Source organism: Tachyglossus aculeatus, chromosome 11 (assembly GCF_015852505.1).
Source record: "Tachyglossus aculeatus isolate mTacAcu1 chromosome 11, mTacAcu1.pri, whole genome shotgun sequence".
In the NCBI taxonomy this organism is placed as follows: domain Eukaryota; kingdom Metazoa; phylum Chordata; class Mammalia; order Monotremata; family Tachyglossidae; genus Tachyglossus; species Tachyglossus aculeatus.
This window is the reverse complement of record NC_052076.1, coordinates 17,690,410-17,755,862: the sequence shown is the minus strand read 5'-3', so window position 1 is coordinate 17,755,862 and position 65,453 is coordinate 17,690,410. Positions and strand designations below refer to the sequence as shown.

The 65,453-nt window shown below is 52.2% G+C and overlaps 1 protein-coding gene and 1 non-coding gene across 4 annotated transcripts; both read left to right on the top strand.

Annotated features, from left to right (window-relative positions):
• Nucleotides 1-8,311: 8,311 nt before the first annotated feature.
• LOC119935311 lies at nucleotides 8,312-8,449 on the top strand. The gene has a single exon (XR_005453196.1). It is a non-coding gene; the product is annotated as a small nucleolar RNA SNORA7 (small nucleolar RNA).
• Nucleotides 8,450-23,872: 15,423 nt separating this feature from the next.
• On the top strand, nucleotides 23,873-60,545 carry ACLY (ATP citrate lyase). Of its 3 annotated transcripts, none has more exons than XM_038753524.1 (29): nucleotides 23,873-23,914; nucleotides 35,642-35,822; nucleotides 36,019-36,141; nucleotides 37,493-37,555; nucleotides 37,913-38,103; nucleotides 38,733-38,812; nucleotides 40,010-40,140; nucleotides 45,142-45,260; nucleotides 45,484-45,620; nucleotides 46,692-46,753; nucleotides 47,003-47,120; nucleotides 47,821-47,975; nucleotides 48,192-48,285; nucleotides 49,130-49,159; nucleotides 50,523-50,664; nucleotides 50,758-50,926; nucleotides 51,094-51,198; nucleotides 51,497-51,693; nucleotides 52,421-52,502; nucleotides 53,904-54,014; nucleotides 54,526-54,653; nucleotides 55,328-55,421; nucleotides 56,950-57,104; nucleotides 57,664-57,814; nucleotides 58,201-58,344; nucleotides 58,655-58,768; nucleotides 58,865-58,947; nucleotides 59,087-59,163; nucleotides 59,501-60,545. In XM_038753524.1, the coding sequence occupies exons 2-29, from the start codon at nucleotides 35,664-35,666 to the stop codon at nucleotides 59,593-59,595; spliced, it is 3,309 nt and encodes a 1,102-aa protein (XP_038609452.1). In that variant the 5' UTR covers nucleotides 23,873-23,914; nucleotides 35,642-35,663; the 3' UTR covers nucleotides 59,596-60,545. The 3 variants fall into 3 exon arrangements, with proteins under 3 accessions (XP_038609452.1, XP_038609454.1, XP_038609453.1); XM_038753525.1 differs by lacking the exon at nucleotides 23,873-23,914 and adding an exon at nucleotides 31,343-31,441; XM_038753526.1 differs by lacking the exon at nucleotides 49,130-49,159.
• Nucleotides 60,546-65,453: the final 4,908 nt, after the last annotated feature.

Below are 65,453 nucleotides of genomic sequence, written 5' to 3'. Positions count from 1 at the left end.
GAAGGGGCTCAGTCTGGGAAGGCCTACGCCATGCTGCTTCTCTAGCAAAAATCACAGTTATTAATGATCCAATTGCTAATTGCCAAACGGATAAACCAAGTCTGATTGTTAAAAGTTTGCAGTGTGAAGAAAAGTGGTGGTTCAGATTTACCTACAAGTACCTACAATTTCTAAGCAAAGGGCTAAACTTCATAAAATTTTCAAGCCCCGGTTATGATCGACACTTCACAACGTGCAGTGAAAAAATGTCTTTCCTAGATTGTAGCCACCATTTAATACATTTTGCACCGGACCGTGCCTTGCTTTCAGTCTTGCGTTCCTCAGATATCACCTGGCTTTGAGAGGCAGTAGGATGGGCTGGTCCTTGGGTAGCTAGATTCATGTGGGAGCTTTTGTCAACTTAGGCTGCTCTTTTGAAAGCTCGTCAACGAAAACGGAACTCAGCATTTCGACTGGCGGAATGGAAAAACCATTGAGATATGAATCTTGAGAACTGCGGTGGTTGTTCTCTCATTTTAGGCTTCTCAGGAATTGATTTTTCTTCTCTCCCCTTGAAAGCGGAGCACAGCATGGGGTAATGGATAGAGCATGGCCCCGGGAGTCAAAAGGTCATGGGTTCTAATCCCGGCTCTTCCACTTGTGTGCTGTGTGACACTGGGCAAGTCGCTTCACTTCTCTGGGCCTCAGTTACCTCAAACTCCTCACCCTCTGCTTCAAGGCCGTCCATCACCTCGCCCCCTCCTACCTCACCTCCCTTCTCTCCTTCTCCAGCCCAGCCCGCACCCTCCGCTCCTCCACCGCTGATCTCCTCCCCGTACCTCGCTCTCGCCCGTCCCGCCATCGACCCCCGGCCCACGTCCTCCCCCGGGCCTGGAATGCCCTCCCTCTGCCCATCCGCCAAGCTAGCTCTCTTCCTCCCTTCAAGGCCCTGCTGAGAGCTCACCTCCTCCAGGAGGCCTTCCCAGACTGAGCCCCTTCCTTCCTCTCCCCCTCGTCCCCCTCTCCATCCCCCCATCTTACCTCCTTCCCTTCCCCACAGCACCTGTATATATGTATATATGGTTGTACATATTTATTACTCTATTTATTTATTTATTTATTTTATTTGTACATATCTATTCTATTTATTTTATTTTGTAAGTATGTTTAGTTTTGTTTTCTGTCTCCCCCTTTTAGACTGTGAGCCCACTGTTGGGTAGGGACTGTCTCTATATGTTGCCAATTTGTACTTCCCAAGCGTTTAGTCCAGTGCTCTGCACATAGTAAGCGCTCAATAAATACAATTGATGATGATGATGGTGATGAAGTGTAAAGTGGGGATTGAAACTGTGAGCCCCAGGTGGACAGGGACTGTGTCTTACCCCGATTTGCTTGTATCCATCCCAGTGCTTAGAATAGTGCCTGGCGTAAAGTGCTTAACAAATACCATAACTATAGGGAAGCAGAATGGCATAGTGGATTGAACACAGGCTTGGGAGTCAGAAGGAAATGTTTTTTTTTTTTAATGGCATTTATTGAGCACCTACTATGTGCAAAGCACTGTTCTAAGCGCCGGGGAGATTACAAAGTGATCAGGTTGCCCCACAGGGGGCTCACCGTCTTAATCCCCATTTTCCAGATGAGGTAACTGAGGCCCAGAGAAGTGAAGTGACTTGCCCATAGTCACACAGCTGACAAGTGGGGAGCCGGGATTTGAACCCATGACCTCTGACTCCAAAGCCCGGGCTCTTCCCACTGAGCCACGCTGCTTCTCTGCTTCTAATTCTGGCTCTGCCACTCGTCTGCTGGGTGACCTTGGGCAAGTCACTTCACTTCCCTGTGCCTCAGTGACCTCATCTGGAAAATGGGGATTGAGACTGTGAGCCCCACGTGGGACAGGGACCGTGTCCATCTGGATTTGCTGGTATCCACCCCAGTGCTTAGTACGGCGCCTGGCACAGAGTAAGTGCTTAAGAAATAGAGAAGCAGCACGGCTTGGTGGAAAGAGCACCGGCTTGGGAATCAGGGGTCATGGGTTCTAATCCTGTCTCCACCACTTGTCAGCTGTGTGAATTTGGGCAAGTCACTTCACTTCTCTGTGCCTCAGCTACCTCATCTGCAAAATGGGGATGAAGACTGTGAGCCCCACGTAGGACAACCTGATAACCTCGTATCTACCCCAGCGCTTAGACCAGTGCTCGGCACATAGTAAGCGCTTAAAAAATCGCATATAAAAAACTAAAATCACTGATAACTTTGTATCTACCGCGGTGCTTAGAACAGTGCTTGGCATGTAGAAAGCACTTAAAAAATAACATAAGAAACCCCCAAAACACTGATTACCTTGAATCTGCCCAGTGCCTCGCACATAGCAGAGCACCATAATTATTATTTCTCCTAGAAACATAGTGGGGGATATATTCCCCAAATAAGCAGATTTGGACCATTTTAAGAAAGGTAAGTGAACGACACGCTTATTCTTCACTATGCCGTTATCACACACACATTCATCTTCTTTCCTAACCACACCGACCAATGGTGTTTATTTTTTATTGTATTTCTTAAGTACTTACTGCATGGCAAGCACTGTTGTAAGCAGCATGGCTTAGTGGAAAGAGCGCGGGCTTTGGAGTCAGAGGTCATGGGTTCAAATCCCGCCTCTGCCATTTGTCAGCTGTGTGACTTTGGGCAAGTCACTTAACTTCTCTGGGCCTCAGTTCCCTCATCTGGAAAATGGGGATTAAGACTGTGAGCCCCACATGGGACAACCTGATCACCTTGTAACCACCCCAGCGCTTGGAACAGTGCTTTGCACATAGTAAGCGCTTAATAAATGCCATCATTATTATTATTGTAAGCACCGGATCGATACAAATTAATCAGGCTGGATACAGTCCCTGTCCCACATGGGGGCCGCAATCTGAGTAGAAGGGAGAATGGGTATTGAAGCCCCACTTGAGGAAACTGAGGCACAGAAAAGTTAACTGACTTGGCCAGGGTCACAAACGAGGTAAGGGGCAGAGCTGGGATTAGAACCCAGGTACTCTGGCTCCCAGGCATGAGCTTTATCCACTAAGCCACACTGCTTCCTTATTTATTGAGTGCAGAGCACTGAGCCCACCGTTGGGTAGGGACCGTCTCTATATGTTGCCAGCTTGTACTTCCCAAGCGCTTAGTACAGTGCTCTGCACACAGTAAGCGCTCAATAAATACGATTGATTGATTTTAGGAGCTCGGGAGGGCACAGTATAACAGAGATGGTAGACGCATTCTCCGCTGACAAGGAGGCTATAATCTAGATGGGGAGACAGACATTTAAATAAAATGAGAACACGTACTTAAGCGCGGAGGATGAGACGAAGAAAGGAAGCAGTATGGCCTAGTAGAAAGAGCACGGGACTGGGAATCAAAGAACCTGGGCTTTAATTCTGGTTCTGCTACTTGTGCTTCCCAAGCACTTAGTACAGTGCTCTGCACACAGTAAGTGCTCAATAAATACGATTGAATGAATGAATGAATTTGATGATGATGATGATGATGGTTTTCGTTCATTCATTCAATCATATTTATTGAGCGCTTACTCTGTGCAGAGGACTGTACTAAGCGCTTGGGAAGTCCAAGTTGGCAACATATAGAGACGGTCCCTACCCAACAGTGGGCTCACAGTCTAGGAGGGGGAGACAGACAACAAAGCAAAACATGTAAACCAAATAAAATAAATAGAATAAATATGTACAAGCAAAATAAATAGAGTAATAACTATGTACAAACATATACACAGGTGCTGTGGGGAGGGGAAGGACTCACTATGTGCCAGGCACTGTACTAAGCACTGGGGTGGATACAAGCAAATCGAGTTGGACACAGTCCCTGTCCCATGTGGGACTCACAGTCTCAACCCCCATTTTACAGATGAGGCTACTGAGGCACAGAGAAGTGAAGTGACTTCCCCAAGGACACACAGCAGACAAGTGGAGGAGCTGGGATTAGAACCCATGACCCTCTAACTCCCAGGTCTGTGCTTTATCCACTAGGCCATACTGCTTCTTCTCTGCTGCTTGTAGTAATTTGTACTTCCAAGCGCTTAGTACAGTGCTCTGCACATAGTAAGCGCTCAATAAATACGATTGATGATGATGATGATGATGATGATGCTTAGCCCTGGGCAAGTCTCTTAACTTCACTGTGCCTCGGTTACCTCATCTGTAAAATGGGGAATCAATACCTGTCCTCCCTCATACTTAGACTGTGAGTACCTTGAATCTGCCCCAGAACTTAGTACAGTCTTTGGCATGTAATAAGTGCTTTAACAAATCCCATAATTATTATTATTATATCAGGTGCTTAAAGGGTACAAATCCAAGTGCAAGGGCAATGCAGAAGGGAGAGTGAGTAGAGGAAATGAGGAGTTGGCCGGGAAAGTCTTCTTGGATGGAATGGGATTGCCCAAAGTCACACAGCTGACAAGTGGCAGTTGGATGAGAGAGTTACCTCCTTCCCTTCCCCACAGCACCTGTATATATGTATGTATGTTTGTACATATTTATTACTCTATTTATTTATTTATTTTACTTGTACATATCTATTCTATTTTATTTTGTTAGTACGTTTGGTTTTGTTCTCTGTCTCCCCCTTTTAGACTGTGAGCCCGCTATTGGGTAGGGACCATCTCTATATGTTGCCAACTTGTACTTCCCAAGCGCTTAGTCCAGTGCTCTGCACACAGTAAGCGCTCAATAAATACGATTGATGATGATGATGATGAATGGGATTGTGACAAGTGGCGGTTGGATGAGAGAGTTGAGTGGAGGATAATGCTAAAGTTACGGGCTTATGAGACAGGGAAGATGGTGGTGTTGTCTTGTCTTTTGCGGTCGAGTCACTCCGACCCATAGCGACGCCATGGACACATCTCTCCCGGAACGCCCCTCTCTCCATCTGCAATCGTTCTGGTAGTGTAGCCGTGTAATTTTCTGGGTAAAAATACAGATGTGGTTTGCCATTCCCTCCTTCCATGCAGTAAAATTGAGTCTCTGCCCTCGTCTCTCTCCCAAGCCACTACTGCCCAACACAGGTGAGTTTTGACTTGTAGCAAAATGCCTTCCACTGCCCAAGCTAGGAATGGAATGGATATGATTCTGCTTGACTCTCCCTCCAGGAGTTGAGACTGATAGAGTACCGGAAACTCTCCAGGTGTGACCCTGAGAGAGGAGGTGTTGTCTACAGTGATGAAAAAGACAGGAGGAGGACAGGGGTTGGGTGGAAAGATGAGGAGTTCTGTCTTGGACCTTAAGTTTGAGGTGTAGGTGGGACGTCCAAGTAGAGGTATCCTGAAGGCGGGAGGAAATGCCAAGACTGCAGAGAAGGAAAGAGTTCATCATCATCAATCGTATTTATTGAGCGCTTACTGTGTGCAGAGCACTGTACTAAGCGCTTGGGAAGTACAAGTTGGCAACATATATATAGACAGTCCCTACCCAACAGTGGGCTCACAGTCTAAAAGGGGGAGACAGAGAACAAAACCAAAAGAGGCAGATTTGGGAATTGTCTGCATAGAATTGGTAGTTGAAGCCATAGGAGTGAATAAATTCTCCAAGGAAGTGGGTGTAGATGGAGAATGGGAGGGGGGCCCCCCAAAACCGAGCCTTGAGGGACTCCCCACAGTTAGAGGTTGGGAGTCAGCCAGGCAGTCAGTTGTATTTATTGAGCTCTTCCTTTGTGCAGAGCACTGTACTAAGTGCTTGGGAGAGTACAAGATAACAATAAAACAGACACATTTCCTGCCCACAGCGAGCCTACATGGGGAAGAGTTGAGGGTGGAGACTCAAGTTTACTGCTTGGAAGAAGGCGATGGTAAACCCCTTATGTATTTTTGCCGAGAAAACCCTATGGATACGCTACCAGAACAATTGCAGGGGGAGACAGACGTTAATATAAATAAATAAAATTACAGATATGTACATAAGTGCAATGGGGCTGGGATGACTATGAGCCCACTGTTGGGTAGGGACTGTCTCTATATGTTGCCAATTTGTACTTCCCAAGCGCTTAGTACAGTGCTCTGCACATAGTAAGCGCTCAATAAATGCGATTGATGATGATGAGAAGAAGCATTGCTTATTGGATAGAGCATAGTCCTGGGAATTTAGAAGGCCATGGGTTCTAATTCCAGTTCTTACTACGTTAAGCCCTTACTATGTGCCAGGCACTGTAGTAAGCCCTTGGGGTGGATACCAGCAAACCAGGTTGGACACAGTCCCCGTCTCATGAGGGACTCACAGCCTCGATCCCCATTTTACAGATGAGGTAACTAAGGCCCGGAGAAGTAAAGTGACTTGCCCCAGGTCACACAACGGACAAATGGCAGTGCCAGGATTAGAACCCACGACCTTCTGGCTCCCAGGCCCGGGGTCTTTCCAACGGGCCACACTGCTTCCCCACAGGATAAGTGCTTGGATTTACACGGGAGCAGTTTAGATGGAGAGGAAAAGGTGGATTTTAACAGTGTTGTGAAGATTGAACCGACAGGATTTGGTGATAGATTGAATAGGTGGGATGAATGAGAGAGAGGAGTCAAAGATAAAACCACGGTTACAGCCTTGAGAGACAGGAAGGATGGTGGTGCCATCCACAGTAATGGGAAATAATAGTAATAGTAATAATAATGGCATTTATTAAGCGCTTACTATGTGCAAAGCACTGTTCTAAGCACTGGGGAGGTTACAAGGTGATCAGGTTGTCCCAATCCCCCAAATTAATAACAATGATAATGATTATGGTACTTGTTAGGAGAAGCAGCGTGGCTCAGTGGAAAGACTTTGGAGTCAGAGGTCATGGGTTCAAATCCCAGCTCCGCCAACTGTCAGCTGTGTGACTTTGGGCAAGTCACTTAACTTCTCTGGGCCTCAGTTCCTTCATCTGTAAAATGGGGATTAAAACTGTGAGCCCCCCATGGGACAACCTGATCACCTTGTAACCTCCCCGGATCTTAGAACAGTGCTTTGCACATAGTAAGCACTTAACAAATACCATCATTATTGTTATTATTAAGTGCTCTAGTAGATACAAGCACAATCGGGGGGGGCTCACAGTCTTAATTCCCATTTTACAGATGAGGTAACTGAGGCACAGAGAAGTGAAAGGACCTGCCCAAAGTCACACAGGTGACAATTGGCGGAGCCGGGATTTGAACCCCTGACCTCTGACCTCTGCCTCTAAAGCCCCGGCTCTTTCCACTGAGCCATGTCAGAGACTGTGAGCCCCGTGTGGGACAGGGACTCTGTGTTTAAGACAAAGTTTGGCACACAGTAAGCGCTTAAAAAATACCACAGTTATTATTATTATCCGGTCCCACTGTTGAATACTGTAACGGCCTCCTGGCTGACTTCCCTGCCTCCTGTCTCTCCCCACTCTAGTCCATACTTCACTCTGCCGTCCAGTTCATTTTTCTACAAAACCATTCAGCCCACGTTTCCCCACGCCTCAGGAACCTCCAGTGGTTGCCCATCCACCTCCACGTCAATCAATCAATCAATCAATCGTACTTATTGAGCGCTTACTGTGTGCAGAGCACCGGACTAAGCGCTTGGGAAGTCCAAGTTGGCAACATATAGAGACGGTCCCTACCCAACAGTGGGCTCACAGTCTAGAAGACATCAAAAAGAAACTCCTTACCGTTGCCTTTAAAGCAGTCCATCACCTTGCCCCCTCCTACCTCTCCTCGCTACGCTCCAATCAATCAATCGTATTTATTGAGCGCTTACTGTGTGCAGGGCACTGTACTAAGCGCTTGGGAAGTACAAGTTGGAGATGGATGGGGCTCTCCAACTACAACCCAGCCTGCGCACTTTGCTCCTCTATTGCTAACCTTCTCACTGTACCTCAATCTTGTCTATCTTGCTGCTGACCCCTCTCTCCCACGTCTTGCCTCTGGCCTGAAATGCCCTCCCTCTCATATCATCAATCATATTTATTGAGCGCTTACTATGTGCAGAGCACTGTACTAAGCGCTTGGGAAGTACAAATTGGCAACATATAGAGACAGTCCCTACCCAACAGTGGGACAGACAATTGCTCTCCCCCCATTCAAAGCCTTATTGAAGGCCTCGTGTCCAAGAGGCCTTCCCTGACTAAGCCCACTTTCCATTTTCTTCCACTCCCTTCTGCATCGCCTTGACTTCCTCCCTCTACTCATCCCTCTGTCCCAGACCCACAGCACTTAAGTACCTATTCACAATTTATTTATTTATATTAATATCTGTCTCCCGCTCTTGACTGTAAGCTCATCGTGGGCTGGGAATGCGTCTTATATTGTACTCTCCCAAGCGCTTAGTCCCTCTCGGAATCGCACCTGGGGAGTTTCTAGTACTCTTCTAGTCTCAGATATGGGAGGGAGAGCCAAGAAGAGGCCATCCCATTCCATTCCTGGCTTGGGCAGTGGCTAGTGACTGGAAGACAATCTCCTACAAGTCAAAACTCACCTGTGTTGGGCAGCAGCGGCATGGGAAAGAGTTGAGGATGGAGACTCAAGTTTACTCCTCGGAAGAAGGCGATGATAAACCCCTTATTTAATTTTACCGAGAAAACCCTATGGATACGCTACCAGAACAATCGCAGTTGGACGTGGGACCTTCTGGGAGAAATGTGTCCACGAAGTCGCTATGGGTTGGAGATGACTCAAAAGCATAAGACAAGAAGCGCTTAGTACAGTGCGCTGCACACAATAAGCTCTCAACACGAGTGATTGGTTGCCTGATGTAGGACCTTGGGCAAATCACTTCTCTGGGCCTCAGTTACCTCATCTGTAAAATAAGAGATTAAGACTGTGAGCCCAATGTGGGACATGGACTGCGTCCAACCTGATTAACTGGTATCCACCCCAGCGCTTAGAACGGTGCTTGGCACATAGTAAGCGCTCTAAGTGCTATAATTGGTAGTGTTATTTTACAGTTGAGGTAATTGAGGCACAGAGAAAGGAAGCAACTTGCCCAAGGTCACACAGCAGGGAAGTGGCGGAACCAGGATTAGAACCCAAGTCCTTCCGACTCCCAGGCTCCGGCAATTATTCATTCATTCATTCATTCGTATTTATTGAGCGCTTACTGTGTGCAGAGCAGTGTACTAAGCGCTTGGGAAGTCCAAGTTGGCAACATCTTAGAGACGGACCCTACCCAACAGCGGGCTCACAGCCTAGAAGGGGGAGACAGACAACAAAACAAAACATATTAACAAAATAAAATAAATAGAATAAATATGTACCAATAAAATAAATACAGTAATAAATACGTACAAACATATATACAGATGCTGTGGGGAGGGGCAATTAGGCCACGCTGCTTCTCAGTACAGTGCTTAGCCTATAGTAAGCACTTTAAAACTATTGTTATTGTTTTATTATTATAATTAGCGGTGGAGGAGGTTTGGAGGAAGATTCACAGGTCCTATCCATGTGGCTGGAGGAGCTCGGGTTTGCTAGGGGCTTACAAGAAAGGCCCAGGCTGGACCTTGCGGGGAGGCCGTGTTGTGTGTCGGGCTGTTATCTGTTGCGTTGCATGTGATGCATCCAATTCTAAACCGCGTCCTAACCCCCACCCAGTAGATCATCATCATCATCATCAATCGTATTTATTGAGCCCTTACTCTGTGCAGAGCACTGGACGAAGCGCTTGGGAAGTACAAATTGGCAACATATAGAAACAGTCCCTACCCAACAGCGGGCTCACAGTCTAAAAGGGGGAGACGGAGAACAAAACCAAACATACTACCAAAATAAAATAAATAGAATAGATATGTACAAGTAGAATAAATAGAGTAATAAATATGTACAAACATACATACATATATACAGGTGCTGTGGGGATGGGAAGGAGGTAAGATGAGGGGGATGGAGAGGGGGAGAGGAAGGAAATGAGCTCACGAAACCGTGGCAGCCTGTTTGGTCATCAGCAAACCTGCTACAGAAAAAATGTAAAATCCCGAAATATCCACTCACGTCCCCCCCCCCCTTCCCCTGGCTTTTTGATTTTGACGGTGCGGTCCCTCGTGTCCCCTCCCACCCAGAGGAGGGGAATGGAGGAGGGGGGCCCAAGGGCGGGTCACTGCAGTAGCCCCTGCAGACTGCTCTCTCAGCCAAGAGCCCGGTGGGCTGGTAGCCAGAGCCGCACCCGGCCCCATCTCGGAGATTACTCATTCTGGGGGCGTCCAGAGGCCAGGCTCTGGACTCCTCGGCTCATGAAGTAAGGCTCCTCTCCCTTCTGGAAGGCCCAGGGGACGTGGGCCTGGATGGTGACCCCAAGATGACCAGTCCCTGTGTCAGAGGAAGGGCTGGACAGGGGTCAGAGGCCTGAGAGGGCTCAGTCCTGCGGTCTGCCGTTCCGTCACGGCCTGTATATATGTATATATGTTTGTACCTATTTATTACTCTATTTATTTATTTATTTTACTTGTACATATCTATTCTATTTATTTTATTTTGTTAGTGTGTTTGGTTTTGTTCTCTGTCTCCCCCTTTTAGACTGTGAGCCCACTGTTGGGTAGGGACTGTCTCTCTATATTGCCAATTTGTACTTCCCAAGCACTTAGTACAGTGCTCTGCACATAGTAAGCGCTCAATAAATACGATTGATGATGATGATGATGAAGTAAGGCTCCTCTCCCTTCTGGAAGGCCCAGGGGACGTGGGCCTGGATGGTGAGCCCAAGATGACCAGTCCCTTTGTCAGAGAAAGGGCTGGACAGGAGTCAGAGGCCTGAGAGGGCTCAGTCCTGCGGTCTGCCGTTCCGTCACGACCTGTATATATGTATATATGTTTGTACATATTTATTACTCTATTTATTTATTTATTTATTTTACTTGTACATATCTATTCTATTTATTTTATTTTGTTAGCATGTTTGGTTTTGTTCTCTGTCTCCCCTTTTAGACTGTGAGCCCACTGTTGGGTAGGGACTGTCTCTATATATTGCCAATTTGTACTTCCCAAGCGCTTAGTACAGTGCTCTGCACATAGTAAGCGCTCAATCAATACGATTGATGATGATGATGATGATGAAGTAAGGCTCCTCTCCCTTCTGGAAGGCCCAGGGGACGTGGGCCTGGATGGTGACCCCAAGATGACCAGTCCCTGTGTCAGAGGAAGGGCTGGACAGGGGTCAGAGGCCTGAGAGGGCTCAGTCCTGTGGTCTGCCGTTCCGTCACGGCCTGTATATATGTATATATGTTTGTACCTATTTATTACTCTATTTATTTATTTATTTATTTATTTATTTTACTTGTACATATCTATTCTATTTATTTTATTTTGTTAGCATGTTTGGTTTTGTTCTCTGTCTCCCCTTTTAGACCGTGAGCCCACTGTTGGGTAGGGACTGTCTCCATATATTGCCAATTTGTACTTCCCAAGCGCTTAGTACAGTGCTCTGCACATAGTAAGCGCTCAATAAATACGATTGATGATGATGATGATGATGATGGTGACCCCAAGATGACCAGTCCCTGTGTCAGAGGAAGGGCTGGACAGGGGTCAGAGGCCTGAGAGGGCTCAGTCCTGCGGTCTGCCGTTCCGTCACGGCCTGTATATGTGTATATATGTTTGTACCTATTTATTACTCTATTTATTTATTTATTTTACTTGTACATATCTATTCTATTTATTTTATTTTGTTAGCATGTTTGGTTTTGTTCTCTGTCTCCCCTTTTAGACTGTGAGCCCACTGTTGGGTAGGGACTGTCTCTCTATATTGCCAATTTGTACTTCCCAAGCACTTAGTACAGTGCTCTGCACATAGTAAGCGCTCAATAAATACGATTGATGATGATGATGATGATGAAGTAAGGCTCCTCTCCCTTCTGGAAGGCCCAGGGGACGTGGGCCCGGATGGTGACCCCAAGATGACCAGTCCCTGTGTCAGAGGAAGGGCTGGACAGGAGTCAGAGGCCTGAGAGGGCTCAGTCCTGCGGTCTGCCGTTCTGTCACGGCCTGTATATATGTATATATGTTTGTACCTATTTATTACTCTATTTATTTATTTATTTATTTATTTTACTTGTACATATCTATTCTATATATTTTATTTTGTTAGTATGTTTGGTTTTGTTCTCTGTCTCCCCCTTTTAGACTGTGAGCCCACTGTTGGGTAGGGACTGTCTCTCTATGTTGCCAATTTGTACTTCCCAAGCGCTTAGTCCAGTGCTCTGCACATAGTAAGTGCTCAATAAATACGATTGATGATGATGATGATGATGATGATGATGAGAGAACGTCTGGTCTGGGCTGACGTCACGGGCCCAGACCAGCCCCTGTCCGGCCGCAGCTGATTTAGGGGATGAAGGAGTCACCCGATGTCTTCCCTTACCTCTCTGATTTTTTACTATAACTCAGCCCACACACCTTGTTCCTCTATTACCCATCTACTCACGCTGTACCTTCATCCAGATTATCTTGCCGCCAACCCCTGGCCCACATCCTGCCTCTGGCCTGTAAATTCATTGTGAGCAGGGAATGTGTCTCTTTATTGTTATATTGTACTCTCCCAAGTGCTTAGCAATAATAGTAATAATGATGGCATTTATTAAGCGCTTACTATGTGCAAAGCACTGTTCTAAGCGCTGGGGAGGTTACAAGGCGATCAGGTTGTCCCACGGGGGGCTCACAGTCTTAATCCCCATTTTACAGATGAGGTCACTGAGGCCCAGAGAAGTGAAGTGACTTGCCCAAAGTCACACAGCTGACAGTTGGCAGAGCCGGGATTTGAACCCATGACCTCTGACTCCAAAGCCCGGGCTCTTTCCTACTGAGCCACGCTGCTTCTCTGATAATAATGGTGATAGTAATAATAATGATGGCATTCATTAAGCGCCTACTATGTGCAAAGCACTGTTCTAAGCGCTGAGTACAGTGCTCTGCACAGAGTAAGTGCTCAATAAATACGATTTGATTTTGTTAATATGTTTTGTTTTGTTGCCTGTCTCCCCGTTCTAGACTGTGAGCCTGCTGTTGGGTAGGGACCGTCTCTATGTGTTGCCGACTTGTACTTCCCAAGCGCTTAGTCCTGTGCTCTGCACACAGTAAGCGCTAAATAAATACGATTGGAACGAATGAATGAATGACTGGATGAAGGAATGAAGGAATGAATGACCTTGAACGCCAGTGCTTAGAACAGTGCTTTGCACATAGTAAGTGCTTAACAAATGCCATTATTATTATTATTATTATTATCCCTCTTCATATCTGACAGACCACCACTCTCCCCACCTTCAAAGCCTTACTGAAAGCATGTATCCTACAAGAGGCCTTCCCTGACTAATCCCTCATTTCATCAACCGTATTTATTGAGCACTTACTATGTGCAGAGCACTGTACAAAGCGCTTTCCTTTTCTCCCAGTCCCTTCTGTGTTATCCTTGCATTTACGCCCTTTATTCACCCCATTCTCAGCAGTTATTTACACACCCATAACTTATTTGTATTAACGTCTCTCTCCCCCACTAGATCGTAGGCTTCTTGTGGGTGGGGAACGTGTCTACCGACTCAGTTATATCGTACTCTCCCAAGTGTTGAGTACGGTGCTCTTCACACAGAAAGCGCTCAATAAATTTGATTGATCGATCGATCAGCGGGATCAGAGGCACCCAAAACCTCCCGCCCCACCAATTGGTGTGGCCAGTACTCCTTGAGGGATGGGCCGTTTCTCCAAATTTCAAAACATCCTTGACGTCAGGGAGGGCCAGTGGGGCAGGGGGAGGGATTCCCTGAAAATCCAGGGATGGAGGAGAACACCCACATGTGGGGCTGGAGCGTGGAGAGGCCAAACACTTCAGATCCAAGGGTGAAACTGATGGATTTCAGTCGTTTTTGGGGGGGTGGGTCTCCCCTATTGGTGGAGGAACGGGGAGGGATGATGGAAGAGAAGAGAGGGAGGAGACCCAGGGAGGGTGGAGATGGAGAGGAAACAGGCCGGGTTGGGGAGCAGAAGAAGGAGCGAGACAGAGAGCCAGAGGAGAGCTGAATCACGTCTTCCCTGCCTCGCATTCCCACTGTTGACCTTATGAGCCTCGGTCTCAGGCTGCTTATGTGGGTCATATGAGTCCAACTTCCCAGCTGGACTCTTCCCATCAAAGTGGCTCTATCCCCTGCAGCCCCGAGGCTCAGAGGGCTGGGGTGGGCAGGATTTCCTCACAGCCTGGGGCCTTGCCAGCTCTGTATTCTATTTATTTTATTTTGTTAGTATGTTTGGTTTTGTTCTCTGTCTCCCCCTTTTAGACTGTGAGCCCAATGTGGGGTAGGGACTGTCTCTATATGTTGCCAATTTGTACTTCCCAAGCACTTAGTATGGTGCTCTGCACATAGTAAGCGCTCAATAAATACGATTGATGGTGATGATGATGATGGAAGCATTGGGAACAGAGTGGAGGTGGGAGAGAGTCAGACGTGGCGTCGAAGAGAAGGAGAGTGGGAGAGCAGAAAGGTATCCCCTCCCTCAATTCACGATGTCTAGGGGATATCTCTCCGGCCCCTCGCCCATGAGAAGCTGCGTGGGCTGTGCTGGAAATGTGCTCTCTCTAATCCTGGCTCTGCCCCTTGCCCTCTGTGTGACCTTGGACGAGTCACTTGACTTCTCTGTGCCTCACTTCTCTCATCTACAAAATGGGGATTCAATACCTGTTCTCCCTCCCACTGAGACCGTGAGCCCCACGTGGCACCTGATGATCTTGTATCTACCCCAGAGCTTAGTGCAATGCCTGGCAATAGTAAACGCCCAGCAAATACCGCAATTATTATTCTTTTAAGGTTTAGTACCATGCTTAGCACATAATTAGCGTTTAGTGGATACCACCATTATTGTTGTTATAATTACCAGTCCTGGCCCTTATCTCGCTCTCCCAGCGACCACCCAAGGGGTGGCCTGGGGTGGAAGTTTGTGTGTCTACTGGGATATGTTGCAATTAGCACCAGTGCCAGGGGTGAGGATCATCATCATCAATCGTATTTATTGAGTGCTTACTGTGTGCAGAGCACTGTACTAAGCGCTTGGGAAGTCCAAGTTGGCAACATATAGAGACAGTCCCTAACCAACAGTGGGCTCACAGTCTAAAAGGGGGAGACAAAACCAAACATACGAACAAAATAAAATAAATAGAATAGATATGTACAAGTAAAATAAATGAATAATAGAGTAATAAATATGTACAAACATATATACATATATACAGGTGCTGTGGGTAAGGGAAGGAGGTAAGATGGGGGAATGGAGAGGGGGACGAGGGAGAGAGGAAGGAAGGGGCTCAGTCTGGGAAGGCCTCCTGGAGGAGGTGAGCTCTCAGTAGGGCTTTGAAGGGAGGAAGAGAGCTAGCTTGGCGGATGGGCAGAGGGAGGGTATTCCGGGCCCGGGGGATGACGTGGGCCGGGGGTCGATGGCGGGACATCACAGAGGATGGGCCTTGGCCCTTACCTGGGGCCCAGGTGGAGAATGGGCGATTCTGCTTTTGGCCCAGGCCCATGGTGGGAGGGAAAGGGGCTTACCTTGGACTGTCTCTCTGCTGGGAGAGGCTGGGGGCAGGGAACCTTGGAAAAAAAAAATCAGGCGATCAGTACTATTTACTGAGTGCAATTTACTCTGTGCAATAGAGTTAGTGGACAAGATCCCTGAAGATCTGGGGGAGCCTGAGGTCTCCTTCTGGGGAGAGGTAACGAATGCTGTCTGGGGACAATGCATTTCTCACTTGATTTCATCAATCTCGCCACCAACCTCTTGTCCACGTCCTGCCTCTGGCCTAAAATACCCTCCCTTCTCATACCCGACAGACAGTTTCTTCTCGTCCCCCCTTCAAAACCTTACTGGAGGCCCATCCCCTCCAAGAGGCCTTCCCTGCCTAAACCCTCCTTTTCTTTTCTTTCCTTTGACGTCGCCCTGACTGGCTTCCCTCCTTCATCTCTCCGTTCCAGCCCCACAGCAGTACACAGCTGTAATTGATTTATGTTATTTTATTTATTATTTATATTAATGGATGTCTCCCCCTATAGACTGTAAGCTCGTTGAGGGCGGGGAATGTGTCTGTTTTATTGTTACATTGTACTCTCCCAAGCACCTAGTACAGTGTGCTAGAGTGTGCACAGTCTAGAAGGGGGAGCCAGAGAACAAAACAAAACATATTAACAAAATAAAACGAATAGAATAAACATGTCCAAATAAAATAAATAAATAAATAGAGTAATAAATACGTACAAACATATATGCACAGTTAAGCGCTCAATACAAATGACTGGAGGACACCGGGACATGTGGACACCTTGAACACCGAGTGCCACGTTCTTTTCTTTCTTCGACGGTATTTGCTGAGCGCTTACTGTTACTTACTGAGCGCTTTACTGGAGTCCTTCCAAATTTCAAAACGCCCTTGACGTCAGGGAGGGTCGGAGATGGAGGAGAACGCCCACATGTGAGGCTGGAGCGTGGAGAGGCCAAACACTCCAGATCCAAGGGTGGAATTGATGGATTTCAGTCGTTTTTTACTGATGGAGGAGCGGGGAGGGGTGGTGGAAGAGAAGGGAGGTCAAACACGACAGTGGATAGAGCACGGGCCTGGGAATAAAAACAAAAAACAATGGAGCTCACAGTCTTCATCCCCATTTTACAGATGAGAGAACTGAGAGGTTAAGTGACTTGCCCAGGTTCACACAGCAGACAAGTGGCAGAGATGGGATTAGAACCCACATCCTCCATTCATTCATTCATTCATTCATTTAATCGTATTTATTGAGCTCTTACTGTGTGCCGAGCACTGTACTAAGCGCTTGGGAAGTCCAAGTTGGCAACATATAGAGACGGTCCCTACCCAACAGCGGGCTCACAGTCTAGAAAGGGGAGACAGAGAACAAAACAAAACACATTAACAAAATAAAATGAATAGAATAAACTTGTACAAATGAAATAGAGTAATAAATACGTACAAACATATATGCAGAGCACTGTAATAATAATAATAATGATAGCATTTATTAAGCGCTTATTAGGTGCAAAGTTCTGTTCTAAGCACTTGGGAGGTTACAAGGTGATCAGGTTGTCCCACGGGGGGTTCACAGTCTTAATCCCCATTTTACAGATGAGGTTAACTGAGGCCCAGAGAAGTGAAGTGACTTGCCCAAAGTCACACAGCTGACAATTGGCAGAGCCGGGATTCGAACCCATGACCTCTGACTCTAAAGCCCGGGCTCTTTCCTCTGTACTAAGCACTTGGGAAGTACAAGTTGGTAACATATAGAGACGGTCCCTACCCAATAGCGGGCTCACAGTCTTGTTCGTAGTTATTACTCTATTTATTTATTTATTCTACTTGTACGTATCTATTCTATTTATTTTATTTTGTTAATATGTTTTGTTTTGTTGTCTGTCTCCCCCTTCTAGACTGTGAGCCCGCTGTTGGGTAGGGACCGTCTCTAAGATGTTGCCAACTTGTACTTCCCAAGCGCTTAGTACAGTGCTCTGCACACAGTAAGCGCTCAATAAATACGATTGATTGATTGATTGATAGAAGGGGGAGGCAGACAACAAAACAACACATATTAACAAAATAAAATAAATAGAATAGTAAATGCGTACAAGTAAAATAAGTAGAGTAATAAATCTGTACAAATATATATATAGGTGCTGTGGGGAGGGGAAGGAGGTAGGGCCGGGGGGATGGGGACTCACCAAGCCTGTGCTCTTGTCACTTAGCGCTTAAGCGCTTAGTACAGTGCTCTGCACACAGTAAGCGCTCAGTAAATACATACATAAATAATATATTTATATAAAATATAAAAATATAAATATAAATATTTATAAAAATATATATTTATATTTATAAAAAATATAAAAATAAATACAGTTGATTGTCACTAGGCCATGCTGCTTCAGTATTAATTATTCCATATTAATCAGTATTAATTAAGGGCTCAATTTATTGAGCACTCACTATGTGCAAAGCACTCTACTAAGTGCTTGGGAGAGTACAATAAAGCAACAAACAGACATATTCTTGCCCACAAGGAGCTCACGGTCTAGAGTATCTCCCCCAGCGCTTAAAATAATAATAATAATTGTGGTATTTGTTAAGTGTTTACTATGTGCCGGGCACTGTACTAAGCGCTGGGGTGGATACCAGCAAATCGAGCTGGACGCATGTGGGGCTCATAGCCTCAATCCCCGTTTTACAGATGAGGTAACTGAGGCCCAGAGAAGTGAAGTGACTTCCTCAAGGTCACACAGCAGTCATTCATTCATTCATTCAATCGTATTTATTGAGCACTTACTGTGTGCAGAGCACTGTACTAAGCGCTTGGGAAGTACAAGTTGGCAACATGAGTGGCGGAGCAGGGATCAGAACCCACAACCTTCTGGCTCCCGGTCCCCAGGCTTTATCCACTACGCCATGCTGCTCCCCATGTGAAAGAGCCCGGGCTTTGGAGTCAGAGGTCATGGGTTCAAATCCCGGCTCCGCCAATTAATAATAATAAATAATAATAATAATAATAATAATAATAATGGCATTTGTTAGGCGCTTACTATGTGCAAAGCACTGTTCTAAGCGCTGGGGGGGATACAATGTGATCATGTTGTCCCACGTGGGGCTCACAGTCTTAATCCCCATTTTTACAGATGAGGGAACTGAGACTCAGAGAAGTTAAGTGACTTGCCCAAGGTCACACAGCAGACTTGTGGTGGAGTCAGGATTCGAACCCCTGACCTCTGACTCCAAAGCCCATGCTGAGCCACGCTGCTTCTCTAATTGCCTCTCTAATTGCCAATTGTCAGCTGGGTGACTTTGGGTGAGTCACTTCACTTCTCTGTGCCTCAGTTACCTTATCTGTCAAATGGGATTACGACTGTGAGCGCCCCCGTGGGACAACCTGATCACCTTGTAATTTCCCCAGCGCTTAGAACAGTGCTTTGCACATAGTAAGCGCTTAATAAATGCCATTATTATTATTATTATTATGTAGGCCAACCTGATTACCTCATATCATGAGAAGCAGCTTGGCTCAGTGGAAAGAGCCCGGGCTTTGGAGTCAGAGGTCACGGGTTCAAATTCCGGCTCCGCCACTTATCAGCTGTGTGACTGTGGGCAAGTCACTTCACTTCTCTGGGCCTCAGTTACCTCATCTGTAGAACAGTGCTTTGCACATAGTAAGCGCTTAATAAATGCCATTATTATTATTATTATAAAATGGGGTTGAAGACTGTGAGCCCCCCATGGGACAACCTGATCATCTTGTATTATTATTATTATTATTATTATTATTATTATGAAATGGGGTTGAAGACTGTGAGCCCCCCGTGGGACAACCTGATCATCTTGTAACCTCCCCAGCGCTTAGAACAGTGCTTTGTACATAGTAAGCGCTTAATAAATGCCATTATTATTATTATTATTATTATTGTTATAAAATGGGGTTGAAGACTGTGAGCCCCCCGTGGGACAACCTGATCATCTTGTAACCTCCCCAGCGCTTAGAACAGTGCTTTGCACATAGTAAGCGCTTAATAAATGCCATTATTATTATTATTATCTACCCCAGCGCCCAGAACAGCCCTTGGCACCTAGTAAGCGCTTACCAAATCCCATCATTATTATTAAATACGATTGCATACAAATTAATTACGTTGGCGTCTGTGCCCACAGCGTGGGCAGGGCGGCCACCGGGAAGCTGCTCTGGGACTGAGTGATATGGGGTCAGGTGGGTAGAGTGGCTCAGAGGAAAGAGCCCGGGCTTGGGAGTCAGAGGTCGTGGGTTCTAATCCTGCCTCCGCCACTTGTCAGCTGTGTAAACTTGGTCCTTTCACTTCTCTGTGCCTCAGTTCCTTCATCTGTAAAATGGGGATGAAGACTGTGAGCCCCACATGGGCCAACCTGATCACCTTGTATCCTTCCCAGCGCTTAGAACAGCGCTTGGCACATAGTAAGTGCTTAACAAATGCCATTATTAGAGCCCACTGTTGGGTAGGGACTGTCTCTATATGTTGCCATCTTGTACTTCCCAAGCGCTTGGTACAGTGCTCTGCACACAGTAAGCGCTCGATAAATGCGATTGATTGATTATTAACAATAATCCCAGCTCCACCACTTGTCAGCTGTGTGACTTTGGGCAAGCCACTTAACTTCTCTGTGCCTCAGTTCCTTCATCTGTAAAATGGGGATGAAGACTGTGAACCCCACATGGGACAACCTGATCACCTTGCATCCTCCCCAGCGCTTAGAACAGTGCTTGGCACATAGTAAGTGCTTAACAAATGCCATTATTATTATTATTATTAATAATCCCAGCTCCACCACTTGTCAGCTGTGTGACTGTCTTCACTTCTCTGCGCCTCAGTTACCTCATCTGTAAAATGGGAATGAAGACTGTGTGGGACCACCTGATTACCTTGGATCTACCCCAGCGTTTAGGACAGTGTTTGCCACCTAGTAAGTGCTTAACAAATACTGACATTATTCCCCTTTCTAGACTGTGAGCCCATTGTTGGGTAGGGACCGTCTCTACACGTTGCTGAATTGTACTCTCCCAAGCACTTAGTCCAGTGCTCTGCACACAGTAAGCGCTCAATAAATACTATTGAATGAATGAATGAATGCTCTGCACACAGTAAGTGCTCGATCAATCCGACTGAATGCATGAAGGAGTGCTCTGCACACAGTAAGCGGTCAATCAGTCGGATGGGCTGAATCAATACGAATGAATGAATGATGGGTGGATGGATGGATGGATGGATGGATGAATGAATGCTCTGCACACAGTAAGCGCTCGATCAATCCGACTGAATGAATGAAGGAGTGCTCTGCACACAGTAAGCGCTCAATCAGTCGGATGGACTGAATCAATATGAATGAATGAATGAATGAATGAATGAATGCTCTGCACACAGTAAGCGCTCGATCAATCCGACTGAATGATGAAGCAGTGCTCTGCACGCAGTAAGCGCTCAATCAGTTGGATGGGCTGAATCAGTACAAGTGAATGAATGAATGAATGAATGGATGGATGGATGGATGAATGAATGAATGAATGAATGAAGGAGTGTTCTGCACACAGTAACTGCTCAATCAGTCGGATGGGCTGAATCAATACGAATGAATGAATGGATGGATGGATGGATGGATGGATGGGTGACTGAAAGAATGAATGAATGAATGCTCTGCACACAGTAAGCGCTCCGATCAATCCGACTGAATGAATGAATGAGTGCTCTGCACACAGTAAGCGCTCAATCAGTCGGATGCACTGAATCAGTACGAATGAATGAATGAATGAATGAACGAGTGAATGAATGCTCTGCACACAGTAAGCGCTCGATCAATCCGACTGAATGAATGAAGGAGTGCTCTGCACACAGTAAGCGCTCAATCAGTCGGATGGACTGAATCAGTACGAATGAATGAATGAATGAATGAGTGAATGAATGCTCTGCACACAGTAAGCGCTCGATCAATCCGACAATGAATGAAGGAGTGCTCTGCACACAGTAAGCACTCAATCAGTCGGATGGGCTGAATCAATACGAATGAATGAATGAATGAATGAATGGATGGATGGATGGTTGGATGAATGAATGAATGAATGCTCTGCACACAGTAAGTGCTCGATCAATCCGACTGAATGAATGAAGGAGTGCTCAGCACACAGTAAGCGCTCAATCAGTCGGATGGGCTGAATCAATACGAATGAATGAATGAATGAATGAATGAATGAATGCTCTGCACACAGTAAGCGCTCAATCAGTCGGATGGGCTGAATCAATACGAATGAATGAATGAATGAATGGATGGATGAATGAATGGATGGATGAATGAATGAATGCTCTGCACACAGTAAGCGCTCGATCAATCCGACTGAATGAATGGAGTGCTCAGCACACAGTAAGCGCTCAATCAGTCGGATGGGCTGAATCAGTACGAATGAATGAATGAATGAATGAATGCATGCATGCATGCATGAATGAATGCTCTGCACACAGTAAGCGCTCGATCAATCCGACTGAATGAATGAAGGAGTGCTCTGCACACAGAAAGCGCTCAATCAGTCGGATGGACTACAAATGATGATGATGATGGCGTTTATTAAGCGCTTACTATGTGCAAAGCACTGTTCTGAGCGCTGGGGAGGTTACAAGGTGATCGGGTTGTCCCAGTCTTCATCCCATTTTCCAGATGAGGGCACTAAGGCCCAGAGAAGCGAAGTGACTGACTGACTGACAATGAATGAATGAATGCATGAATGAATGCTCTGCACACAGTAAGCGCTTGATCAATCCGACTGAATGAATGGAGTGCTGTGCACACAGTAAGCGCTCAATCATCAGTTGGATGGGCTGAATCAATACAAATGAATGAATGAATGAATGGATGAATGAATGCTCTGCACAAAGTAAGTGCTCGATCAATCCGACTGAATGAATGAATGAGTGTTCTGCACACAGTAAGCGCTCAATCAGTTGGATGGACTGAATCAATACGAATGAATGAATGATGGATGATGGATGGATGGATGGATGAATGAATGGATGAATGAATGAATGAATGCTCTGCACACACTAAGCGCTCGATCAATCCGACTGAATGAATGAAGGAGTGCTCTGCACACAGTAAGTGCTCAATCAGTCGGATGGGCTGAATCAATATGAATGAATGAATGGATGGATGGATGGATGAATGGATGGATGAATGAATGAATGCTCTGCACACAGTAAGCGCTCCATCAATCCGACTGAATGAATGAAGGAGTGCTCAGCACACAGTAAGCGCTCAATCAGTCGGATGGGCTGAATCAATACGAATGAATGAATGAATGAATGAATGAATGCTCTGCACACAGTAAGCGCTCAATCAGTCGGATGGGCTGAATCAATACGCATGAATGAATGAATGAATGAATGAATGAATGAATGAATGAATGGATGGATGAATGAATGAATGCTCTGCACACAGTAAGCGCTCGATCAATCCGACTGAATGAATGAAGGAGTGCTCAGCACACAGTAAGCGCTCAATCAGTCGGATGGGCTGAATCAGTACGAATGAATGAATGAATGAATGCATGCATGCATGAATGAATGCTCTGCACACAGTAAGCGCTTGATCAATCCGACTGAATGAATGAAGGAGTGCTCAGCACACAGTAAGCGCTCAATCAGTCGGATGGGCTGAATCAGTACGAATGAATGGATGGATGGATGGATGGATGAATGAATGGATGAATGAATGGATGAATGAATGAATGCTCAGCCCACTGTAAGCGCTCGATCAATCCGACTGAATGAATGAAGGAGTGCTCTGCACACAGTAAGCGCTCAATCAGTCGGATGGGCTGAATCAATGCGAATGAATGAATGGATGGATGGATGGATGAATGAATGAATGGATGGATGGATGGATGAATGAATGCATAAATGAATGCTCTGCACACAGTAAGCGCTCGATCAATCCGACTGAATGAATGAAGGAATGCTCTGTACACATAGTAAGCCCTCAATCAGTCGGATGGACTGAATCAGTACGAATGAATGAATGAATGGATGGATGGATGGATGGATGAATGAATGAATGATGCTGCTGCTGCTGATTGGGCGGTGTCCCCCGGGCGGGCCGGGAGCCCTCCGCCCCTCCCCCCCCCGCCATCAGGCCACCTCCCGCCGCCCCGTCTCCCCACCGCAGGCCCCGCCCCCTCGCGCGGCCATGGCGCCCGGGCGCCCCGCAACGGCGCGGGACTACAAGTCCCAGCAGCCCCCTCGCGCGGGGGCGGGGCCCTCGGCAGCCAATGGGGCGCGCGCTCCGGGCCCCGGGGGGACCAATCCCCGCCCTCCCCGCCGCTTGGGGGGGCGGGGCCGGGCCCGGGACAAAAACAGCGCCGCCGCTGGCGGGGCGGGGCGTCGGCGGCGGGAAGGACCGGCGTGGCCAGCGGAGAGGTGAGGCTCCCCCGGGCCCTGTTTTAGACTGGAAGCCTGTTGTCTACATGTGGCCAACTTGGACTCCCCAGGCGCTTAGTACAGTGCTCTGCGCTCACTAAATAGTACCGAATGAATGAGTGAATCAGCACGGGCCCATCCGAAGGGCAGGCAGGCGCCCACCCAACCAATCAATCGTATTTATTGAGCGCTTACTGTGTGCAGAGCACTGTACTAATCAATCAATCGTATTTATTGAGCGCTTACTGTGTGCAGAGCACTGTACTAAGCGCTTGGGAAGTCCAAGTTGGCAACACATAAAAGCAGTCCCTACCCAACAGTGGGCTAAGTGCCTCCAGGCCTTGCTTGGGTTGGGGGTCGCCGCATTTCCTAGCCCCCTCCACCCCACTCAGTCGTACTTAATAATAATAATAATAATGATGGTATTTACCCCACCCAGACGTACTTATTAATAATGATGGTATTTGTTAAGCGCTTACTATGTGCAAAGCACTGTTCTGAGCGCCGGGGAGGTTACAAGGTGATCAGACTGTCCCATGGGGGGGGGGCTCACAGTTTTAATCCCCATTTTCCAGATGAGGGAACTGAGGCCCAGAGAAGTGAAGTGACCTGCCCAGGCTCACACAGCTGGCAGTTGGCGGAGCTGGGATGTGAACCCATGACCTCGGACTCCAAAGCCCACGCTCTTTCCATTCATTCCCAGACTAGCCCCCTCCACCCCACTCAGTCGTACTTATTCATTCCCATTCATTCTTATTCATCCAACTTGTCCTTCCCAAGCGCTTAGTCCAGTGCTCTGCACACAGTGAGCGCTCAATAAATACACTTGAATGAATGAATGAATGAATTCCCAGACTGAGCCCCCTCCTCCCCTTGCCTTACCTCCTTCCCCTCCCCACAGCACCTATATATATATATATGTATATATGTTTGTACGTATTTATCACTCCATTTATTTATTTTATTTGTACATATTCATTCTATTTGTTTTATTTTGTTAATATGTCTTGTTGTCTGTGTCCCCCTTCTAGACTGTGAGCCCGCTGTTGGGTAGGGACCGTCTCTAGATGTTGCCAACTTGGACTTCCCAAGCGCTTAGTCCAGCGCTCCGCACACAGTAAGCGCTCAATAAATACGACTGAATGAATGAATGAATTCAGTCGTATTTATTGAGCGCCTACTGTGTGCGGAGCGCTGGACTAAGCGCTTGGGAAGTTCAAATCCCGGCTCCGTCACTTAGCTGTGTGACTTTAGGCAAGTCACTTCACTTCTCTGCGCCTCAGTTCCCTCATCTGTAAAAGGGGGATGAAGACTGTGAGCCCCACGTGGGACAACCTGACCACCTTTCATTCATTCAATCGTATTTATTGAGCGCTTACTGTGTGCAGAGCACCGTACTAAGCGCTTGGGAAGTACAAATTGGCAACATGTAGAGACGGCCCCTACCCAACAGCGGGACCACCTTGTAACCTCCCCAGCGCTTCGAACAGTGCTTTGCACGTAGTAAGCGCTTAATAAATGCCATTATTATTATTATTATTATTATTACAATTCAAAGACAGATACAGTCCCTACCCAACAGCGGGTTCGCAGTCTAGAAGGGACGAAACAGACCGAAAACCCCAAACAAGTAGACGGGTGTCAATACCATCGGAATTATTGAGCGCTTACTGTGTACTGAGCGCTTGGAAAGAACAATTTCCAATTTCTGGGGAAAGCGAAGCAGCATGGCTCAATGGAGAGAGCCCGGGCTTTGGAGCCAGAAGTCATGGGTTCAAATCCCGGCTCTGCCACTTGTCAGCTGTGTGACTTTGGGCGAGTCACTTAACTTCTCTGTGCCTCAGTAAACTCATCTGTAAAATGGGAATTGACTGTGAGCCCCCCGTGGGACAACCTGATCACCTTGTAACCTCCCCAGCGCTTAGAACAGTGCTTTGCACATAGTAAGTGCTTAATAAATGCCATTTAAAAAAAAGAACAATTTGGCAACAGATAGAGACGGTCCCTACCCAACAACGGGCTCACAGTCTAGGAGGGGGGAGGCAGACAAAAAAAACAAACAAGTAGACGGGTGTCAATGCCATCGGAAGTATTGAGCGCTGACTGTGTGCCGAGCACTGTCCTAAGCGCTTGGAACCCTTTGGGCAAGTCACTTCGCTTCTCTGGGCCTCAGTTCCCTCATCTGTAAAATGGGGATGAAGACTGTGAGCCCCAAGTGGGACAACCTGATCACCCTGTATCTAGCCCAGAGCTTAGAACAGTGCTTGGCACATAGTAAGCGCTTAACAAATACCAACGTTATTACTATAATTAATTGAGCGCTTATTGGGGGCAGAGCACTCTATTAAGTGCCTAGAAAGTACAATTCAGCAATAAAGAGAGACAATCCCTGCCCACACCGGGCTTACACTTTTAGACTGTGAGCCCACTGTTGGGTAGGGACTGTCTCCCTGTGTTGCCAACTTGTACTTCCCAAGCGCTTAGTACAGTGCTCTGTGCTCAATAAGTACGATTGATTGATTACACCCGACTCTCTGCCCACGGGAGTGGGGGAGAAGGGCACTGCGAGGGGGCTCCATCCCCTTCCCTCCCACTGCTTGGCTGGCATCTAGCCCCTCACCCTTCTGGACTTGTACTTCCCAAGCGCTTAGTACAGTGCTCTGCACACAGTAAGCGCTCAATAAATACGATTGATTGATTCCGTGGGCTCTGGGATTGCTCAGCCCTGTGGCTCAACAGGAACCTTGCGGCGGGCGGGACGTGGAAGTAGGCGGTGGGCGTGATCTTTGGCCTCTTTGCCTTTACCATCCCCACCCGGGGACAGAACTGGGCCGGAGCCGGCTGCCCACACCTACTGGCACATCATCATCATCAATCGTATTTATTGAGCGCTTACTGTGTGCAGAGCACTGTACTAAGCGCTTGGGAAGTACAAGTTGGCAACATATAGAGACAGGCCCTACCCAGCAGTGGGCACATGCCCACCACCGCTGTGCCAGGGTCCCCGCCTGCCCAGCACAAGTTCGTTCCTTCCTTCATTCATTCAGTCGTATTTATTGAGCGCTTACTGTGTGCAGAGCACTGTAGTAAGCGCTTGGGAAGTCCAAGTTGGCAACATATAGAGACGGTCCCTACCCAACGGTGGGCTCACAGTAGGCGGTCTTATGCCGACCCATGGCCACATCTCTCCTAGAATGCCCCACCTCCATCTGCAGTCGTTCCGGTGGTGGATCCCTAGAGTTTTCTTGGTTCGAAACTGGCTGTCAAATAATAATCAGTGTGGCATTCGTTAAGCGCTTAACTATGTGCCATCATCATCATCAATCGTATTTATTGAGCGCTTACTGTGTGCAGAGCACTGTGCTAAGCACTTGGGAAGTCCAAATTGGCAACATATAGAGACAGTCCCTACCCAACAGTGGGCTCACAGTCTAAAAGGGGGAGACAGAGAACAAAACCAAACATGCTAACAAAATAAAATAAATAGAATAGATATGTACAAGTAAAATAGAGTAATAAATATGTACAAACATATATACAGGTGCTGTGGGGAAGGGAAGGAGGTACGGTGCCAGGCACCGTACGAAGCACTGGGGTGGGTACAAGCAGACCTGGTTAGACCCGATCCCACTTGGGGCTCACGGTCTCGATCCCCATTTTACAGATGAGGTGACTGAAGCACAGAGAAGTGGAGTGAGTTGCCCAAGGTCACGCAGCAGAGCCGGGATTAGAAACTGTTTGTCAGCAGCCTGGAGGGGAGGTGTGTGGCGGGGGGCTGAGGGTGGAGAAAGCCCCCACCCCGAGGGGTGGCCGAGGGTGACCTGCAAACAGTGACCATCGGTCCTGTCCCGGGATTTGGGGTGAGAAGCGACCAGGATTTTAATCTTGATTCCCTGCCCTAGATTGCAGTGGCCTCTCCCTTCTGATCAGTCCCGTGAAAATGTGCCGGGTCGTAGGAATCTGCTGGTTCCTTCCTGGAGAGAACGGTGGCCGAGGGGAAGCCCGAGCCAGCTGCTGGCTTCAGGGAGGACGGAGGGCTCCCCCGGTTTCCCCGTCTCGGGGTTATTTGAAGATGCACTGCTGGTGGGGGAATCGCTGGAGAAAAATGCAAACGGGGGTAGCGTTTGCCAGGCCCTCTCCCATCCCCTCCCTGTCCACTCTGCCTTGGGATGGCACACACTGCCTTATCCCAAGTGCCTGCCACCTGCTCAGTGCCCCAGGAATGCCCCAGTTCAGTGTGGTCACATGCGACCCCAACATGAGGGTCTCAAGATGATGTCAGTGCCCGGTTCTACCAGTCTACCAGTCTGTCGTGATCCATCCCCCGCCTTACTGCCCACTCCTTGGCTCCTGGAGCAGGGAGGGGGTCTTCCCACCCCGAAAGACCCCTCCCAATGCAGCCTGGTCCTGCGTGCCTGGCTCTCTGCCCATAATAATAATAATGGCATTTATTAAGCGCTTACTATGTGCAAAGCACTGTTCAAAGCGCTGGGGAGGTTACAAGGTGATCACGTTGTCCCACGGAGGGCTCACAGTCTTCATCCCCATTTTGCAGATGAGGGAACTGAGGCCCAGAGAAGTGATACTATCTCTCCATCCCCCCCATCTTACCTCCTTCCCTTCCCCACAGCACCTGTATATATGTATATATGTTCGTACATATTTGTTACTCTATTTATTTTGCTTGTACATATCTATTCTATTTATTTTATTTTGTTAGTATGTTTGGTTTTGTTCTCTGTCTCCCCCTTCTAGACTGTGAGCCCACTGTTGGGTAGGGACTGTCTCTATATGTTGCCAACTTGGACTTCCCAAGCGCTTAGTACAGTGCTCCGCACACAGTAAGCGCTCAATAAATACGATTGATGATGATGAAGTGACTCGCCCAAAGTCACCCAGCTGACAAGTGGCGGAGCCGGGATTCGAACCCATGACCTCTGACTCCAAAGCCCGGGCTCTTTCCACTGAGCCACGCTGCTTCCCATAGGTTTCTGCTGGGCTGGGGGCACTGATGCCCCGGGGGAGGTCCCCAGCCTTAACAATTATGGTATTTAATAAGCGCTTCCTATGTTCCAGGCACTGTTCTAAGCGCTAACAGGCAGGCAGGGTGGGAGCAGCCCTAAATAACCCACTTCAGCCGTATAGACAAGGAGCAGTGTGGGCACCGCTCCTTCAACATGACTTGGGCAGACTGCAAACATCTGATTTGATCTTGGTCCCTGAGATTAGTGGACCACTGTTATCATCAATCGTATTTATTGAGCGCTTACTATGTGCAGAGCACTGTACTAAGCGCTTGGGAAGTACAAATTGGCAACATATAGAGACAGTCCCTACCCAACAGTGGGCTCACAGTCACTGTCCTCTAAGTGCAACCTCTCCCCCTCGCCCCCCCCCTCCATCCCCCCGTCTTACCTCCTTCCCTTCCCCACAGCACTTGTATATATGTTTGTACATATTTATTACTCATTTATTTTACTTGTACATATCTATTCTATTTATTTTATTTTATTAATATGTTATTAATACGTTTGGTTTTGTTCTCTGTCTCCCCCTTCTAGACTGTGAGCCCACTGTTGGGTAGGGACCGTCTCTATATGTTGCCAACTTGGACTTCCCAAGCGCTTAGTCCAGTGCTCTGCATACAGTAAGCGCTCAATAAATACGATTGATTGATTGATTGATTGACCAGGCCACAGGTGCTTCTCTTCTGCAGGGTCTGTCCCTGGCTGGGCGAGGAGAAGTGGGCGCAGGACACAAACAGATCCAGATTCAGCAGGGCTGGGGCTTGGGCTTCAGCCGCTGCTGCTGCATTTATCATCTGGCTCTCTGTGGCTCTCCCGTCTCCCATCGGGATAGCCGGGATTAATGAATAGTCTCCCGGGAGTTGGGAGATCTGGGTTTTAATTCCGGCTCCACCATTTGCCTGCTGAGTGACCCTGGGCAATCCGCTTCTATGCCTCAGTGTCCTCATCTGTAAAAATGAGGAAAAGCTACCAGTTCTCCCTTTTACATTGTGACTGTAAGTCAAGTCAGTCTGCTTATTTTGTATCAACCGCAGTGCTTAGTACAGTGTTTGGCACTTAGTGCTTCTCGAATATCAATCAGTCAGTGGTGTTGAGTGCTTACTAAGAGAAGCAGCGTGACGTAGTGGAAAGAGCACAGGCTTGGGAGTCAGGACGTGGGTTTCTAATCCCTGCTTCACCACATTTCTACTGCGTGACCTTGGGCAAGTCACTTCCCTCCTCTGTGCCTCAGTTACCTCATCTGTAAAATGGGAATTGAGACTGTGAGCCCCATGTGGGACAACCTTGTGTCTGCCCCGGTGCTTAGAACAGTGCTTGGCACTAAGTGCTTTACAAATACCAAAGTTATTATTACTGTGTGCAGAGCATTGTACTAAGCACTTGGGGGAATAGAACAGAATTAGAGGACGTGTTCCCTGCCCAAAACAAGTTTACAGTCTAGGAACTGTAAATACCACAATTATTATTATTAAGGGTTGGCGATTCTTCTCCCCACCCCCAGCTCTGAAGGTCTCCAGTGCATGATCCTGTCTCACTCCTCGCAGTGGCCCTTCAATCTCTTCTTCCCCAGTGCTTTTCTCTCCTCTCCCCCCCCCCATCTTTCCCAGTCCCGAGTGAAAGTCCACCAAACTGTCCCTCCCCACTCCCCTGACTCGGAGGGTCACTTCTGCCCCGGGGCTGGGGAATCAGCTTGATCCTTTTAGACTGTGAGCCCACTGTTGGGTAGGGACTGTCTCTATATGTTGCCAACTTGTACTTCCCAAGCACTTAGTACAGTGCTCTGCACACAGTAAGCGCTCTGTAAATACGATTGATGATGATCTGAGACCAGTGGGAGGGCCAGGGGCCATTGCAGCCCAAGCTGTTCTTCCAGCGGTCCTTCCTCTAGAGCAAATTTTTTGTTGGCCCCTCCCTGCTCCTTCCGCTGCTCTGGAGCTGCGGGAGACCAGAGGGAGATGAAGCTCTGATAATCCGGCATCTTCACTTATCTTGTCTATCTCACCACAGACCCCTCACCCACGTCCTGCCTCTGGCTTGGAACTCCCTCCTTCTTATCCGACAGATGTTCACTCTCTCCACCTTCAAGGCTTTAGCAGAACACACCTCCAAGAGGTCTTCCCTAAGCCTTCTTCTCCCACTCCCTTCTGCATCACCCTTGCACCCTTCATTCACCCTTCCCTCAGCCCCATAGCGCTGATGTACATATCAGTAATGTAATATATTTATTAATAATGTCCGTCTCCCCCTCTAGGCTGTAAGGTTGCTGTGGGCAGGGAACGTATCTACCAACTCTATTATTTTGTATTCTCCCAGATGCTTAATACAGTGCTCGGCATGCAGTAAGCGCTCAATAAATACGATCGATTGAGTCCCCTCCGTGGCACCCGTGGTCCTGAGGCCCATCCAAGGGAGACCTTGACCTGTGAGGTGCCGGCGGTGGAGGGATCTGAGGTAGCCCCCACCTCCCCGGTAGCGGTGACTGGGGGCTGGAACAGAGCAGGTTAGTCCGGCGGGGAAAGAGGGGGGTGGGAGTGACCCGAGGACCAGTTTTTCCAGGTCTGTGAGTTGGGAAACTCACTTTGAAACTTGGCTGTAGCTCCTGGGTTGGTGGGGGAGGAACGGGGGGCAGTTTGTCCCCTATCGCAGTGGGCCTGGAAGGGTCTGGAGGATTGGCAGCTGGGGACCATGGTCACCTGGGGGTCGTGGCCACCTCCTGTCTCCATCCCTGCAGCCTGGTTGCAACAAGCTCTACCTGCTTTGCGCATAGTAAGCGCTTAATAAATGCCATCATTATTATTATTACCTGGCCAGGGCGGTGGGGGAGGTGGAGGAGTTGGCTTGGTCTCCAGGAACAGCCTCTGGGCTTGCAGCTGCTGTTGGAGCCCGGTGGGCTCTGCCTAGAATTATGAAAATGCTACTGTCCTTGCCCTCATTCCCCCCAAGCCCCCGCGGACCAGGGCTGAGGATGTGATGGGGATTATCGGGGTTGGGCAGGGGTGGCGGGCAAGGGGCCAGAGGGGAAGACCATATGCATCCTGTTTCCTCTGGAAAATGGGTGCAGAAGGAAACGGAGAGCCAGAGAGGGTGTGAGAGTGGCCTCGGGCAACACAGTGGCCTGGGGCTGGGTCGCAAGCCTCGGTCCTGGGTTGTCGAGTTGACCCCTCTGGGAGCTGTGTCCGCCTACCAGAGGGCCAGGCCAGGCTTGGGGGCGTTGTGTGACTTTGGGTGATCCGGGGGTGGGAGGGCCAGGAGAGGGTTCCTTGTGTCGTGGGTGTTATGACTTGAAAGAGTCCATGGTGCAACCCAGAGCTGAAGCCACTAAATCCTCCTCCACCCCCAGTTACCGGTTCCCCAAATGGGGTGGGCACACCTCCTCCTCCTCCTCCCCTCCACCCTCCCCACCCAGGTCTGGGTCTGTTTGGCCACATCGAGGACCGGAACTCCCCCCGACCTGTCTCCGGGGTCACCTTCCTCTGTCCTCCTCCTCCTGTCCAGCCAGGTACTGGTTTCCTCACGCTCCCTGGCAGGTCTGCTTGCTCTGGGCCCCCGGCTGAGCCCTCTGTGGGCTCAGGCAGCCCCTTGGCCCCTCACAGATCCGTGGGTGAGCAGGGGCCACCATGCTGCCAGGCCCACCAGCCTGGCTGACCTTCGGCCACCTTGGTAGCGCTCTCCTTGGCCAGCCCGGCATCACCGGGGCCCCCCATCCCCGGCTGCAGGGTGAATTTGGAAATGTGCAGCCTGCCTGCTGGGCTCCAGCCTGGGGACAAGAGAGGGGCAGGGGCTGCCCACATATGTGGTGGATTGGGTGCCTAGGCATGGTTGGCTCTCAGCATCTTTTCCAAGGGTGCCGAAGTTTCCTTCATTCAGTTGTATTGAGCGCCTTCTGTGTGCAGAGTGCTATACTGTACTAAGTACAACAATAAACAGACACATTCCCTGCCCAAAACAAACTGAAGCATTCATAGTCTAAACTAGAGCCGCAAGAACCCTGGAGGGAGATAAGAGAGGCTAGTATCCAATGGATGAATCAGTCAAGCTAATATTCAACAGATCAGTCACTCAGTGGTATTTATTGAGCGTCTGCTATGTGCAGGGCACCATGCCCATCTTCAAAGCCCTACTAAAACCTTATCTCTTCCAGGGAGTTTTCCCTGACTAACTTCCTATAGTAATAATGGGATTTGTTAAGTGCGTACAATGTGCCAGACACTGCTGTAAGTGCTGGGGTGCATACAAGCAAATCAAGTTGGACACAGTCCCTGTCCCATGTGAGGCTCTCAGTCTCAATCATCATCATCATCATCAATCGTATTTATTGAGCGCTTACTGTGTACAGAGCACTGTACTAAGCGCTTGGGAAGTACAAACTGGCAATATATAGAGACAGTCCCTACCCAACAGTGGGGTCACAGTCTAAAAGGGGGAGACAGAGAACAAAACCAAACATACTAACAAAATAAAATAAACAGAATAGATATGTACAAGTTAAATAAATAGAGTAATAAATATGTACAAACATATATACATATGTACAGGTGCTGTGGGGAAGGGAAGGAGGTAAGATGGGGGGGATGGAGAGAGGGGACGAGGGGGAGAGGAGGGAAGGGGCTCAGTCTGGGAAGGCCTCCTGGAGGAGGTGAGCTCTCAGGAGGGCCTTGAAGGGAGGAAGAGAGCTAGCTTGGCGGATGACTGAGACACAGGGAAGTGAAGTGACTTGCCCAAGGTCACACAGCAGACAAGTGGCAGAGCTGGGATTAGAACCCATGACCTCCTGATGCCCAGGCCCATGCTCTCTCCGCTACGCCATGCTGCTTCTCTATTTCCTCATCTTACTCTCCCTTCTGTGCCACTTGGGTCCGTACCCTTTAAGCACTTTACTCATCTCATCCCCTGCCCCGTAAACACTTTCATTATTTACGAAGTAATACATGCTCCTGTTCAACCTTGGAAAAGATCTTGAGGCCAGGCTGTGCATAGGAATCCAATCGACATGTGTTTATAGGCACAGACTGCCCTTGCTTCTCTGTTGCCTCCACGCTGGAACCCAGCAGTCAGGCTGTGGATTCCCAAATCCGGGAATGCAGCCGGGGCTGGGGGCATAGGACAATGCCAGGTGGTGCCAGGCTGGACTAGGGAGGTGCCACAGGTAGATACATGTATACATAAACATATATGTGTAGTGTGGAAGACAGACATTTGTGGGTATATATCTCTGTCCCAAACTCTGCCTTTTTCCCTGTCTGTATTTTAGTTTAATACCTGTCTCCCTCAGTAGATTGTAAGTTACTTAAATGTCGGGATGGGGTCTACCAATTATTGTATTGTACTCACCCAAGTGCTTAGTACAGTGCTCAGCCACAATAAGTGCTCAACAAACTCCACTGATTGGTATGCATGCATGGGTGCATATAGGTGCTTGAAGCATGTAGGGTGTGTGAATGCAGACCCCTCCACATCAGCCGTCCCAGGTCTGTGGTTCCTCCCAGCTCTGGCCTCCATCAATCAGTCATCTGTACTGAGCGCTTACTGTGTGCAAAGCACTGTGCCAGGCTCTCGGAAGAGTACAGCACTGTAGGGCTGGCAGACGCAATCCCTGGTCTCGAAGACTTCTAGACTGTGAGCCCACTGCTGGGTAGGGACTGTCTCTATATGTTGCCAACTTGTACTTCCCAAGCGCTTAGTACAGTGCTCTGCACACAGTAAGCGCTCAATAAATGCGATTGAATGAATGAAGAGGGCTGTGCTGGCTTGGGGAGAGGCTCCTTGGGGTGAGGAGGGCCTGGGAGAGGCCATTGAGTCCAGCCCTCTGCCCCTGGTTGAGACTGGCCAGCTGTAACCTCTCCGGGGTATCCGACGTGGCCAACTTGGCTGGGAACCAGTCCTGTGGGGCCCATCCGGAGCAGGTGTTGGGACAGGGCTCAGCTATCTACCTGGCACTGGGTAGCTCCTCCACCCACCCGCACCCCTGGCAATGTGGAGCCAGTCACGTGGCAGCTCGGGGTGCCCTGTCTTGGACTGCCACCTCCTCCTGTCTGGCCTCTGCTCCCCCCTGCCCCTGGAGGAACAGGCTCAGGCAGACTTTTGAGGAGGGGAGGGAGAGTTGGGGGAATCTGGGGGTAGGGGTGAGTTGGGGAGGGGGGCAGCTTTCCGCTCCCAGTCAGGTAAGGGGTGAGTGGGGCTGCCGTCTCTAGACCAGGTGGCTGAGCCAGCCGTCCCAAGCTGAGTAAACAGTTCCTTTGGCAGGAGTCAGGAGAGCGGGGAGGGGAAAGAGGGTGGAGGAGTCCTGGGGTTGCCCAATCCCACGTTTATGTAGGGGGAGGGAGCAGGCTCTGGGCCTCTGCCGCTGCCCCAGAGAGCTGACTGGGTCCTGCAGGACCCCCCCACCCCACCAATTCCCGCCTCTCGGCCGGCCGAACTCTGTCCCAGCCCACGCAGCCTGCAGTTTTCTTTCCATGTTCCGAGAGCTCGATGGAGAGGAGCCCTATCCAGGTCTGCTCCCTCATTCCCGGGTCTCCCGCCTGCATCGTGAGACCGTTCTCCCTTCTGCCCCCCAGGCCCGCTGGGCCGTGGGGTCCGGTGAGCCCAGTCGTGGGGCCGCCTCCCCTCCCAGAGAGCCCTCTTCCCGTCCTCCCCTCCGCCCTGGGCCCGCTGACCTCAGCCTTGCTCACCCCCGCCCACCCACCCGGTGTGCCCCATGCAGGGAGCGTTGGGAGTGTGCGGCCATGTCTGCCAAGGCCATCTCGGAGCAGACGGGGAAGGAATTCTTGTACAAATACATCTGCACCACATCGGTCATCCAGAACCGCTTCAAGTATGCCCGTGTGACAGCCGACACGGATTGGGACTGCCTGCTGCAGGAGCACCCCTGGCTGCTCAATGAGGTGAGTGCCACCCAGCCCACCCTGCCCACCCACCCCAGGCAACATTGTGCCTTCTCTCCCCCCGCCCCGCCCCGCGGAGCCGCCCCAGGGAGCCTCCGGGTATGAGGGTGGCGGGGACAGAGCAGGCGGGCAGAGCAGTCTGAGCCTGACCCTTATCCTCACCCGCTTCCTGATGTCCACCCTCTCTCTGATGTAGCGTCTGGTGGTCAAGCCAGACCAGCTGATCAAACGGCGTGGGAAGCTGGGGCTGGTGGGTGTGAACCTGACCTTGGATGGGGTCAAGGCGTGGCTGAAGCAGCGGCTGGGACAGGAGACCAAGGTGAGTAGGCGGCGGGCCTCCCCTCTCTGCAGCCTCCAAGCAGAAACTCCTCACCCTGGGCTTCAAGGCTGTCCATCCATCCCCTCGCCCCCTCCTACCTCACCTCCCTTCTCTCCTTCTCCAGCCCAGCCCGCACCCTCCACTCCTCCGCCGCTAATCTCCTCACCATACCTCGTTCTCGCCTGTCCCGCCATCGACCCCCGGCCCACGTCATCCCCCGGGCCTGTCATGCCCTCCCTCTGCCCATCCGCCAAGCTAGCTCTCTTCCTCCCTTCAAGGCCCTGCTGAGAGCTCACCTCCTCCAGGAGGCCTTCCCAGACTGAGCCCCTTCCTTCCTCTCCCCCTCGTCCCCCTCTCCATTCCCCCCCGTCTTACCTCCTTCCCTTCCCCACAGCACCTGTATATATGGTTGTACATATTTATTACTCTATTTATTTATTTATTTATTTTACTTGTGCATATCCTATTTATTTTATTTTGTTAGTATGTTTGGTTTTGTCGTCTGTCTCCCCCTTTTAGACTGTGAGCCCACTGTTGGGTAGGGACTGTCTCTATATGTTGCCAATTTGTACTTCCCAAGCGCTTAGTACAGTGCTCTGCACATAGTAAGCGCTCAGTAAATACGATTGATGATGATGATGATGATCCCTGTGAGGTCCTGGTGGGGCTAGGGGCTGGGGTGGGGGTGCTCAGTTGGCCCCCAGCCTCTTGTCCATCACTCCGTGCCCCACGGTGGGCAGAGGAGCAGTATATCACTGCCTGGCTTGGGCTCATTAGTAATGACGGAAGGTTGCCTGGCCCGCGGCGGGTTGGATGCTGTTCCGAGCCCTGATTAGCATCTTGAGTCTCTGTGGGGCTCCTTCTCCTTGTTCTCTTCCTTTCCTTCAAGTCGGACACACACTCACACAAACACACACACACGCGTGCCCTTTCCCTCAGCGGGGCCGGGTCTTTGCCGTCCCCAAAGGGGGGCTAGGTGGTGGAGATGGGCTGGGTGTCTTCTCCGTGGGGCAGGAGTGGAGGGTCTCTGACCTGGAGGGCCCCCACCCTTTTCAGAGGGTGGGATGACAGGAAGGATTTCTGCCGCTTCTGCTCCTCATCCCTCACCCCTCAATAGGGCAGTGCTCTCCACTTGCCAAAACACTTGGACTGCTGGCATGGGACCCGGGCTTCCCGTCCCATGCGTTTCTGCATCTTCCCAGGCCTGAGGGTCCTGGGTCCGCCCAAGTCCATCCCCGCTCTACTGTCCTGAAAGCCCTGCCTGGCTAGGGGGTGTGGGATGGGCGGGCAGGAGGAGCCTAGAGCCTGGATGCCCGTGGTACCCGATTGACCAGTCTTTTTCCTTTCCCAGATCGCCAATGCCCGGGGCATCCTCAAGAACTTCCTCATTGAACCTTTCGTCCCACACACCCAGGTGGGTCTGGGGCTTGGAGCTGCCCTAAGGACCTCGTCGGTCAGTGGGCAGGCGGGGGCCCAGGCCAGAGAGGTTGAGCCGCTTACCTTTGGCCACACAGCACAGCAGTGGATTAGATCCTGGGACTGCAGTGGAGTGAGCTTGGGGCTTGGGCAGTGGCAGCCCCACCTCCATTCCGGCTGTGGGGATGCCATTATTCCCCCATCACGCCCCCGCACCCTCCCCCTGGTGTGGACCGGACTCCAGCCTAGCTCCCCCAGTCCCGAGAACTGCTGAAATGTGTCTGTCAGGCAGCCCCCCGAGCTGGGTCTCTGTGCCCTTCAGCTCCTTAAAGCCACATCTCTCCTCTCCCCACAGACAGAGGAGTTCTACGTCTGTATCTACGCCACCCGTGATGGGGACTACGTGCTCTTCCACCACGAGGGCGGGGTGGACGTGGGCGACGTGGACACCAAGGCCCAGAAGCTGCTGGTCCCTGTGGGTGAGGCCCTGGAAGTAGCCGAGGTGAAGCAGATCCTCCTGGCCCACGCCCCCGAGTCCAAGAAAGAGTAAGCGGAAGCGGGTTTGGAAGCGGGGAGGGATGGCTTGACCTCTGAGATGCCCAGGCCTGTCTGGGGGTGGGAAGGCGGGAATTGGGGGTGTCCGGCTGGGAAAAAGTGTGTTTGGGAGGGCCTGGTGGTGTGGCTACCTGCCCACCTAGATAAATGATCTGGAGGCCATCGTGGGCAGCTGAGGGACTCGCCCCCGCCAGCCAACCATCACAGCCCCATTTCATACCTCCCTTCCTGCTCTGGGGCTTCTGGCTGGCTCAGGAAGGCCCTAGATCCTGGGCGGGGGCAGAGGGTAGGGGGGTGGTCTGATAGAGAGGTGGGGTCGAGAAGGGGCAACCTCACTGTCAGCTGTCTGTTCGCCCCCACTGACGCTTAGTGATGGTGGTCCAGCAGGGAGGCGGAGTTGGGAAGGGGGGCCTCACTGCCAGCTGCCCGTTCCCCATCGCCGGGCGATGACGGAGGCTGGAGCCAGCAGGGAGATGTCCACCCAGACATCTCTGGGTGATGGTGGGGGGCAGGAACCGACTGGGTCAGGAAGGGGCAGCCTCGCTGTCAGCAGTGACCGGCAGAAGCGCGTCCCCAGACAGACCTCACTGTCACTCTGTCTCTCCTCAATCATCCATCAGGGTCCTGGCAAGCTTCATCACTGGACTCTTCAACCTCTACGAGGATTTGTACTTCACCTACCTAGAGATCAACCCGCTGGGTAATTCCTGGGCCGGGGGCGATAATGGGTTGCGGTGAGGGGGGTGGGGATGAGGACAGATGTTTCACTGGGGTGCACCACCTCCTCCCCCTGCCCGCCACAGTTGGCAGGACCCCCGAGACAAATCCGAGGAGGGTGAGGGGCCTCGGTCCCAGATCTTGGACTCCCATCTGTCTGTCCATCCGTCTGGCTCCCTTCCAGCCCTTGGCTGCCTCTGCTTTGCTCAGGGCCTCCCCGCACCCGCTGCCTCTCTACCTCTGGGGGAAACTGGAGGTGATCATTCTTCGTTAGGGGCCGGGCGCAGTCCGGCGGTTGCTCAGAGATGCAGTGAGGAGCGCGGGTTGGGAGGGGATGGGGTGATGTGGGCAGCTGCCAGGAAATCCCGTCGGTCCCTGCCGAGCCCTGTCTCCTGTCCAGCTCTCTCCTCCCACATGGCCTCCACCCCCACAGCCCTGCCGGAGACTAGCCAACTTCATTAGCCAAATGGAGGACTGCCCAGCTGGCCTGGCCTCCTTCCCCCTCACTGACCAGAGATGCTGGAGCCCGTCCCACGCTCTCCTGTGAGCCTGTGTGCCCCAGGGATCTCCCAGCACAGGAAATAGGCCCGCCTTTCCTTTTGGCCGAGCCCCCCATGAGGGTGTGCCATCGCTGGGCTGGCAGGGTGGGGCAGAGCCAACAACCCTGTGGGGGATGGAGAGGGTGGGGAGAATGGGATGGAATTGTGATCCTCCTACCCTCCCACTGCCGCAACTGGTTGGGATGTCCCTGCCGACCAGGGGTGGGAAGTTGGGAGGGCACACAAGTGCGGGCACCCTGTGGGCAAAGTCCGGCCCTCCCCTTGTATCTAGCAAGGCAGCCCCCCAGGGAACTGGGGAAGCTGGGATCAGCTGAGAGCTTGGTCTGGGCCAGATGGGCACAAGTGATGAACTGAATTCTAGAAGGGAATCCAGAGTGATTTGGACTACACTGGCTTCCTCGTCCCCTTCAGGCAGCAGGCAGAGAAGCCAGCTGGAGAGGGACTCCTGGCCGGCCTGCAGCCTGGTTTCTTTAAGGGTTGCACAGGGGCTCCGGTCGACCGGCTCCGGGAGCATCGGTCGGATCCTCTGAGCCTGATCCAGGGGAGTCCCTGGGCTGGAATGGGGGCTGTGGGGAAGAGTTGCCCTCCTAGTGACAACCCAGGACATATTGCCCCCACAGTGGTGACCAAAGATGGGGTGTTCGTCCTGGACATGGCCGCCAAGATCGACGCCACAGCCGACTACCTCTGCAAAGTCAAGTGGGGCGACGTGGACTTCCCCCCGCCTTTCGGGCGTGAGGCATACCCGGAGGTAGGAACTCCCTTGAGACCCCTGTGCTCTCCGAGGCTGGCGCCCCATGGGCACGCCACCTCCCCCCCAGCCCACCTTCACACATCACGTATATTCACATACACCTGTATCCTCTTCCATGGACCATCCCACCGTCTGAGCCAACAGCCATCTGTCCCTGCCCATCCCTACTTCTGCAGGAGCAGTGTGGTCTTGTCACTCATTCATCCCTCCCCTGGGAGAGGATTGGGAGAGGAGTCCCCTGCTCTGGAAAACCTAGATGAAGGAGAGCCTGGGGCTAGGGGAGGTTCTCTCAGGCCGCACTCCAGGGGTCCCAGCTGACAGAATTGGCCCCTCTTCTCCCCTCCCCAGTTTGCTCTCGGGGTGGGGTTATTAACACCCAACTTTGTACTAAGGACCAAACAAGAGGGAATGGGCTGTCACTGCAGCTGAAGGGATGGAGACTAGACAGCAGGGAGGACTGAGCGGTTTTCAGAGCCGGGAGACCCGAGAACCAGCCTGGCCTGATGGAAAGACCTTGGGCCTGAGAGTCAAGAGGACTTGGCTTTCAATCCCAGCTCTGGGGATTGCTTGCTGGGTGACTGTGGGCAAGTCACTTACCTTCTCTGTGCCTCAGTTTCCTCAGTTGTAACATGGGGATTCAGTACCTGTTCTCCCTCCCACATAGACTGTGAGCCTCATGTGGACATGGACTGCTAACTTGTATCTACCCACCACTTAGAACAGTACTTGACACATAGTAAGTACTTAACAAACACCATAGTAATAATACTGAGGTAGGTGGGGATCCCTCTGGCCCCAGAGATATCTTTCGTGGCAAGGGCCGGGGAGAGAGCAATCTATCAGTAGTATATGTTGAGCACTCGCCCTGGTCAGAGCACCGTACTGGGAGATCCTCAAACTTAACATGTCTAAAACAGAACTCTTTATCTTCCCACCTTAACCCCTGTCCTTCCCCCGACTTTCCCATCACTGTGGACAGCACCACCATCCTTCCTGTTTCACGAGCCCATAACCTTGGCATTGTCCTTGACTCCTCTCTCTCACTCAACCACTCAGTCCTGTCAGTTCAACTTGCACAACTTTGCTAAAATCATCCTTTCCTTTCCATCCAAACTGCCACCTCGTTAATCAGGGCACTTATAGTTTCCCACCTTGACTATTGTATCGGTCTCCTTGCTGACCTCCCTGCCTCCTGTCTTCTCCCCACTCCAGTCCATAGTTCAATCTGCTGCCTGGATCATTTTTCTACAAAAACATTCAGCCCATGTTTCCCCAGTCCTCAAGAACCTCCAGTGGTTGCCCATCCATCCCTGCATCAAACAGAAACTCCATACTATAGATTTTAAAGCATTTCATTCATTCAGTCGTATTTAGTGAGCGCTTACTGTGTGCAGAGCACTGTACTAAGCGCCTAAGCACTCCAATCACTCACTCAAAGCACTCAATCACCTCAATCTCGCCGCTAACCTCTTGCCTACGTCCTGCCTGTGGCCGGAAATTCCCTCCCTCCTCATATCCAACAGTTACTCTCCCCCGCCTCGAAGCCTTATCGGAGGCACATCTCCTCCAAGAAGCCTTCCCTGACTGAGCTCTCTTTTCCTTTTCTTCCACTCCCTTCTGCACCACCCTGACCTGCTCCATTTATTCATCCCCCTCCCAGCCCCTTAGCGCTTATGTACATATTTGTAATTTAGTTATATTAATATCTGTCTCCCCCTCTGGACTGTAAGCCTGTTGTGGGCAGGGAATGTGTCTGTCGAATTGCACTCGCCCAAGCACTTAGTAGAGTGCTCCGCACACAGTAAGCGCTCAAATATAATTGATCAAGGAGCTACAGCCTAGCGGGAGTCAGACATTTAAAATAAATTACAAGTAGAGGGAAGTGACAGAATTTAAAGATGGGGACAAGTGAGCAAGTGCTTAAGTGATTAGAAAGTGATGAAGTGGCAATGCAGTGGGGGAGAGGGAAAAGGGTAGGGAGATGAAGCAGTGTAGTTTAGTGAAAAGAGCATGCATGGGCTTGGGAATCAGAGGACATGGATTCTAATCCCGGCTCTGCCACTTATCTCGTGTGTGACCTTGGGCAAGCCACTTTGCTTCTCTGGGCCTCAGTTACCTCTTCTGTAAAATGGGGATTAAGGCCATGAGCCCCACGTGGGACAACCTGATTACCTTGTATCTACCCCAGCACTTGGAACAGTGCTTGGCACATAAGTTCTTAACATACCAATTGGTATTATTGTTATGAAGGATAAATCTCATTCTGGAGAATATATGTGATGTTTAGAGGGCTTTGGAAGGGCGAGTAGCAGTCTGCTGGTTGTGAAGGGGAGGGAGCTCTAGGAAGGAAGGAAGGAAGGCAGGAGGAAGAGGTTAATGATGGGAGAGATAAGGGTGAGGTGAGCACGTGGGTGGGTGGGCTTTGGGGGAACAAAGATTCCAGGCTGTGTTGTAGGGAGATGAGAGAGCTGATCGAGGGCTTAAGAGCCGACGTTCTGGTATCTTTCTGATATGAAGATGGGTGGGCAACCGCTGGAGGTTTTTGGGGAGTGGGATGTACGCAGAAGGTTTTTTTTTTTTTTCTTTTTTAGAAAGACGAATGATGTGGGCAGCAGAGTGAAATATGGAGTGGGGGGAGGGAGGTCAGCGAGTTGGCTGATGCAGTAGCTGAGTCGGGATCTGACAAGCCGGGGGGGAGGGGAGGGGGAATGGGCGAAGGCAAGACTGATGGGATTTGGCGGCTGACTGACTGGAGGTTTTAAGAGAGAGGAGTCAAGGATAAGACCAAGGTTGTAGACTTGAGAGATGGGGAGGATGGTTTGGTCAGCGGAACAGGCATGAGGAGGGGCAAAATGACCCTCATTGCGGGGAGAGCAATGGGGCATCTCCCCCCACCGGGCCTTGGATTTAGGAATGGGCAGACATGCTGGGTGGAGCAGGGGCGGTGACAGGAACCCGTGTGCCCTCATCTGTAGCTTATCCCAGGGTGGTCTCGGTGGCGTGGAGATCCGGCAGAGAGAGACTTTGCTAATTAATATTCCGAGCAACAGCTTGTTGGCGGGGGGAGAAGCAGCCACCGTGCAACCTGTTCTCTGAAGCCAGAGCCTCTGACGGCCCCATCCCTCAGCTCTTAACTAGATTAATGGCTGATTCCAGCAACTGACTCATCCACTCTGGAAAGTGCTGCTGTCTGACTGACTGCTGTGGGGGAATTTTAATCAACTCTCCCTTCCCCCGCCGGCCTAAGCCGCACCCCTGCACACCCACTCTGGCTCCGTGCCCAGCTCTTGTGGGCCGGCGTCAGCACTCCAACCCAAGGAAGGACCCGACCCCACACGCTCCCCGGTCCCTCCCCCAGATAGAGCCGTGTTGTGACAATCCCACTGTGCTGTCACCCCCGGGTGAGGGGGTCGTCCCTCTCCATCTGCCCTGAGACTTTGGGCTCCGTTTTGAGCTGCCTCTCCCCGTCCCTCCTGATTTCGCCCAGGCTTCCCTCCCGAAGGGACCCAGGTGATCCCGCCCGATCAATAGCCTGGGGTCCGATTCGAGTCCCAAATCCTGGTCCTGCCGGTCTGGGTGGGGCCGACCAAGTGGCCAGCACTGCCCTTGTGGCTTAGCCCGCTTGGGAAGCTGCGTCTCCAACTCTGTGGCCCCACCGGTCAATGGGATTTGAGCGCTTTCTGTGTGGGGAGAGCACTTGGGAAAGTATAGTGCAACAGAGTTGGTCTGGTCCCTGCCCACAAGGATCGTAAAGTCTACATGGGAGATAGACATTAGAGGAGTCTAGGGATAGGGGAAATAGAGTATAATACTCTCTATATACTCTATATACTCTATAATATATTATATATACTCTATAATACTCTATTATGTATACTCTATAGAGTATACATAAATAGCGTGGGGATGGGGTGAGTATCAAAATGCTTGAGTGGTGCAGGGTCAATGCATAGTTGACGCAGGGGGAAAGGCGGTTAGGGGACGTAATGGGCTTTCTTAAATTTATTTTTTTTTATGGTATTTGTTAAGCACTTACGTGCCCGGCACTGTACTAAGCACTGGAGTAGATACAAGGTAATTGGGTTGGACACAGTCCCTGTCCCACATAGAGCTCACAGTCGTAATCCCTATTTTACAGATGCGGTAACTAATAATAATTGTGGTATCTGTTAAGCGCTTACTATGTATTGGGCAATCAATCGTATTTATTGAGCGCTTACTGTGTGCAGAGCACTGTACTAAGCGCTTGGGAAGTACAAGTTGGCAACATACAGAGACAGTCCCTACCCAGCAGTGGGCTCACAGTCTAGAAGGGGGAGACAGAGAACAAAACCAAACGTATTAACAAAATAAAATAAATAGAATAGATATGTACTGCACTAAGCACTGGGGTGGACACAAGCAAACCTTATCCCAAAGTCTCAATCCCCATTTTAGAGATGAGGTAACTGAGGCCCAGAGAAGTGAAGTGACTTGCCCTAGGTCACACAGCAGACGAGAGGCAGAGCCGGGATTCAACCCAGATCCTTCTGATTCCCGGGCCTGTGCTCTAACCAAGGGGCCACACTACTTCTGTGGGAAGGCCTCTCGGCGGAAATGTGATATTGAGGAGGGTTTTGAAGGTGGGGAGAATGGTGGACTGTTGGCTAAGAAGGGGAGGGAGATCCCGGCCCACAGGGAAAACGGGGCCTGGGGTCAGCGGTGGGACCAGTGCTTAGTACAGTGTCTGGCACGTAGTAAGCACTTAATAAGTACCATAATAATAATAATAGATGAGATTGAGGCACAGAGGTTTGGTAGAGCAGTGTTGTGTGTGGGTCTGTCAGATCAGGCTGTGGTGGATGAGTGAGGTTAGGTTGGGGGGCTCACCTCCTTGCCAGCCGGCCAGCAGGGACCTCCTCAGGAGGGTCTTGGAGGAGGGAGGCAGTTGTGGGGTGGAAAGGGGTCCCGGGGCTGGAGGCGGTGGACCGGAGCGCCTGTCCCTCCCGTTCTCTGCAGGAGGCCTACATCGCCGACTTGGACGCCAAGAGCGGCGCCAGCCTGAAGCTGACCCTGCTGAACCCCAAAGGCAGGATCTGGACCATGGTGGCCGGGGGCGGGGCCTCGGTGGTGTACAGGTGCGGGGCAGGTGGGCTGGCTCTGGGTGGGAACCTCAGGTGGGCGCCTCCTCCCTCCCCCAGCCCCGGCAGCTGGGTCCAATCCGATTACCTACCACTCCAGTGAGCTCTGAGTAGCCCTTCCGCCCCACACCGGGTGCACTGATCGTCATCATCATCATCAATCGTATTTATTGATGGACTAAGCGCTCGAAACACTGATGAGTTTCTCCCCCTCCCGCAGTGACACCATCTGTGACTTGGGCGGGGTGACTGAGCTGGCCAACTACGGCGAGTACTCGGGCGCGCCCAGTGAGCAGCAGACCTATGACTACGCCAAGACCATCCTCTCCCTCATGACCCGGGAGAAGCACCAAGACGGTGAGACCCCAGCCCTTCCTCGCCTTTCCTGCCAGATTCCCTGATGAGTCTAATCCCCTGCCTCCCGGCAGGCCCGGCCCGATCCTGAAGAAAGAGACTCTGGGCTTACCGAGCCTCACCCCTTCCCCACTAAGACGTTTTCATGTCCAACGTCCATTCCTCACGGTTGCAGGGGGCTGTTCCTCCTGGAGGCCCCCCAGGAAGGAAGCAGGAGTATCAATCAGTCGTATTTATTATAATGGCCTTTATTAAGCGCTTACTCTGTGCAGAGCACTGTTCTAAGCGCTGGATTCATTCATTCACTCAGGCGTATTTATTGAGCGCTTACTGTGTGCAGAGCACTGTGCTAAGCGCTTGGGAAGTACACGTTGGCAGCGTACAGAGACGGTCCCTACCCAGTAGCGGGCTCACAGACTGGAAGGGGGAGACAGAGAACAAAACGAAACATAGTAACAAAATAAAATAGAATAGATATGTACAAGCAAAATAAATAAATAGGTAAAATAAATAAATAGGTAAAATACATAAATATATAAGTAAATAATTAAATAAGTAAAATAAATAAATAAATAAGATGAATGAATAAGTAAAATAAATAAATAAGTAAAGTAAATAAATAGGCAAAATCCATAAATAAATAAGTAAAATAAATAAATAAATAAGTAAAATGAATAAATAAAAGTAAAACAAATAAGTAAAATATATAAATAAATAAGTAAAATAAATAAGTAAAATAAATAAGTAAATAAGTAAAATATATAAACAAATAGGTAAAATAAATAAATTGGTAAAATACATAAATAAATAGGTAAGATACATAAATAAATAAGTACAATAAATAAATAAGTAAAATAAATAAGTGAAATAAATAAATAAGTGAAATAAATAAATACAAAAGTTAAATGAATAAGTTAAATAAATAAATAAATATCAAAGAGCGGCCTGTACTTATCCATTTGAGGGGGCAGGGCTGTCTGGTGGTGATTTGTTCTGGGCTCCCACGGACACTCTCCCAGTGCGGGGGGCTGGGTATGGGGGTGACACCATCCACGTCTTCCCCTCCACCCCCAGGTAAGATTCTCATCATCGGCGGCAGCATTGCCAACTTCACCAACGTCGCCGCCACCTTCAAGGTACCGGGGCTGGGAGGCTGGGACCAGGCTGCGGGCCCAGAGGGTGGGGAGCGGTGACTGCTACCTACCTGGACTTACTTCATTCAGTCGTATTTATTGAGCGCTGACTGTGTGCAGAGCACTGTACCGTGGGGCAGCCTGCGGCACCATCTGAACGGTGCCCGGGTCTGGGCAGCAGGGCTCTAGATGAGCTCGGTGGTGACCTGGGGGAAGGCTGCTGCAAGGTCCCCGTCTTCTGCCGGCATCCAGGGCATCGTGCGGGCGATTCGAGACTACCAGGGTCCCCTAAAGGAGCACACGGTGACCATCTTTGTCCGAAGAGGCGGCCCCAACTACCAGGAAGGCCTGCGGGTCATGGGAGAAGTTGGTAAGACCCTGCCCCCATCGCACCCCTTCCCCTCCCTTCTCCCTGGCTGCTACACAGTTCACTCATCAGGCCTGCCCACCCTCATCCTCCGTACCTTAAAAAACTGGTATTTAAGTGCGTACTATGTGCCAGGCAGCGTACGAAGTGCTGGGGTAGATACAAGTTAATCAGGTTGGACACAGCCCACGACGTCCCACAGTCCTCCCATTTTTCAGACGAGGTAACCGAAGCATAGATTGAGCCAAACGACTTGCCCAAGATCATAGAGCAGACAAGTGGCAGAGTCAGGATTAGAACTTCATCCAGTGGGTCACCCCGCTTTCCCAGTCACATCGATATGAACGTCGACCCCTCGTCTGGGCCTGGAAGCATCTGTCACAGATACTTGGGACACATATGGGGGCCATCAGTCAATCATTTGTACTTATTAAGCTCCCTATTGTGTGTAGAGCACTGTACTGAGTGCTTGAAACAGTACAGGGCAGCGGAGTTGGCAGATATGATCCCTTCCCACAAGTAGCTTACAGTCTAGTTAACTTTTCTCCCCATCAGACTGGCAGTCCCTTGAAGGCAGGATCTTGGGCCCTTCCCATAGTCCCTCTCCCAGAACACGAACACTGCCAGGTCTTTGGCACCCTTTCTTCCTCCCCACAGCCGGGTCTCCCTCTCTCACCCATTCTCTCCCTCTCCCCGGCCACAGGAAAAACCACGGGGATACCCATCCATGTGTTTGGCACCGAGACGCACATGACGGCCATTGTGGGCATGGCCCTGGGGCACCGGCCCATACCGAACCAGCCGCCTACCGCGGCCCACACCGCCAACTTCCTGCTCAACGCCGGCGGCAGCTCCTCGGTACGTGCCCGATGCCGGTACACTCTTGTATTGCCACTGAACCTGAAAGCCCTCCACCCCCGAGGCTGGGCCCGCTTCCCACCTCAGCTCCAAACCCACGCCGTCCCGTCCCGTCCCCTACGTCCTCCTCGAACAGCCCCGGGGTGGGGTGGAGTGGAAAGAGGGAGAGGTTCAAGTGGCCGTTGAGTGACCCAGCTACCCCCCACTTCTCCCCAGACCCCCGCCCCCAGCCGAACTGCTTCTTTCTCGGAATCCAAAACTGAGGAGGCTGTAGCTCCTGCCAAGAAGGCCAAACCGGCCATGCCCCAAGGTGAGCCCGTGCGCGGGCTCTGGGAACTTGCACTGCCCCGGATGTACGGACAGAAGGACACGGGCAGGGGGGATGGATGTGTCTTGGGTGGTCTCATGGGGTGAGGTCGGGGTGGGCACCTGCCCTCTCCCTACCGGCCGAACGAGGTCTCCGAGCCCTGGAGGCGGCCTTAGCTGGTGCCTCGGCCGGCAGCAGCTTTGACCAGACCGTCTCCGGAGGCTCCGCCGTCTCCCCAGCTAGCTGGCCGCGGCCTGGAGAACAGGAGGGCCGGAATCTGAACAGTGCCAACGGCAGCCTCCTTCCACCCGCTCCCTCCCCTCCAGAGAGGCCGAGCCAGTGGAGTCACTCCAGCCTCGGCCCGGAGTTCCCAATTGCTTCCCCCGCCGAGTCCCAGGGACCCCTGTGCCTAAACCCTTCCCCCTTCTTTCCGCAGCTACACTCCTTCCCGCTCCCTTCTCTCTGGGGATGGGAGCGCCCTGCCGTCCCCCCCATTTTGGCCGTTGTGGTCGGACTCTGGAGGGGCTGCCCCGGTGCTGAGAGGGCAGAGCCGCCCCCTGTGTTACTTTTCCAGGGATGGGGCGGGCCCAGCAGCTGCCCGGTTTGAAGTCGGTGATGGCATGAGGGTGTGTGGAGCGGAGCCGCTGCTTCCCCTTCCGTTGCCCCCCGTACTGCCCCGCTTCCACCCGGACCTCCCATCTCACTGCTTCTGCGCCAGCTCCTTCCTCCCTCCCTCCTCCTGCCGCCACCGCCTGGCACCAGGCCTGAGCCGGCCGCCCCCGCCCCCAGGGCGCTCCCTCGGGGTGCCCGCGGTCACCCAGTGCCCTGGTCATTCTTTCTTTGACAGATTCTGTCCCACCTTCAGGAGCTCCGCAAGGTAGGCTTCCTGCAGCCGGCTGAGTGTGTCTGGTCCTGCTTACGCGGCCTGGCCGGGCTGTGTGTCTTCTCCTGACAGTCTGCAGTGTTGTCTAGCTGGTCGGGCGGCTCTCCCCCACCCACTCTCCAGCTGACCCCGCCCCGTCCTCTTCCTCGCCCTCCAGCCTCCCCAACACCAGCCCCTTCCTCCCCAGCCTCTGCCTCTTGTGTAACACCCCCCCCATTCTAACTTGGCAGCCGTTTCTGGGACTCACGTTTGGATCTGGTTCTTGGCAGGGCTTTGGGGTGGAAGTTGACGTGTGTCCCGGGGACGCAGTCCAGGGAAAGGGAGGGACCGGGGTGCTGAGCAGAGCCAGGAATCAGGGCGTCCGTCCTCCTTGCCCGGGCACAGACTCCTCCTCCCTCCTTCCAGGAGGGAATTAAGTGGGTCTGGGAAGGTTTGGGGGCGGGGAGGGGTGGCACTCTGGCTCCAGGACTCCACTGCGCACCCCTTGACGTGTGGGTCAGCAAGACTGAGGAGTGAGCAGCACATGGAGATACACACTGGGAACCCCTAACTAGCTTCTGCCTCCAGAGAAGGGCTGACGGGCAGGGAGGGGTTCAGAGCGGGAAAAGAAGTGAGGGGCCAGTGAGCGGGGGCCGATGGATGGGAAGGAGGATGTGAGGAATCTCTGGGAAATAAATTCTCAGAGCAGACGACAGAACTCGGCCTTTCAGGGTCTCTTCAGTACATGGTGGGTGGGCCGGCTGGGGAGGGGGCAGTGGCTCTGGCCAGCGGCGCCGTGGAACTGTTGGCCCTCCGTCATCCTCTTTTGGGAGCTGCTTGCTGTGCAGTTTGGAGCCTCCTTGTCTTCTGCTGGGTGGGGTCGGCGGGTCTGGGGCCTGCCCCGGACCCCAGAGTTGGGCAGTGGGATCACCTCGTGACCAGAGGCTGCAGTGGGTTCTGGGGCTGCCCGAGTTTGGGGATTGCTCTCTGGGGTCTCTAGACTCGGGGCCCGGGAGTTTCCAGTTGACCTTCCACCATCTCTGCCCAGTGGCCACCCGGCCGACCTCTCCTGGCCCGCCCCGGCCCGCTCACAGCGGGCCTGGGAAGTTGTCTGGCTGGGGACGGCCCTTCCTGGGCCCGGGGCTTTGCTTCCAGCTCCCAGTTCCTCCCGCTCTTCCCCTTGCAGGCCATCGACTCCTTGTCCTCCCGCCGCTGAGTGTGGGGCCGTGGCACTTCACCAGTGTCGGGGGGCTGGGGGGCCCATCGACTGCCACCACGGGACCCGTGGTGCGGAGCCGCCAAGCTGGGGGGCTTTCGTTTGGCGGGGATGCTGTGCCGGAGTGGGTCGGACCACCCCCTCCTCTCTGCCCACCCCCAGGCAAGTCCGCGACATTGTTCAGCCGCCACACCAAGGCCATCGTGTGGGGCATGCAGACCCGCGCCGTGCAGGGCATGTTCGACTTCGACTACATCTGCTCCCGGGACGGGCCCTCGGTGGCCGCGATGGTCTACCCCTTCACGTGAGCCCAGGCAGCCGGACGTGGGGGGAGGTGGCGGGGGGGGCCGTGGGCAGGGGGTGTGAGTGATGACCGCGTCCTCCCACCTTCCTGCAGTGGGGACCACAAGCAGAAGTTCTACTGGGGACACAAAGAGATCCTGGTTCCTGTTTTCAAAAACATGGCAGATGCCATGAAGAAGCACCCAGAGGTGGACGTCCTCATCAACTTCGCCTCCCTGCGCTCGGCCTATGACAGCACCCTGGAGACCATGAACTACGCGCAGGTTGGGGAGGGGGCCTGGTGGAGGTGGGGAGGGAGCAGGGAGGTCCAGGCTAAGTAGCCCGCAGCCTGGCCTGAGCTCCGGATTAGCTGGCTTCAGCCATGGGCCGGCTCGGGGTTGTGCTGAAGAATCGTAACTGTCGGTCCCTGTCTGTCCGCCTCTGGGCCCAGATCCGCACCATCGCCATCATCGCCGAGGGCATCCCTGAGGCCTTGACCCGGAAGCTGATCAAAAAGGCAGATCAAAAGGGTGTCACCATCATCGGCCCCGCCACTGTAAGCGGTCCTCTGCCCCCTCACCCGCCACCATCTCTCGTTTATTCCAACCTGATCCCTCCACGTTCCCCATCCCTCCAGTTACCCCACTACCCCTTCTAAAGTGTCCCTACAGCTCCCACTCCTGAGTGGCTCTCACCCGGGGAGCTGCAGGGGTTGCGCATACCGTGTCTGCTTCTCCTGGGCACTGGCCTGTTCCACCAGCCAGAATTTCCCCGTTCAGGGAGCCCAGAGTCTCTGGGTGGGGGGGACAGGGGCAGAGTAGGGTGGGACTCACCCCCATTGCCTCTGCTTGCAGGTGGGTGGCATCAAGCCCGGCTGTTTCAAGATTGGGAACACAGGCGGCATGCTGGACAACATCTTGGCCTCCAAGCTGTACCGCCCTGGGAGCGTGGCCTATGTCTCCCGCTCGGGGGGCATGTCCAACGAACTCAACAACATCATCTCCAGGACCACCGATGGCGTCTATGAGGGCGTGGCTATCGGTGGGGACAGGTGTGTGTGTGTTTCGGGGGGGGCGCTTGGATGGGGTTGTCGGGAACAGGTGTGTTTTGGGGTAAAGGATGGGGAAGTTAATGACAACTCTGGGCATCTTGAGGTCTGCCTTCTCTTCCCCATCATCCACACCCCGGTTTCTGTGTCCTCCCTTGGTAAGACTGAGTGTGGTCCGTGTCCCCATCACCCCCGCATCTCTGGCATAATGGTTAGAGCACAGGTGTGGGGCACAAAAGGCCATGAGTTCTAATCCCGGCTCCGCCACTTGTCCGCTGTATGACCTCGGGCAGGTGACTTCTCTGAGCCTCAGTTACCTCATCTGTAAAATGAGGATTGAGGCTGAGCCCTACATGGGACAGAGATTGTGTCCAGCCTGATTTGCTTGTACCCATCCCAGCGCTTAGAACGGTGCCTGACACACAGTAAGCGCTTAACAAATACCGTCATTATTACTGAAGAGGTCAGAGTCTCCAACTCCACCCTCAAGGAGATTTCAGTCTAACAGGAGACAGACACAGAATGGTATCTCAAGTCGGGGAGGAAGGGAAAGGGAAGACGGGCAGATGAATCACTGCCTGCTCAAACAGTAAGGACGGTAGTGGAGATGTTCAGTAGGGGTTCAGGTGGGTGAACGAGCACAGGTGCCCTGGGATTGACAGGAATCGTTGCTGCCCTCCCCTCCTGGCCTGTTGACCCCCTTCACCGTCTCTCCCCTCCCGTCCGGCAGGTACCCGGGGTCAACGTTCATGGATCACGTTCTGCGCTACCAGGACACCCCGGGGGTGAAGATGATCGTGGTGTTGGGAGAAGTGAGTTGCACCCTGCTGACCAGGGCTCCGGGAAGCTGAGCAGAGAGCAGGCCCCACCTGGTCCTCCGGCTTTCCCACCCCGATCCCCCGTCACAGCCAGCGACCCCTTCCCTGGCATGCCGCCGGCCAACGTCCCCGCCTCCAGCCCCCGCCCGGCCTTGGTTTCTGTCCCTGCCCCACTCTTTTTCCATCAGACCAGTAGCCCCTCCTTGGCTTGGAGGGATGGGGATCCCAGGACTCTGGCAGAAACTCCCCTTTCTGGGTGGAAATGGTCAGAATATCAGCCCAGGGCCACCCTGCAGGCCCAGAACCTGCCCCTGCCCGCTTCTCCCTTGCCAGTGTCTTAGAGAAGGCCACAGGTCCCTGTGGTCCCGGTCCTCAAATGAGGACTTTATGTATATTTTAACATCTGTCTCCCCATCTAGACTGTGAGCTCTTTGTGGGCAGGGAATGTCTCTGTTTATTGTTACTTTGTACACTCCCAAGCACTTAATACAGTGCTCTGCACCCAGGAAGTGTTCAATTAATATAGTTGAATGAGTGAGGGAAAGAAGCCTTCAGGGCTGGATAATCCTGGGAAGCAGCATTCGTATCAGATAGAGCACAGGGTTCTTAGTCAGAAGGTCATGGGTTCTAATTCTGGCTCCGCCACTTGTCTGCTGTGTGACCTTGGGCAACTCACTTCATTCATTCAGTCGTATTTATTGAGTGCTTACTGTGTGCAGAGCACCGTACTAAGTGTTTGGTAAGTACAGACCGGCAACATATAGAGCCGGTCCCTACCCAACATCGGACTCACTTCTTTGGCCCTCAGTTACCTCATCTGTAAAATGGGGACTGAGACTGTGAGCGCCACGTGGGACAGGGACTTTGTCCAACTCGATTTGCTTGTATCCATCCCGGCGTTCAGTACGGTGCCTGGCACATCACGCTTAACAAATATCAATATAACTCAACTCGATTTGCTTGTGTCCATCCCAGTGTTCAGTACAGTGCCTGGCACATAGCGCTTAACAAATACCAATATAACTCCCCTGAGCCCACTAGTCTGGTCCCCCCAACTGTGGGCAAGCCAACCCTAACCCATCCGGGTCAGATGGCCACGTGTCCTGTTCTCCTGCAAGGTGGAGGAGTCCCACCTTCCCCCCGATCCAGGAGTCGTGCCCTCCAAACCTTCTCTCTCCCAATAACCTCCACCCATCCATGTCCTTGCTGGCAGACTCCTCACTGGGTCCTTGTTAGACCCTCCTCCGTGACTGAGGGAGCTTTTTCCATCTTGAATCCACTGTCCCCTTGGTTTTAGCCTGCTTCCTCTGGGTCCCGAGCCCACGTGGGTGGCCACCCAGCCTACGTTGAGAGGGTCGGGAGCCGCGGCCCAACCGCTCTCCTCTCCCTTGCCAGATTGGCGGCACCGAAGAATACCGCATCTGCCGGGGCATCCGGGAGGGCCGGCTGACCAAGCCCATCGTCTGCTGGTGCATCGGGACCTGTGCCACCATGTTCTCCTCTGAGGTGGGCGGCTGCGGTGGGAACGACGGGCTGGGGCACTGGGCCCCTTGGAGGAGCAGCGAGTTGCCAAGAGGGGTGCAGGGGAAGTCGGGGAAGTTGGGGGGCAGGGGTAAAGGAACATCAGGAGCCCTAGCAGAGAGAAGACACCTCAACGACCACTCTGTGGGCAGGGTTGTAGCCCTGGCTTTGTAAGGGAGATACCCTGCTTGGGATTGATGCCTAGCCAAAGTCAGACTGTCCTTGACCTCCCTCCTACTGCGGCGGGTGCTGTTTGTGAGTGACTGTTTGCCAGTCTCTCCTGTTACAGTATGTGAGCTCCTGGAAGGCCGGAATTGGGAGCGGGGTCTTGCTTCTGTTCTTCTTTCCCCAGTGCTTAGAACAGTGCCTAGAGCTCAGCCAACACCGTTTGTGAAGGGAAGGAGGGGCCTGAGGGGAAAGAGAAGTCTGGAGCCCAGTGGCCTCCGAATCAGGTGGCCAGGGCCCGGCTTAACAGATGGATGGTTCGCAATTCCAGGTGCAGTTCGGCCACGCGGGCGCCTGTGCCAACCAAGCGTCAGAGACCGCAGTGGCCAAGAACCAGGCGCTGAAGGAGGCTGGTGCTTACGTGCCCCGGAGCTTCGATGAGCTGGGAGATGTGATTCAGTAAGCCCACTCGTGCTTCCGCTGTCAGTGCCCCCCATCCCAGAACCCGCCAAGCCAAGGCCCGGGGTCTGCCTCCTTTCCTCTCCTCTCCTCACCCCAGCCGGGACTGGGTTTGGCCCAACTCAACCCAACCAAAGCCAGGATTGCCCCACCTGGGCCCTGAGACCAGGGGTGCCCCAATTGCACCAATACCTAGTTTGGGGAGAAGGGAGGTGGAGTGGAATTTCTTGAGCTAGAGGAATGGAATAGTAATAATAATGATGGCATTTATTAAGCGCTTAGTGTGTGCAATCAGTCGTATTTATTGAGCGCTTACTGTGTGCACTGTACTAAGCACTTGGGAAGTACAAGTTGGCAACATATAGAGACTGTCCCTATCCAACACTGTTCTAAGCATTGGGGAGGTTACAAGGTGATCGGGTTGTCCCACAAGGGGCTCACAATCTTAATCTCCATTTTACAGTTGAGGTGAGTGAGGCACAGAGAAGTGAAGCGACTTGCCCAAAGTCACACAGCTGACAGTTGGATTTGAACCCACGACCTCCGACCCCAAAGCTCACGCTCTTTCCACTGAGCCATGCTGCTCCTCGACAATGAGAGGGATCCCAGAGGGCCGCTTGGTTGATCGCGTCGGGGAAAGCCCTTTGATGTCCTCTCCCCCGTCTCTCCCCCAGGTCTGTGTATGAAGATCTCGTGGCCAGGGGAGTGATTGTCCCTGCTCAAGAGGTGCCCCCGCCGACGGTCCCTATGGATTACTCTTGGGCCAGGGTAAGTGATGGCCCAGGGCGGCGAGGGGGCAGGGGGTTGGCTCCAGCCCAAGGCTCTGGCTTTTTGGGTTCCAGGGGGGGTTTTGGTCCTGGGCTAGCGGTGGGGCCTGGGGGTTGGCAGGCAAGTACCTGCAACGTCCCCTCGTCCCTTCGGGAGCGACTCTAACTTATGACCTGGGGCGCAGCCAGCTGAGCCAAGCAGGGAGAGGCGGGCCCCTCTCTCAGATGCCAAGCTGGAGGGTTGCCGCCGCTACCTTGGGGAGTTGGGAGTGATGGGTCCTTTACCTCGCCCATTATTGATAGAAATAAAATCCCGCCGTCCCTCCAGATCAATCAATCAATCAATCGTATTTATTGAGCGCTTACTGTGTGCAGAGCACTGTACTAAGCGCTTGGGAAGTACAAGTTGGCAACATATAGAGACAGTCCCTACCCAACAGTGGGCTCACAGTCTAGAAGGGGGAGACAGAGGACAAAACCAAACATACTAACAGAATAAAATAAATAGAATAGATATGGACAAGTAAAATAAATAAATAAATAGAGTAATAAATATGTGCAAACATATATACATATATACAGGTGCTGTGGGGAAGGGAAGGCGGTAAGATGGGGGGATGGAGAGGGGGACGAGGGGGAGAGGAAGGAAGGGGCTCAGTGTGGGAAGGCCTCCTGGAGGAGGTGAGCTCTCAGCAGGGCCTTGAAGGGAGGAAGAGAGCGAGCTTGGCGGATGGGCAGGGGGATTGGGGGCATTCCAGGCCCGGGGGAGGACGTGGGCCGGGGGTCGACGGCGGGACAGGCGAGAACGAGGTACAATGTGGAGGTGAGCAGCGGCAGAGGAGCGGAGGGTGCGGGCTGGGCTGGAGAAGGAGAGAAGGGAGGTGAGGTAGGAGGGGGCGAGGGGATGGATGGACAGCCTGGAAGCCGAGAGTGAGGAGTTTTTGCCTGATGCGTAGGTTGACTGGTAGCCACTGGAGATTTTTGAGGAGGAGAGTAACATGCCCAGAGCGTTTCTGGACAAAGACAATCCGGGCAGCAGCATGAAGTATGGATTGAAGTGGGGAGAGACACGAGGATGGGAGATCAGAGAGAAGGCTGATGCAGTAGTCCAGACGGGATAGGATGAGAGCTTGAAGGAGCAGGGTAGCGGTTTGGATGGAGAGGAAAGGGCGGAGCTTGGCGATGTTGCGGAGCTGAGACCGGCAGGTTTTGGTGACGGCTTGGATGTGAGGGGTGAACGAGAGAGCAGAGTCGAGGATGACACCAAGGTTGCGGGCTTGTGAGACGGGAAGGATGGTAGTGCCATGAACAGATGCCACTGAGGCCTTGGGGAGGGTCAGAGGGAGAAGTCACAGTCCCTGCCTCGGGGGGCTGCCTGTCTGACGGGAGAGTAGGGGTGCCCCCACACCTGTCCAGGCAAACCCTGACCCCCGGGAGCACAAGCACAGATAGCAGAGAGAGACATAGACACGTATGGGGGTTGGGATAGGTGAGCAGGGGCAGCTGTGGAGCTTCTGTTTATACCCCAGGAACTGGGCCTGATCCGCAAACCCGCCTCCTTCATGACCAGCATCTGCGACGAGCGGGGCCAGGAGCTGATCTACGCCGGGATGCCCATCACCGAGGTGTTCAAGGAGGAGATGGGCATCGGCGGGGTCCTGGGCCTGCTCTGGTTCCAGAGACGGTGAGAGCCTTGGGACCCCGTGCTGTGGCCAGCTCAGGCCCGCCTCAGGGAGCTGGGAGCCTCAAGAGGGCCAGCTCAGCGTCTGGTGGGGGCTTGCGGTGCGGTGGGTAGGTGCGGGCACCGGACTGGGGAACGGTGAGAAGAAGAGCTTCCCGGAGGGTGGACGTGAGGTGCGGAAATGGGAGTCCTGTTCGTTGGAGTCTTTGCAAATTAGATTCCCCCGTCTTTCTTGGAACAGAGGTGGGGGTTGGCAGCAAGCACTGGAGGGGCCAGCTGCTCCCCGACTCCTGTGGTGGTGGGAGTAGGGGGAAAGGACAGCTTGGGAAGCCCTCAACAGGGAGAAAGTCATTTATCTGCCTAGTCCTCCCCTCCTTTTCCCGCTCCTCTCCCCGTCCCCCGCCCCCTGACATGCCCCTCCATCACCCCTCTCTTTCCTCTTCCCCGATTGGTCTCCTTGGCCATGGCGTGGGACCTGCTGACGTGGAGTCTGCCTCGGGCCCGGGGCTGTGGTGTCTCTCTCACCGCCGCCTCTCTCCCCTCCCGTCCCCCCGGCCTTCAGGCTGCCCAAGTACTCCTGCCAGTTCATCGAGATGTGCTTGATGGTGACGGCGGACCACGGGCCGGCTGTCTCCGGAGCCCACAACACAATCATCTGCGCCCGGGCTGGCAAGGATCTGGTCTCCAGCCTCACGTCCGGCCTGCTCACCATCGTGAGTCCCGGCCCCGGGCCGCCCCCACGCTCTCTCGCACCTCCCTGCCGCCCGCCACCGACCGGTGTGCCGTGTCCAACACGGGGCTCCAGCCCCCGTCTCCATGCGGAGTCGAGGGGGCTGAGGCAGTGGTCTCCATCTGCGAACCCAGCCCTGCTGGGACCCGCGTTCCCAGCCTCTGATTACGACTGTGGGTCCGGGGTGCCTGGATCCCTCGCTTTTCCTTGCCCGGGCCTCCCTCGGGGTAGGGCAGATTAGTTCTCCGTGGTCCTTATCTGTAAGACCCCCGGGTGGAATGGCCCGTGGTGAGAGTTGGGGCGCCCATCTCTCCCGGGCAGCTGGTCGGAGGGTCTGGGCCCCGGGTGACACGGAGGTCTGTGATGCAGGGAGACCGGTTTGGCGGGGCCTTGGATGCCGCGGCCAAGATGTTCAGCAAGGCCTTCGACAGCGGCATCATCCCCATGGAGTTTGTGAACAAGATGAAGAAGGAGGGAAAACTGATCATGGGCATCGGACATAGGGTTAAGTCGGTAAGGGCCGGGGGGTGAGCGTGGCTGGCTCTGCCTTCGCCGTCCCCCACCTGTGCCTGGGTCCAACCGGCTGGACGTCAAACTAGCTTTCTGCCAATCCCTGTCCCCGACCCCAGTTATAATTGGGGTATTTAGGACCTATGTACCAAGCGCTATGCCGGGGTAGGTACAGGATAAATGAGTCCCTGGCACCCTGTGGCGGCAGCCTGAACTCCTCAGGGTTGGGGCGGCGGGGTGCCAAAGGATGGCATGGAGGGGAATCTGGCCTCAGCCAGACAGAGGCCTCCGGACCACTGGGATTGGCTTCCAGATCAACAACCCGGACATGAGAGTGCAGATCCTGAAGGATTACGTCAAACAACACTTCCCCGCCACCCCGCTGCTGGACTACGCCCTGGAGGTCGAGAAGATCACCACGTCAAAGGTGAGGGCCCTGCGGGCGCTCCACGGGGGCGGGGAGCAGGGCTGCGGTACCCCGTGGATTGGGCTCGGCCTCCAACACGCCGTCTCCCCTCCGCAGAAGCCGAACCTCATCCTGAACGTGGACGGGTTCATCGGCGTCGCGTTCGTCGACATGCTGCGGAACTGCGGCTCGTTCACCCGGTGAGCCCCTCCGAGGCCCGGGGCCGAACTGGATCCGCCGGCACTGGGGGGCTGGGGCTCTGGGCGCTCCCAGGATGGGCCCGGCCAAGCGCAGCTGAACCCTGATGTCGGTAAAGCTGGAAAATCGCCTGTGTTTCAGGGAGGAAGCCGACGAATACATCGACATCGGAGCTCTCAACGGCATCTTCGTCTTGGGACGGAGCATGGGATTCATTGGTGAGTCCAGCTTGGGGAGGATCGAACTCTGGGCGTCTCACCGAGGCCGCCGTCCTCATTCGGCTCCCGTCCTACCTCCCCCTCACCCCGTCCCCCAACGTCTCTGTTTCGGGGCCCGGCGGGAGCCCCAGAGAGCCATCGTGGCTCAGCGACTCGGCCTGGCAGCCGAGACCTAAGGCTTACCCAATTCCGGCCGGCTGGGGCAACCCGAGAGACGCTTTGCTTGGCGTGGAAGTATCTTCCCTCCCTCCTCTACTCCTAAACAGACCCCTTCCCTTCCTGAGCCTCTCCCTCCCTTCCCCAACTCCTAAACAGCCCCTTCCTTTCCCCTGTGCAGGACACTACCTCGACCAGAAGAGGCTCAAGCAAGGCCTCTACCGTCACCCGTGGGACGACATTTCGTATGTTCTCCCGGAGCACATGAGCATGTAACGGAGGCGGGTACCACGTCCCCGCTACGGGCACAGGCGAGCTCCACCCTTCTCCTCCCGTCCCCCTCCGACACACACATACGCACCCTCCCCCACCTCCGGGCCTGCGGGTGACCGGCGACGGCGGCGACTCCTTGGGGGGCCGGAGTCCGCCCGACGCCCCTCAGCTCCCGCTGCCGCCAGCCCCCACCAAGCCCTTCGTAGGTTTTAGCGGCAGAGCGACGGAGACGGGAGCCCTGTCCTCGGGTGGCTCCCACCCCCCCCGCCGCCGGCCGTATTTATTACCTGGGCATTCGGACACGACGGTCCGGGCCCAATTCCCCTTATTGTACATGTAGGATGTGTTTTATGCTGTATTTTTGTTTTCTTTTTTTTAAACAACCCGGTTTTAGTCTGCTTTTTTCCTCCCGGGGGTGCGCAGACCAGCGCGATCTCCACGTTGCGAGGGCGAGGGGTCGTCTTCCCTGAAAGCCCACAGCATTCCCCGCCCCCCCCAGGCCTCTCCTCTTCTCCTCCTGTAACATGAAGAGCGTCGTCGTACTAAGCGATCTGATTTTGGGGGATCTTTCGTACGTTGCGTTGGCTTCCGTTTGTGCGTGCCGTGTGTCACCGTGCCCGTGTGTCCGTCCCGGGGCCGGCGGGCGGCACGGGGCTGGGACCGTTGGGCCGCTTGCCAAGGCCGCACGGAAGCTGCGCGGTCGTGACCTGAAATGTAAAGCTGTAACATAACAGCTCTTGTCGGAAACTGTGAAATGGTCTGCAGTGCGTCCCGTGTATTTACGCGGCTTGGGCGGCGTCCCGCCAACGAGTTCTTGTTAGTGTCGCATCCCCCCCTCCTCCCGTCTCTGATCCCCCGGGGGCCCGGCTTTGTAGTCTCAAGGGTAACTTCAGCCTTACGCGTCCTCTGTAGACCCCTTCGCTCGGTTCAAATAAACAGTCGGTGAAGATGGAGCCGCGGCGTCCCCGGGTGCTGGCGATTCGTGCGACGGTGGGCCGCCCTCACCGGGGTGGGATCCCTTGAAAGAGGGGGTGGGAATGGCCAGAAGCAGGGGAGAAGCTGCAATCAGAGAGCAGGGCTTTTGACCAGGGAGCCACCCGGGGCATCCAGAAAGTGAACGGGCCTGGAGGAAATTCCTGCAAGATGGTAGGGAGACCGGGAGCTACAGCTGTATCTGCCTGCTGCCACTCCATAGCCACTCTGCTGTGGCCATCAGTGGCCTCAGAGCGAACACAATGTGCCCTTGGCAATGCACCCCCTTCCCCTTCACCCCCCTACTCAACTCGTGGCACTCTGATCCCCCGTAGGAACACAACTGTGGGGACCAGAGAGGACAATTGGAGCTGTGCAACACACTAGCGGTGTTTATACCTCTGCACGGGTTCTCTCAGAGACGCATTCCCCACCCACAGTCATCTCACAGTCTAGAGGGGGAGATGGATGTTAATATAAATAAATTACATTTATATAGATATGTAGTTTACGTAGAAATTATTGCTGGGCACTTACCGTGTGTAGGGTGTGCTTTACGAAGAGTTGGTAGACGTGCTCCTTGCCAGCAGGAACTAGAGCAGGGACAGGTATTAAAATAGAAAAGGGATAGGGGAAATGAAATTAATGGCTGTCAAGCCTTTCGGAGGAGATGCGATTTTAGGAGAGTTTTGAAGGTGGGGGGAGTGGTGGCCTGTTGACTTGAGTGGGAGGGAAAACGTTGCTAAAAATGTATTTGAAGTTCAGGCCGCCACTCGTAAAAGTCGCCTGCTTTCCTGTCTGCTGGGGCCCTGAACCTGCTCTGGCCTCAGCAAGAGTGGGACAACCTGATCACCTTGTAACCTCCCCGGCGCTTAGAACAGTGCTTTGCACATAGTAAGCGCTTAATAAATGCCATTATTATTATTATTATTGGAAGACCAGAGGGAGTTTTGTGGAGTGGGGTCCCGCTCCCCTCCAGCACCTCTCCTGCTGGAGTTTTCCCTCCCAGCGCAGGGCACCATACCCTAAAGTGGTCCCTTTCAATCAATCGTATTTCATTCATTCCTTCATTCAATCGTATTTATTGAGTGCTTACTGTGTGCAGAGCACTGGACTAAGAACGGGAGAGTACAATGTAACGGTAACCAGACACATGTCTGCCCACAACAAGCTTGCACTCTAGATGGGGAGACAGACATTAAATAAAAACAAAAATTACAGATTCATTCATTCATTCATTCAATCGTATTTATTGAGCGCTTACTGTGTGCAGAGCACTGGACTAAGCGCTTGGGAAGTACAAGTCGGCAACGTACAGAGACGGTCCCTACCCAACAGCGGGCTCAGTCTAGAAGGGGGAGACAGACAACAAAACAGGACCTTTTAACAAAATAAAATAAACAAAATAAATATTCATTGATTCAATCGTATTTATTGAGCGCTTACTGTGTGCAGAGCACTGTACTAAGCGCTTGGGAAGTACAAGTCGGCAGCATATAGAGACGGTCCCTACCCAACAGCGGGCTCACGGTCTAAAAGGGGGAGACAGACAACAAAACAGGACATATTAACAAAATAGAATAAATATGTACAAGGAAAATAGAGTAATAAATACGTGCAAAAATGGGGGTGAAGACCGGGACCAGCTGAGCACGTTGTATCTTTCCCCCTCCCCCGCCCCCAGCGCTTAGAACAGTGCCGGGAACATAGTAAGCGCTTATCAGAGAGTCTTATTGGTATAATTATTACAAATCGGCAACAGATGGAGACAAGTTCTGTGGGGCTGGGAGGAGGGATAAATAAAAGGAGCAAGTCAGGGTGATGGGGGAGTTAAAGGAAAGGAGGGCCTCTTGGAGGAGATTTGCCTTTATTCATTCACTCAATCGTATTTATTGAGCGCTTACTGTGTGCAGAGCACTGTACTAAGCGCTTGGGAAGTACAAGTTGGCAACATCTAGAGACGGTCCCTACCCAACAGCGGGCTCACAGTCTAGGAGGGGGAGACAGACAACAAAACAAATAAGACTTTGAATGGGGGAAGAGTGGTTGTCTGTTGGACATGAGGGTGGACGTGGGCGAGGGGTTGGTGGCGAGATAGGTGAAATCTAGGTTCATTCATTCATTCAATTGTATTTATTGAGCGCTTACCGTGTGCAGAGCACTGTACTAAGCGCTTGAGAAGCAGCGTGGCTCAGTGGCAAGAGCCTGGGCTTGGATTTGAATCCCGGCTCTGCCACATGTCTGCTGTGTGACCTTGGGCAAGTCACTTAACTTCTCAGAGCCTCAGTTCCCTCGTCTGTCAAATGGGGATGAATCAATCAATCAATCAATCAATCGTATTTATTGAGCGCTTACTATGTGCAGAGCACTGTATTAAGCGCTTGGGAAGTACAAATTGGCATCACATAGAGACAGTCCCTACCCAACAGTGGGCTCACAGTCTAAAAGGGGGAGACAGAGAACAGAACCAAACATACCAACAAAATAAAATAAGTAGGATAGAAATGTACAAGTAAAATAAATAAATAGAGTAATAAATATGTACAACCATATATACATATATACAGGTGCTGTGGGGAAGGGAAGGAGGTAAGACGGGGGGATGGAGAGGGGGACGAGGGGGAGAGGAAAGAAGGGGCTCAGTCTGGGAAGGCCTCCTGGAGGAGGTGCGCTCTCAGCAGGGCCTTGAAGGGAGGAAGAGAGCTAGCTTGGCGGATGGGCAGAGGGAGGGCATTCCAGGCCCGGGGGATGACGTGGGCCGGGGGTCGATGGCGGGACAGGCGAGAACGAGGTACAGTGAGGAGATTAGCGGCGGAGGAGCGGAGGGTGCGGGCTGGGCTGGAGAAGGAGAGAAGGGAGGTGAGGTAGGAGGGGGCGAGGGGATGGATGGACAGCCTTGAAGCCCAGGGTGAGGAGTTTCTGCCTGATGAAGACTGTGAGCCCCACGGGGGACAACCTGATCACCTTGTATCCAGCCCCAGTGCTTAGAACAGTGCTTTGCACATAGTAAGCGCTTTAACAAATTCATTCAATCGTATTTATTGAGTGCTTATTGTGTGCAGAGCACTGTACTAAGCGCTTGGGAAGTCCAAGTTGGCAACATCTAGAGACGGTCCCTACCCAACAGCAGGCTCACAGTCTAGAAGGGGGAGACAGACAACAAAACAAATAAGGGTTTGAATGGGGGAAGAGTAGTTGTCTGTTGGATATGAGGGTGGACGTGGACGAGGGGTTGGTGGCGAGATAGGTGAAATCTAGGTCCGTTCATTCATTCAATTGTATTTATTGAGCGCTTACCGTGTGCAGAGCACTGTACTAAGCGCTTGAGAAGCAGCGTGGCTCAGTGGCAAGAGCCTGGGCTTGGATTCGAATCCCGGCTCCGCCACGTGTCTGCTGTGTGACCTTGGGCAAGTCACTTAACTTCTCAGAGCCTCAGTTCCCTCGGCTGTCAAATGGGGATGAAGACTGTGAGCCCCACGGGGGACAACCTGATCACCTTGTATCCGCCCCCAGTGCTTAGAACAGTGCTTTGCCCATAGTAAGCGCTTTAACAAATGCCATCGTCATTATTATTATTATTATTACAAGTTGGCAACATATAGAGACGGTCCCTACCCAAGAGTGGGCTCACAGTTTGGGTTCAGTGATGTACCGTCAATAACCACTCCCCCGGCTCTCCCGGGCCCAGGTGCGGCCGCGTGTTTTTTCCACTCGGGGTCGGGCCTGGAGTCCCCTGATCATCATCATCAATCGCATTTATTGAGCGCTTACTATGTGCAGAGCACTGTACTAAGCGTTTGGGAAGTACAAATTGGCAACATGTAGAGACAGTCCCTACCCAACAGTGGGCTCGTCAGAACCGGGCCTGACCTCAGGCTGAGTGGGAGCAGCCAGCCGTGATTCTGCCCGGCTGGGTCCGTGCCCGCCACCTCAGCCGAGCCGCTGGGTACATAGCGATCATCATCACCATCATCAATCGTATTTATTGAGCGCTTACTATGTGCAGAGCACTGTACTAAGCGCTTGGGAAGTACAAATTGGCAACATATAGAGACAGTCCCTACCCAACAGTGGGCTCACAGTCTAAAAGGGGGAGACAGAGAACAAAACCAAACATACTAACAAAATAAAATAAATAGAATAGATATGTACAAATAAAATAAATAAATAAATAGAGTAATAAATATGTACAAACATATATACAGGTGCTGTGGGGAAGGGAAGGGGGTAAGATGGGGGGGATGGAGAGGGGGACGAGGGGGAGAGGAAGGAAGGGGCTCAGTCTGGGAAGGCCTCCTGGAGGAGGTAAGGAGCCTCCATCATCAATCGTATTTATTGAGCGCTTACTATGTGCAGAGCACTGTACTAAGCGCTTGGGAAGTACAAATTGGCAACATATAGAGATAGTCCCTACCCAACAGTGGGCTCACAGTCTTGGAGAAAGTTCAAACTAGACTGCTTCTTCCTGTCTTGGGGACCTGCCCCCTGTGCCCCATGCAACCCCAGGTGTCGCAGGGGAGGCCCAGAATAATAACAGTAATAATGGTACTTGTTAAGCACTTACTATGTGCCACCTGTCTTGGGGACCTGCCCCCTGGGCCCCACGCAGCCCCGGGTGTCACAGGGGAGGCCCAGAATAATAACAATAATAATGGTACTTGTTAAGTGCTTACTACTACTACTAATAATAATAATAATAGTGGCATTTATTAAGCGCTTACTATGTGCAAAGCACTGTTCTAAGCGCTGGGGTAGATACAAGGTAATCAAGTTGTCCCACGTGGGGCTCACAGACTTAATCCCCATTTTACAGATGAGGGAACTGAGTCACAGAGAAGTTAAGTACTAAGAGAAGCAGCGTGGCTCAGTGGAAAGAGCCCGGGCTTTGG

What these genes read in the sequence shown, in the direction of transcription:
- ACLY (XM_038753524.1), top strand. Translation starts at nt 35,664, where the DNA reads ATGTCTGCCAAGGCCATCTCGGAGCAGACGGGGAAGGAATTCTTGTAC. An exon ending in GGGGCCTCGGTGGTGTACAG is followed by an intron (nt 45,261 to 45,483) that starts GTGCGGGGCAGG and finishes CCCCTCCCGCAG; the next exon opens with TGACACCATCTGTGACTTGG. An exon ending in ACGCCGGCGGCAGCTCCTCG is followed by an intron (nt 47,976 to 48,191) that starts GTACGTGCCCGA and finishes ACTTCTCCCCAG; the next exon opens with ACCCCCGCCCCCAGCCGAAC.